The sequence below is a fragment of the Pinus tabuliformis genome, chromosome 6, assembly GCF_031772625.1.
Source record: "Pinus tabuliformis cultivar Carrire ecotype Pingquan chromosome 6, CPIR1, whole genome shotgun sequence".
Lineage (NCBI taxonomy): Eukaryota > Viridiplantae > Streptophyta > Pinopsida > Pinales > Pinaceae > Pinus > Pinus tabuliformis.
The window spans coordinates 1329373066-1329445154 of NC_142292.1; positions in this window are offsets into that span (position 1 = coordinate 1329373066).

The following is a 72089-nucleotide window of genomic DNA, read 5'->3' on the forward strand; positions in this document are numbered from 1 at the left end:
AATATTTAGAAGCTTAAAATGGCACCAAACTTCATTATTTGAATCAATCAAAGTACATTCATGCTAGAAATGAAAGTGGAGCTATTAAATAACAAGTTTTCTCCACAAGAAGACTAAGAAATACATTCCCCTAGACGCCAATTTGAATGGGTTCTTATACAAATTGACGAGGAAGCATTCTCCTTGAAAGGAGAAATATTTCCCCTCCAAAATCCTTCAAATAGTGGATTTGTTCCCAACACTAGGAATCTACATTAAAAGATAGGGAACACATTCCTAAATTTTCTCAATCACTGGAGCTCCAAAATTTGTCAATAATTTCATGATATTTTGTTTATTTGTCCAATATTGGTCCTCCTGTAGTAGGATAAAGTCCCTAGATTATATCCTCATCCAAATCTTCATAATCTACCCAATATTCTACAAAAATAAATAATATTAGGCACATAATATGCAATTATCTCTCAACATTCCTAAGAACATATTAAAGCTAAAAAAATATTATTAAGTGTAGAAGGAGAGGTTTAATATAGAATTCATGTGCCTAAGAAAGGTTATATGGGCCTTAATTTGTGCATAATTTGGAGGCCCATCATACCCCCACACTGAAACTGTTGCTCATCCTCTGTGAAACTTATTCATCCTCCTTGCCCTATGGTTCTTCATGTATGCTGGCCTATTTCATTCTTTGTTTGTTAGTACATGTGTTTCTCCTCCTACTTCTCTTCTTGCTACTCTTCTATTTTAATTTCTTCCCATATCTCAGTTTTCCTTGGAACTTCTAATGTAGGTTTAGGCTGCTTATTTTTCTCAAGTGATTCTTCAATTGTAATGGTTTCTATTTGTGAGGGAAACACCTTGATTTTGGTTTGTCTTCTTGGAATTCCTATGACACTTCTCCCTTTGCAAAGAAGTATTTCTTGGCATCCATTACCTCATTACTAATGTCATTCTCATTAAATTCCAAGCCTCTTACTGCTGATACAAATTCTTGGCCATGACACATCATACTATCCATCAAATTATTATGAAAACCCTTAACTAGCAATCTAAATTCCTTTTGCTTATTAAATTCTGGAATTGAAAACACTCAATAGAGAACTCTTTCTTCTTACATATGGAGAAATGATGGTCAATAAACTGAAGAAAAAGAAAGGAATGATGTGATGACCAAACTAGTGACTTGGATACCTTTCACCCTTAGAGAATTTACCATGTTTGTAGCAAATCCTTTGCAACTCTGTTGTGTTTATTTGTACCTTGTAGCAATTAATTAATCATTATCCAACACCCTAGTAGCAAATTTTTTCTCTTGTATCCCTTTGTTAACTTCCTGTAGCAATATGTCTATCTCCTGTAGCAACTTTGTTTCTTCCTATAGCAAATATGTCCTTCATATAGCAAATTTGTTCTTCCTGTAGTAGTTATGTTCCTCCTATAACAACTCTATTTTCTCCTGTAGCAACCAACTCGAATCCTATATCAGCTATTCCTTGCATCCCAAGAGGTGGTGGGTCCACCTTTTTATTATTTTATTTTTATTTTTCTATTGATTTTTTCATTATTGATTTTTTTCAATTATTTTTTCTCTTTATTTTTCATTGCATGCAAAATAAACTCAAAGTGCTTTGAGTTAACTGATTTGGCCCTCACCTACCCCTTCACACTCGTCCTCCATCACTACTAAATGAATACAACCTGCTTTCTCAAGTCCTCTTTGCTTTTGTCTTGTTCCTCTCCCACATATGTTGGTGTGTTGGTGGGAAGGTGAAGTTATTTGCGAGATAAGGCCAAGGTTGCTCCGCTACTCATTTTTGCTATATAAAATATACATTTTCCTTCATACATTTGCAACGTTTTTCAAGCTAAAATAACTTCATAGGAAATTTTTAGAGGATTGCATGCCTGAGCCTTACCCCGGGTGTGGTTTTGCAGGTGATATTGGAGCCAAAGACTGTGTTGTAGGTGTTGTATGATGGCCTAATTCATCATTGATGCCTGCTATCAGAGGTTTCTTGTTGATGTGCTTATCATGTGATGACTACATGGTAGATATGGACATGAGTGAGGTTGTTCTTGAGTGTATTTTGAGAGATAATTTCCTTTGTATGTTTCTTTAGGAATAATGGTTTATTTTCTACCTCCTTGCGGTGTTATCTTCCCATGATTGTTGTTGTGTTTATTGGCTCTGTTGTAGAAGTATTTTTTGACATGTACTTCACTGATAAAGGCTTGTCAACATAGGTTTTTTTTTTGAATGGTGGATCAAGTGCTGTTGTTGGATACGAACAATGACCTTGTAGCAATATGCAAAGGTCCTATAGCTACCCAAAATTTGAGGAAATGACTCTCCAATTCCTTCATGATGATTGGTTCTTCATTCTGGTGTTCTCAATTTTGGTCTTGTAAGGTAATTACAGGATGCTACAGGAATGTATTTCTTCATGTAGAAGTCACAAAAATCCTTCTATAACAACAATATCCTTTAGATAATTCTTCCAAAAACATTGATAATTCATGATCAATCTATGGACAAGGATAAAAAAAACCTTGGTTGTGGTGAAAATAATGAAAGAAGGGGTGAAAATGGGATAAAGATGAATTTTTGGATGGATAAGTGACTAAATGATGTGGAGGATGGATGATAGAGGTGTGGTAGACTTATTTATTAATTCCACCAAGGAAAACATAGGATCTAACCCCTCTCTCTATGCCTATCACACTCTTGTATAAATTATAGTCCCTCCTATAGCAATTTGGTTGCTCCTATAGCATTTCAGGACAGTCACCTGTAACAAAATTGTTTTATCCATATCTCTCAAATGGTATATTGGATTAACCTGAATTTCTTGAGCATGTTTAAATCATCCTTATGCACCTCCCCATAAAACATCTTGGCAAATGGATGCACAAATCTCGAGAACATATAAAAAATGGTTGTAGGTGATGGATGTTTATTTATCAAAAAATGTGAATTATAATTTGCTAAAATTGCTTGAGCATGTTACCATCATCCATATGCATATCCCCATGAAACATCTCGACCAATGGATGCACGATTTTCGAGATATGGTAAAAACAATTTTCTGCTCTGTGCATTTTGGCCTCATGTAGCAAAACAGAACCTTCTTATAGCGAGGGAAAATTTAAAGGATGGAAATTTATTTTAAAGCTTATAAACCTTGGCGAATCTCACTAGTACATATTATGAAATTTGTAAAATGTTTGTAAATGTTTTTTGTAAAAGTATTTAAATTTCTAATAATTTTATATAGTCTCTATATAAAATTTTGGAAAATTTTAAGGTAAAAAAAAATTATATTATAAAATTTGGGTGAATAATTTTTATAAAAAGTCGAAATTAATGAATCTTTTTTTTGGAAAAACCATGGAATATTAACCCTCTTGCGAATATTAGCCCCTAAAATCTTCCCTACCTGTAGTATTTTAGGATAATGATGAAAATGAATGGGAAAGGCTTGGGAATGATGGGTGGATGTTGCAAATGGATCAGGGTGATAGATTTACATGGCCTTAGTCCTGTTGGAGCAACTGAGCAAAGGAGGAGAAATCCCAAGTTTGACTTTCTTTGACTAGGTTTTTGATCAATTTTTTCTTTTGGTGCTAACTTGTTCTTGTTTCTTCCAAAGTTTGGAGAGCACCTACATTCATTAGAGAGAGATACATGGAGCAAAAAAAAAAAAATCATTTTTTTCATTTTTTTCTTAGGCCTACTAGCGGCCTCAATGAGGTTTTCAACTAGTAGGTTTGCCTAGGCGCCTCAAAGGGGATTTTCACCTAGGATCTTTTATTTTTCTCTTTTTTTCCAACCCATTGACCACCTCATGGAGATTTTTAGTCAATGAACCAATCTCAGGTGCCTCAAAAGAAGTTTTCACCTGAGATTTTATTATTTTCCTCTTATTTTTTGTTTTTCCATTTTTTTTATTTCTTTTTTTTCTATCCTACTCTACTTGAAAAAACAAAATCTCTTTCAAGTGCAGGAATACTTCCAATGGATCCATGTGCACATCAAGATGACAGATAAAATCGTGTGTTGGCTTGAAATATATGTTTGACATGTACCTAAATACTAGAGACTAACTTCTTTGGCTGAGATGAGATTAGGAATTGTTTAATAAGCGTGTGTTGCTACAACTTAATCATTGCCTTGAACCATATTTCAATATAGTTTTGATGCCCCTGGTACACTTTCACATTTGGATATCTTTCTATGCCCTCTTCTACCATGACATTCAAATCTTCCTTTTTTCTTGATTTCTCTTTTAAACACATGGAGGATTTGATGATAAGCATAACATAAATTCTTCATTTGTAGGCTCCAATGGCTTCTCCTGATTAAATGTGATCCATGATTCCTTGGTATTCTCTAGATCTTCTTCTTCTAGATGTTTTACTTCAATGGCATCAAGAAAATCTCTTTGTTGCAATATACTTTCTAATCTAAGGTGAATACCATTTAGATGAAGAGGAGTTGTTTGGAAGTATTGTACCTCAACATTGTAAGTGGGTGAGCTACTTCCTTGTGTGGGTTTGGAAATGATGATATAGGTAGCTGATTGGAAGTGGATCTTTGAGATGGATTCGGCTAGGGTTTTGGTTGTGGTGGAGGTGGATGGTAGGAATAACATGGATTTTGGTATGGAGGATATTAAGGAAAATATTGGGGATATTGTGGATTTCTCCCATAAGGTTCTTACCAAGATTGGTTTTGGGGTTGAGATGGCCAAGGTTGCCAATGAAAGGGTGTGTTACAATTACTTTGAGATGGTTGCACATATCCTTGAAATTTTGAATTAGGTTCTTACATCATACCAGGTTGACTAGGATGCCATAGTCTTCTTGGTGATACATAATAGAGATGCTTTAATGATTGACTTGCTCCATTTCCTTCTTGGAAAAATTCCTTCAACCTTAGTAATGATGGGAAATATTTAGTAGCATGTGATTATGCATGGACAACATAAATATCAACATATTGTTTTTTCTCATTTTGCATTCTTAACATTTCTACTTGTTCGCGTAGATTGCTAACAATTTTTGGTTTAAAGTTACTAAGCAATTTTCCAAGTTCAACTTGACTTACCGTTCTTGATGTTGATTTACTTACTCTTGCCCTTCCTCTTGATATGCACTTTCATGTTTCATAAATTTCTTCAAATGATAATTGGTATACATCACCTCTACTCATGAGATCAAGGAGATCAATCCACTCATCCCTAGTTGTTCTAAGTAAGAGGGTTTTTAGCGTGTCAAATCCTGAATGATGCAAATTTTCCCTCTTATCATTATACATGAATCTCTCTATTAGATCCTCAAGGCTCTCATCTTCTTTTTGAGTCATTCTAAAGATTTCTTCTTTAAGATCATGATCATTATATTTTTCTAGAAATATCTTTTTCATATAATTCCATGATCTTATTGAATTAATCTCTAAACTCATGAACCATTTAAGAGCTCTATCCTTCAATGTTGCCGAAAACAATCTCAATTTTTGAGTGTTTAATAAGTAACCATAAGATCTACAAACAATTTCAAATTCAAAGAGAAAGGTTTCCAGATCCTCTGACCTCATACCATGGAAATTGGGAAGGAAGTATGGAGGAATTTTCTTGATATGCACACTGACATTAGTATCTTGAATGGGAAATCCAAGAGAATGTTCTTCATTGTAATCATCTCCATCCATTTCTTCTACCTTCTCTGTCACCTCCTCTTCTTCTACCTGTAAAATTTGATGGTGATGTGACTCTTACTGCACCGCGTGATCAAATGTTGGGGGGAGGGGTTGGTGTTGGAGAAATATTTTTATTTTTTATTTTTTTGAATAATAATGCTAATACAATGCAACTTTATGTTTTTGAAATGAAATATGCCTAATGCAAATATTTTTTGTTTTTGTATAAAATGAAAGAAATGAATCAACTAGGGAAGATAATAATGCATGCTTTGACACCTCCCTGACAACGATGCAAAAAAGTGATGAGCCCCAATATTGCAGCAAGAATGTTGCAACTCCCAAGCCTACAAACTTAAATTATCAACCTAGGGTTCGTACAATTTTAAGAGGTGTCGACACTGTATGTGCAACATGCAATGTGTCTTTATTTCATTGATATGATGCAATGAAGTGAATATCATGAAATCAAACACTAACCTAATTGAAAAAAATAAAAAAACCCGTCTACTTGTAGAATGTAAATTAATATTCTAATTGCAGAATGTGGAATGTTGTTTTGAAAAAGGAAATTTGATCTTTTCAACAATAATTCTTGTAACTGAAACCTTATGGAAGCATGAATTCAAGAATTAAGTCTAATCTACTTTACATTGGTAAATCACCCTTTTTATCATTGTGTTCAAGGAAACTTAGATTTAGTAACAGAACCCATGTACATTTTATAAGAAAACATTCATTGTTATTCAAATGTGGAAATTTGTCTTCTAATTCTGATTGCATATTTTTACTTGCATTGAAGGAAAGGTGGGTCTAGAGTGGTATTTGGTCTTACTCAATCATGGATTTAGAGCCTAGGGGTCATTAATAATTATTCAAGCCTAAGAGACAAAAAACAAGCTTTTGGAGAAAATATGGTCAAGTTTACAAGAGGCCTTGTTTTGCTACAGGAGGAGATAACTTGTCGAATGCCTAATATATCAAATGAAAATTGGATGGGAATTTTTTATTTATTAAGTAGGATGTCTTAGGACTCCATTACGGCTGGAATCACTCCAAAATACCCCTGTTAACACATGCTAAAAACAAGTAGAATATTACTATAAAAACTGGAAATTTAAGAACTAGTGAGCTAGTTAACCTACCAAATGCCTAACCTAATCAAGTGAAAATTATATGGGGTGATTTATTTTATTAACTTGAATTTTTTTATGACCCAATACAAGTGGAATAAACTCAAATGAAGCTCATTAACACGTTCTAAAAAATAACATAAAATTACTACTATTTTGCTACAAGGGATCTCCAAAAATTCTAGATTTGTGAACTAGTAGACCAATCCAAGTAACTCAATGATGAATATGAATTTTCAAATTTGTTCTAAGGATGCATCATGCTTTTAAATATGTAGATAACCTGTAAAATAAATCACTTCAATCATTTAACCATTATGACCTACAACAAAAGAAGCATGAATAGTCAATGTAGAAATAAGAGATGCAAGTAAAAAAGACATTAAAAGGAACTAAATAAATTGTACAAGAGGGCTCTGAGGCTCATGGGATGGCCAAGCCCAAGGAATATCATAGTCATATGAAAGAAACCAAGATTTATAAGCTAAAAATGACACCAAATGTCATTATTTGAATCAATCCAAGTACATCCCTGTTAGAAATGAAAGTGGAGTTGCTAAATAACAAGTTTTCTCCACAAGAAGACTAAGAAATACATGCCCCTAGAGGCCAATTAGAATTGGTACTTATAAAAATTTATGAGGAAGCATTCTCCTTGAAACGAGGAAGATTTCCCCTCCAAAATCCCTCAAATAGGGGATCTGGTTTCCAACACTAGGAATCTGCATTAAAAGATAGGGAACACATTCCTAGATTTTCTCAATCACCGAAGCTCCAAAATTTGTCAATAATTTCATGATATTTTGTTAATTTATTATCCAATATTTTTCCTCTTGTAGTAGGGATAAAGTCCATAGATTATATCATCCTCCAAATCTTCATAATCTTCCTAATATTCTCACAATATTCTACAAAAATAATTAATATTAGGCACATAATATGCAATTATCTCTAAACCTTCCTAAGAACATATTAAAGCTAAAAAAACTTTATTAAGTGTAGAAGGAGATTTTTAATATAGTCTTCATGTGCTGAAGAAAGGTTAGATAGGCCTTAATTTGTGTCTAATTTGGAGGCCCATCAACTATCATAGAAAATGAGTCCATGAAATCGACTAAGGAGGCATTGGAACATCACCTGGTGTAGCCCACCAAATTGCACACCATGCTTCTATCATTTCTTCACAAAATCTAGGCCGATCTAAATATAGTGGTACCTAACATGAACACGTATGAATCTATCAATGAGAGGCTAATTTGAAAGAATATTTTGTCTATTGTAGCCGATTACAGGGCTTGGTACACCTATGTGACCTAAGGATTACAAGTTTAAGTCCAAGCCTTGTCTATTTTGTAATTAATTTCAAAAAATACGTTTATTTTTACTCATTTAAATTTTCAATGTAATTATGTAAAAAAATAGAATTAGAAACAATCTAAATTATAAATTAGACATGAGGTTAGGTGAAGAGTCATGTAAGGTGAAAAGTCACCTCATTTTGTATAAATATATTGTTTGGGCTAGAGATAAAGGACTTTTAGATTTTGGACTCTTGGAGCACTCTTGAAGGATAGAAGTTTGTAATTACCTTGAAGATCAAGTCCCAATTTTTTCATTTCCGCTATTGGGTTTCTTGGAGATATTGTATAAATTTTCATTGAATATTTCAATGTTAATACTCAAAATCCTTTTGGGCCACGAAAATCATTTTCTTTGATATGTTATCAAATGTTGTAAGATTATTCCTTATTTTTATTTGGTAGTATATGATTATTTCTCACTCGTTCAAGGTGAATGAGATATTTTGTTAACTGAAAAATTCTATCTTCCTAGGAATTACTTATTGATGTCCACATGCTTTCATGTTGGTTATTGGTTGAAAACTATTTTATAGTTAATAACTAGTATACTTTTGTCTTCATGTATCTTAATTAAGGACTGTTATCATTCTTTCTTTATGTTTCAAGTTCATTTATAATTTTGCTGTAATATTATGTTATTCACTTAAGGTATTTCCATAAAGCTATTTTTACTTGCATCCCAACAATGGCCTTATTTGGATTTTACTTTTCTTGTCTCATTCATCCAAAATCTAATCTTCACCAAACATAAGATGGCAATCGAGCCAACATTTTGGATGGGAATCTCATCCCAAAATATGTGAAGTATAATTGGGGCATCATACCGAAGATATCACCTTAATACTGTAAGTGGTGCATTTAGCCCCATTAACATGTCCTATTGGAGAAATTATGTCCCTGATCAACAAATTTTCCCACTTGGTTGAGGATAATGAAAAAGAGGATATCTTTCAAGTGGTCACCATGGAATGACTTTGGTGAAATCTTCAATATTTTCAAAAGGATAGAAACCTGGGGCTTGATGGATGAAATGAAAAATTCTACATTGGTATTTTTTGATCTCTTGGGGACTACTTTTCTCAATGTAAAATAGGAAGTTCATGAAATGGGTAGAGGTTCATGAAATATCATTTCCACCTTTATAGCCTTGATGCCGAAGAACGATACTCCTGACAATTATAATGGCTTTAAACTCATATCACTAAGAAACATTGTTTATAAAATAATTTCAAAAGCCATAGTTTCTTGAATAAAAAAGAAGGGTCATTTCAGCTAAATAATTTGGTTTCTTGAAGGGAAGGAATGTACATGAAGCTATTTGAGCTACTCAAGAGGCTCTACATAGAATTAATGTGCATTCCTCCTTGTTTGTGATTATGAAGCATGACCTCTCCAAAGAATATGATTGGGTGTCTTGGAATTTATTCCACCTTGTGCTACTCGAGATCAAATTGTGCTTGAGAATAGTCAAATGGATCATGGGTTGTTTTACTTTTATGTAGATGTAAATATTGATCAATGGTTTAACATCCCCATTTTTCAAACCTTCAAGTGGGTTATGGTAGGGGTGTTCTTTATCTCATTATCTATTATTCCTAGTGCATTGGATAAATAATTAAGTAGATGGATATTGGATGTCAAATATTGGAGATTTATTCAAGGGGTTTAAGTTAGCAGACACATTTTTATTACCCATCTCTTATTTCTAATTATTTTACTCTTTTTCTATGGTAGTGATTGGGAAGTTAGGAATGTTTTGGATATTGTCAAACTCTACTATAAGGGTACAAAAATGGAAGTCAATAGACACAAAGTGGTTGTTTATTACCTGTCTGTAGATGATCCCCTCCAGGGTTAGTTAGATCCAATATTACCCTTTAAAAAGGAGGCCTTTGATGAAGGTATTAAATATCTAGGATTTATCATCAAACCAAACAATTGTTTTAAGGATGATTGGCATTAGTTAATTACAAAAGTAAATAGGTGGATTTCATTCCGATATAATAGATGATTATTGAGAGTAGGAAGAATGATATTGGTTAAGTTTGTATTAGAGGCCATTCTAGTTTATTGGATCCTTTTGGCTCAAATTCCAAAAGGTTCTTTGGAATAGATTCATAAGATTTGTTTCAACTGTCTACAAAGGGGAGATAGGCAAATGAGCTAATAAGGTTTTTCATTTAGGCAATTGGAAAATGACTGCTTTACCAAAAAGTGGGGTGGATGAGGTTTAAATAATGTCAATATCTTTGGGAAACCTATTGTTATGATGTCCCTTTGGAGTTTCATGACAAAGGACAACTTATGGAAGGAAGTTTTGGTGGATAAATGTGTTTCCCTTGACACTGTTGAGGATTGGGTTCAAAAAAGGAATAAGAGGGTCTTGGCAGTGTCCAACCAATGGAAGTCTCTCATCATCTCCTTTCCTATTATTTCTATATATCTAGCATGGAACTGATGCATGGGATCATTAGTAATATTTGGAGTTGACTCCATCATGTGATGTGGTGAGGATTTTTTCTCCTCGATGAGTTGGTTTTGTTTCTTTGGAAAAGAGGCATAGCAACACTCTTTAAGATTACTAATCTTGAGTCCTCTTCCATTTTAAATCAAGGATGGATTTTCACTAATAGATTGAGTCTACATTAGTCCTAGTGGAAATTTTTGGATAGGATGATAAACTCCTTAAAATGTGCCCATATCTTATATATGATTGGAATGATGAGATAATGTGGGATTTTAACACATCAAGTGGTTTTTGGTTATGAACCATGTGCCTAAAAAGTGATACGAATCCAATAACTATAATCAAATTTGAGGGGGGACACTCATTTTACATGAATACAATGCATAAGAAAAGATATGATGATAGTAAGACTAGGTCTCCTTCGCATGCGTGTGTGTGTGTGTGTGTAGGAAGCAAGGGTTATAATGATAATGAAAGGTTCTGGCCTACATAACAATATAGCAATAGAAATGTAATATCTCAATATTTATGGTTCAATAAGGGGTTTTTTAGTTAACATCGGGTTTTTAAAGAGCTTAACATGCCCCTACTCTTCAATCAAATGTATTCCTCAAAACTTAACTAACTATGGGGTTTTCTGCATGAATAACTCGTCTTTCCATATCACCTCTTCCACTGGAAAGTTATTCCATTTGATGAGGTACTAAGTAATTGCTTGATTTATTCGCTGCTAAGTATTTGTTTCTAGGATTGTTTCTAGTTATAATATGATTTTACCTTCTTCATCAATCTCTATTAAAATAGTTTGGACGAGGATATTTTCATTGATTATCTTCTTTAAGAAAAAAACATGGAAGGCTAGATGTACATGTGAATATGGAGCCAACTCCAATTTGTAAAATGTACTCTCAAACTTTTGCAACACCGTATATGGACCATATTACCTTGATGTTAATTTACTTTTATTCTTTTATTACTTGAAGGGAATATATTTATATGGTTTTAGTCTTAAAAATATGCAATCTCCCACTTCAAATTCCCTTTCACTGCAATGTTGATCTGATTGTTGTTTCATCCTATTTTGTGCTACAAACAAGTTTTCCTTAAATAGTTTGAGAAACTCTTTTGGTTCCCTATGTGGTCCTCTATTTCTTAAGCCTTTCAATTTCCTTTTAATATTTATGTGATTGATGGAGGATGATATCAGTTAAAGTTCTTAAATGAGGACATTTTTTATCAGTATGAAGGGATTTGTTATGCCACCATTATTTCAAAGGAAACCACTTGAACCATTGTGTTTATTTATTAGATGGAAACTAACAAATATATCCTTATAGACATTTATTCACAGCCTTAATTTGTCCATTAGATTGGGGATGGTAAGATGAGTTGTAAGCTAATTGAGTACCCAAACAAGAAAATAGTTCAATCGAAAAATTCTAGTGAAAATTAGATCTTTTTCACTTACAATAATATTTGGGATTCCATGTAACTTTTGGATTTTTTTTATGTATTATGTTGCCACTATAATTTTTTTTTTTTTTTTACTACTGTTTCACGGATACCCATGGTCAGTGGGTCCGCTACATCCAGGATCGAACAACGCTAGGGTGGACCCCACCCGAAGGGGGTCACACCCCTCGGCCTATTGACTGACCTGACCCCAAGAGCTTTCGGGTTTCGACCCTGTGACCTCCCATTAGCGAGGCCCCAGCTTGACCGACTGAGCTAACCCTTGGGGCTATGCTGCCACTATAATTGTTTTTAAAGGATGATAAATAGAGAAAAAATGGGCATATTTTGTTAGTTTATCTACCACTACCATAATGACATTGTTTCTTTTAGATTTGGGTAAACATGTAATAAAATCCATTGAAATGTGTCCCCATTGTTGACTTGGTATGGTTATGGGTTCTAAGAGACCTTGGGTCTTGACTGTATCTCCATTATTCTATTGTTAGACCACAAATTCTTCCACAAACCTTTGAACATCATATTTAAGTCCTTCCTAGAAAAAATTCTTCTTGATTTTATGGTAAGTTTTTAAGAATCTTGAATGTCCTCGTATAGGAGAATTGTGAAATTCCAAAAGGTCCTTTTGCTTGTATTGGGAATTCTTACATAAATATAGGCAATCTTGATACCATATTAGATCATTCTTCCACACAAAATTATCTAATGCACTTGGGTCCTCTTGTAGTTGTTGAATGATCTTACATACCTTCTAATCTACTTCAATTTTTTCCTTGCTTCTTTTACCCAATTAAATTGTAAAATATAAATAGCACATAGTATACCTTTAGTTTTGTCTTCTTTCTTTGAAAGTGCATCTATCACCATATTATGTTTTCCAGTTTTATAGATAATTTCAAAATGATAACCTAGGATCTTTACAACCCATTTTTCTTGCTCTTATGTAGATAATCATTGCTCCAAGAAGTACTTCCGACTATCATGATCTAGTTTTACTTTGAAGAGTCTTCCTATTAGGTAAGAGCACCATTTTTTAATTGCATGTGGTATGGGCAAAATTTCTCTCTCATAAATGGTTTAAGTTGGATTTAAAAGGCAAGCGGCCTTCCTTCTTGCATTAAAATTTCACCAATGCCATGGCCCAAGGAATCACACTCCACCATAAAGGTTTTTATAAAGTCAAAGGTGGCTAGGATAAGAGTTGTGTGCATAGCCTCATTAAGTGTTTCAAAGGCCTTGATTACTTTTTGAGTCCAAGAAAATGCGTCCTTCGTAGACGTGTTTCTATTTTATCATAATTCTTGACAAAATTGTGATAATATCTTGTCAATTCTAAGAATCATCTAAGTTTCTTTAAGGTTTTGGAGATTGGCCAATCCCTCATAACTTTAATTTTGTTAGGGTCCGCTTTGACACCTTCATGGAATACAAGATGACCTAGGTACTCCACTTATTGAACCCAAATACACACTTGGAAGGATTTGCATATGTAGTTGTCTCTCTTCTAGTATTTTTTAGACCTTATCAACATGTTGCACATGCTCTTCCCAAAACTTGTTATAGATTAGTCTGTCATCAAAAAATACTCACACATATTTTATAAGGGTTTGAAAATAAAATTCACTAAGATTTCAAAATGTTGAAGGTTTGTTAGTAAGTCCAAATGGAATAACTAAAAACTCATAATGACATTCATAAATTCTAAAGGCTATTTTAGGAATGTCTTCTTACCTCATTCTAGTTTGATGATATCCCAAATGAGGATCCAACTTAGTAAAGAAAACTTATTCCATGCAATTCATCCTAGAATTCATTAATGATAGAAATAGGAAAATTATCTTTTATGGTAATTTTGTTGAGCTCTTGATTAGGAGATCAAATTTTAGCTCAAAAATAAAACTGTCCAAAAAGTCTTGAAATTGGCGTCAAGTCAAAGTGCTTGTCGTTTTGAATCCAACGGCGTATATTTCACCTCAATTCGACACTATATGCTCAAGTTATCGTGTTCTGATCGTTTGGCCCAATAACTAAAAAATGAGCAAGTTTGTTGATTGGGAAGTTCACTGGGCTACCATATTGTTGACATCATCCAAGGTGATTGTGCAGGTATGAACCAATGAGGTTCTTCCAAGTGGCAATCTCGTATTGGTCAAATTTCTCGTGTTTTGATTGGTTCGTGATTTTTGTGGTGGACCAATTAGAGTGTACCACGTGGTCCAACTAGAGGCCACCATGTGGCACCCGACGGTTGGCCAAAATTATGGTAGGGATCGAATAGCCTGGGTAGGGCTCAAACCCCCTACCTCTGGTCCACTAACACAACACTCTATTGATTCATCTAAGTAGTGGTTCTTAACACCATAGGGCTTTGACGTTATTTGAAGTTTAACTTGGAGCAATTTTAGAGGAGGGGTCGGGATGTTAGCCCTAATCTCCAATCACTGCACCACCATACAACTGGGTACAAAAGGTTAAGGGGTTTGGGACCTTAGCCCGACCCCTGGACACATGTTTGCCACAAGACCTCAAATGAAGTACAGAAAGAGCTAGGCAAAGGGCGTGACGGTAAGATCTAGGTCCAGGTCACGTGGGTACCACAAGACCATGGTAAGGGCTTGATAGATAGGCACTAGTGAAGGGGGCTAACCCCATGCCATTTAACTTTTTGCATGACCACAAAAGTTTAAGCGAGGGAGCTTCGGTGGAAAGGGCGGGTTGTTGGCTTCGCCCTCGGCCCATGGGGGTTAATATGACCACGACCCAAGAGTTAAGGGGCCAACCACGGTGGGGACGGGTGGTTAGCCCCGAACCCCAACCGTATGGCCCATGTGGCCAGATTATTCTGCATAAGGGTTACTGGGAAATTTAAGTATCCAACAAATTGCACCTTAAGTGGGCGAATTTGTCACCTCCGCAACAGAAAACATGGCAGATTTATAGGACAGTTAGATTGCTGGTCTGATTTGTAGGATGGATAACAACAAAAACTACATGGAGAGCTTGTGGAACCATATCTTTGTGAGTCTTTGTCCTTTTGTAGCTCAAGAAGAGTCTACCTAGGGTTTTTTGGATATTCTAGATCCAATGGTGACCTTTATTTGCTAATCTGAGCACATCCAAAGGAACCTTTTATAGGTTCAATTCCATGGGTTTATGGATCAATCAATGTTTTGGAGCAGTTCTTGAAGGTGTTTGAGCATGGAGAAGGCCTTGTAGAGGTTTTCTTACCTTCAAAAGTTTACTACAGTAGTTGTTACTTGTAGGGTTCAAGTCTTCTATACTTTTCTCACTATGTCTTGTTGAGGAAAATTTTATATTTGTCCTTCAATGTGGAATTGAAGTGCTTATATTCTCATGAATGCCCATTTTCAGATGGAGTACATGGTCTTTGTAGGAGACACCTTGTGTTGCTGATGTTTTCATGACTAACTGTAGGTTTTCATGATGTTTATGAGAGACTTCTTTGTAGGAGAATATTTCCTTGAAGGGGAAATAACCATATGTTTTATCAAAAAACTTTTATGTACTCCTTTTCCACATAAATATGGATCAGTCTAGCTATGTTGGTATGCCTAGAGATGTAGCCCAGGAGGGGTAAAAATTTTCACAAAATCCTTTGTTCTACTCTTCATGAATTCCTGTATGAGTTATGTGATGTTGTGTTGCTTATGCTTAAGCTTACATGTGAAAACTAACTCATAACTTTAAGAGACCTTTTGGAAAACCTATTTTGTGTTAAGACCCATTTTTCCTTGCAAAGCGTCGAAGAATGATCCCTCTTTTCAAGGAGGAAATTGACCTCCTCCTCCATTTTCAGATTAATTGGTATTAGAGCCTCATCTGACCAAGTTGCCGGAATGGGAAAGAAGAATCTCCAAGAGCTAGAGGAGATGACTTTGGCTCTTCGTATGGAGAACATTGAGCTGAGAAGAATGCTAGAAATGGCTGAAGAGGAGAAGAGGCGTATGCGCCTTTAGTTGCAACATGTGCTTGAGGAACAAGTTGTTGAAAGTTCCACTCCTGTGATAGAAAAAGACACCTCCAAAATGAAACCAATATGTGGGCATGGTTCACACAGTAGTTATGGACCATATGAGGAAAATGATGCATGTACATTTTTCAAGCATCTCCAAGATTATCACCATATTCCAATTGGTAAAATTCGGTACCTAGATTCATCTGCAATGTCGTCATCATCATCGGAACCTGAAAATATGAATGTCAAGTTCAAGGAGGTAATAATAATTTCAAGTACAATTCCTTATGTTTATGTTCATAACACCTCTTTTGCAGCATTTGAGCAACACGTCAAAGACATTGATATGCATTTACTTTCTAAAATGGGTTATGAAGAAGGAGGCCTCAACATCAATGTCCAAGGGATCACAAATCCAATCATGGTTCAAGAGAGACCAAAGTATCAAGGATTGGGATATGGTCAAAGGGAGTTTGGAGAATGCTCTAAACGGTTTGAGGCACAACAATCATCTGAGTATGATATGTCACACCAAGATGGTGGTGACAATGTTCATTTTTCTCCTAAGAGAGATAAATGCTTCAAAGGACCTTGCATATCATCGTCCACGCCACATCATCAAAGCTACAACCCAAGGGACAAGTACAAATCTCATGGGTGTTTTCCAAATGCTGGTAATTTTGACTATTTGTGTAATATGTATCCCTGTACTTTTTGTGATGCATTTGACCATTGTTTGGATGTTTGTGAGCAACACATGGTAATGGTTAAAAGGATGGATCAAATTCTAGGCTTCAAGCATGATGAATCTTCTTCGGATGAGAGGACTTCCTTGCTGGCAAGAAAGAGAAATTTATTTTGTACCCATTGCAAAATGCATGGGCATGGAAATGAACGATGTTGGAAATTACATACAAAACTTCATTCCAAGAAGGGAAAAGAGATTGCACAACCTAATGCAAGGAAAGAAAGAGGTGGAAAAGAGGACTCATAAAAATCCTAAAGCAACCTTCAAGGCAAAGTTGATGCAAAAAGAGAACCCATAAACCTATGATAGGCAGAGATTGAGTAGTCCATTTGTAAATTTTCTTTGTAAATTTGTAATTACTTGTTGTTGTTTACTTGTTTGGGTACTTTTGTAAAGTGAACAATAATAGTCACTATGTGAAACAAGTATGTTTCATTGACATTATGTTATTGGCTTGTTTATAAGTCCATATGTGTAAGGACTTTTGGAATGTACAAGTTGTCATCCAAGTTTGTCTACAAGTTTTTCATGTACTCACCGATGCAAGTATTCAAGATGAAACTTATTGTGAATAGAATCTTTGTTTAATATTGTACAAGATGACTATGTTTTTGTAGGCAAAGCCAATTATGTCATTGAATTTTTGTAGCAGTGTACTTTTGTGTACAAGCTCAGTTTGAGGACGGTAAAGCAAGTTTATATTGCTTCTGATTTCCAAGATGGAGTCAATTTTGTCTTCAACAGTTGAACTTCAAGATGAATTTTTTTTGAGCCGTGCAAAGATGATATTAAAGAGAATGTTCAGATTCCACTCATCAGTGTTTTTGTTCTTGCATCAACGATAATAATTTTTGGCTCAATTCTTAACAGGACAATAGGTCTTCATGAAGAAGATAGGTGAAGTGCCTTGATTGGAGCTTGAAGGGAACCAATTGAAAAGATAGCATATGGATTGAATTTTTGGGTAATTTTGAGTTTCAACCTCATTTTATTTACTAGGAGAAGTAAACTTTTGGAGTCCAAAAGTTCCTAGTGGGGAGGTGTGATCAGGTGATCAAATTTTAGCTCAAAAATTAAAGTGCCTAGAAATTCTTGAAACCAGCTTTAAATCTAATTTCTCATCGTTCAAATCCAATGATGTTCATTTCACCTCAATCCAACACCGTATGCTCAAGTTATCACATTCTAATTGTTTGGCCCAATAACTAAAAAATGAGCAGGTTTGCTGACTAGGCTACCGTACTTCTCAAATTATCTAGGGTAACTATGTAGGCACAAACCAATGAGGTTCTTCCAAGTGGTAGCCTCATATTGGTTGAATTTCTCATGTTTTTATTGGTTCATGATTTTTGTGGTGGACCAATTAGGGTGTGCCACATGGTCCAACCAAAGGCCACCAAGTGGCACCCCATGGATGACCAAAATTGTGGTAGGGGTCAGATAACCTATGAAGGGCTCAAACCCTCAACATCTAGTCCACTAACATAACACTCTACCATTCCATCCAAGCCATGGTTCTTAACACCATAGGGCTCCGACGTTATTTGAAGTTTAACTTGGCGGAATTTTAGAGGAGGGTTTGGGCTATCATCCCTAGCCCCCAGTCACCATACCACCATACAACCAAGTGCAAAAGGTAAAGAGGCTTAGGACCTTAGCATGACCCTTGGTCACATGTTTCCCACAAGACCTCATGCGGAGTCCAGAAGGCGCTAGGTGGAGGGCGCGATGATAAGCTCCAGGTCCAGGTCACCTAGGCACCACAAGACCATGGCAAAGGATCAACAGATAGGCACTAGTGAAGGGGGCCAACCCCAGGCCATATGAACTTTCATATGACCATGATAGTTGAATTGAGGGAGCCTTGACAGAAAGGGCAGGCTGTTGCCTGACCCTCGGCCTCGTGGGGGTTAATATGACCATGACCCGGGTGTTAAGGGGCCAAGGCTGGCATGGGCAGGCGGTTAGCCGTGGCCCCTGGCCGCATGGCCCATGTGGCTAGATTATTTTGCATAGGGGTTATTGAGAAATTTAAGTATCCAATAAATTGCACCTTTGGCAAGCGATTTTTTTCCTCTGCAGTGGAAAATAGAGCGAATTTATAGGACAGTTAGATTGTTGGTTTGTTTTGTAGGATGGATAACAACAAAAACTACATGGATAGCTCATTGAGCCATATCTTTGGGAGTTTTTTTTCCTTTTGGAGCTCAAGAAGATTCTACCTAGAGGTTTTTGGACATTCTAGATCCAATGGTGATCTCTATTTGCTGATTTGAGCACATCTAAAGGAACTTTTGTATGTTCAAATCCATGGGCGTATGGATCAATCAATGTTTTGGAGCAGTTCTTGAAGGTGTTTGAGCATGGAGAAGGCCTTGTAGGGGTTTTCTTACCTTCAAAATTTTATTGCAACAATTGTTACTTGTAGGGTTCAACTCTTCTATACTTTTCTCATTATGTCTTGTTGAGTAAAGTTTTCTATTTGTCCTTCAATGTGGAATTGAAGTGCTTATATGCTCATGAATGCTCATTTTCAGATGGAGTATAAGGTATTTGTAGGAGACACCTTGTGTTGCTGATGTTTTCATGACTGACTGTAGGTTTTCATGATGTTTATGTGAGATTTCTTTGCAAGAGAATATTTCCTTGAAGGGGAAATAGCCACATGTTTTATCAACAAACTTTATGTACTCCTTTTCCACTGAATATATGGAGTGGTCTAGCTATGTTGGAAGGCCTATTGATGTAGCTGAGGAGGGGTGAAATCTGTAACCAAATCCTTTGTTCTAATCTTCATGAATTCCTGTATGAGTTATGTGATGGTGTGTTGTTTATGCTTAAGTTTACATGTGAAAACTAACTCATAACTTGAAGAGACCTTTTGGAAAACCTGTTTTGTTTTAAGACCCATTTTTCCTTGCAAAGCGTTGGAGAACGATCCCTTTTTTTAGGAAGAGGAAATTGACCTCCTCCTCCATTTTCAAATCACATCTCTATAAAATGGAAACATGTGTCATGAACCATCCTTTTTTGTAACTAGCACCATTGGTGAAAAGAAATCACTTTGGCTAGGTTAAATGATGTTAGTCTCTAATGTTTATTAAATCAGATGCTTAATATCTCTCTTTTGTGCATATGGATACCTGTAATGCCCAATGTTAGGTGGTACACTTCTAGGTTGCAAATGAATGTCATGATCATGATCTCAAGTAGGTGGAAGATTCTTAGGCATGTTGGAATTATTGTTGATAACTTTTTGGAGATCCTCTAGAGAAAAGGATATAAATGCTTGAACATCTAATGAACACAATTGTGCAATTACACATGGTGTTCATTTTTTAGTATTCTTTTCATGCTATTATAGCTTATCAATTTAGATGGTTTCCCTTAGATACCTCTAAGCTCAATTTCCTTTCCTTCCAAGGAAAATATAATTAAATGATCTTGAAAATTAAGGGCCATCATTTCTAATGATTGTAACCATTGGACCCCTAATAGAACATTGAAACCACCCATTTGGATTGTAATAATGGGACTATCCAATAAATACTCCCCCATATTTAGCTTAACATTATGGACCCTACCTAAACAATTTGTGCTAGCTCCATTTGCAATCATCAGTTGAAATACTGGTGCTATAAATACAAATAAATTAAGAAGTTTTTTCAATTTGTAATTGATGAAGTTATGGGTGATACATGAATCAATAAACATTATTACCTTTTTCTTTTTGATATATTCTTCTATATTGAGGGTTTGCGAAATACTAATGTTAGCCAATTCATGACAAGATATTGTTGTAGTTTGTTTTAGCTCTAGATCTTGTGATGGTTTCACTTCTTCGTGTTCTTTATCTTCATAGCCCATGTAGAACAATTTCTTCTCACCATAGTTATGCCCCATACTATACTTGATATCACAATTTAAACATAATTCCTTTGCTCTTCTTTAATACATTGTGGAGGTGTCGTTGATCACTTTTTCTATCAAATGAAAAGATACCAACATTGAGAGAAAATATTGTGGGGAACAAGAAAGACTCTCATCGTTATTATAGAGGTGGCACTCCTCTTTCAATTTATAAAATATTATTCTATATGTCTTCTAATGAATGCAATGGGTGAGTTCCAAATAGAAAATCCCAACAAGGCGATTAAATACAATATTTTCTTTTAAAGGATGCGAAGAACAAATATATATAAATAGACAGGAATACAAATAATTTTCATCTACTAGATCTGCTTTCAACAAATAATTTTCCTTCCTTTCAAAATAGTGCAAATCCAAGAGAAACTATGACTTTACGATATTAAAGCGAAGTGAAAATGGTTAGGTCTTCAAAGAACATAAGTAAATGTTAACTGTATGATTCATTTCACAATACACACCCTTTCATAAATTTATGAGTAGATATATTTGAAAAAAAACAATAGGCATAAAGTAAAGAGATGGTCCACATTGTCAAAGCAATATAAATAATTTCATGCATTCAAAGATATTGACAATATTGGTGAACATTCATGAGATTCTTACTTCTCGTTAGGAAATTAAAGTTTCAGAATCACAGATGAAATTCCTACTAGAAATAACTCTCTATGAGATTCAAAAATAATAATACAAAATCTACCCCTAAGGGATTGGAACTAAACTCTCATGGACCAAATGATAATATTTATCTAGGACCATAAAAGAAACTACATTTAAGTATTAGATTTATACATAGATAAGACAATTCATAAATTTGGATGATCAAAGACACATAATAAAGAAAGATAATTACTCCAAAACAAAATAAAGAACATTCATAGAGTTGCAGAAGGATGGTGCACACAACAATCCATTCATAAATCACCATATAAATTCATAAATGCAAGATAATACTTAAATAGTTATTTCAATGGAATATTGATGTGACAAGTTTAATAATGTCTGAGATGATTAGATAAATTTTAATTGAAATTCATTCACTTTTTACAAGCTATTTATTTTATTCCCCTAGACCTGAAATGTCATGAAAGTTTTCACAAGAATGGAGAAAACATAACCAGTCGTACATTAACCCAATTGCTCAACATACATAGAATAACCTCCTAGAAAGAAATATAAGAAGAAAATATGAAAGAAAAGGTCAAGTTGGCTGATTCACAAAATTTTTGAAAGGGAAAAATGACCTCAAGTAAAAACCCAATAGAGAAAAATTCCAACATTAAAAGATCGGGAGCCAAAAAATATATTTTTCTTCAATGTGCTTGGCATGTCCTTTATAATATTTTATTTTTCTTCATAACTACCTTATTCTATTTTTCCCTTCTTTTAAATGAATAAAGATATATTTTTAGAAATATGAAGTTAGGAATCCATCCTCAAAGCTAGACCTTGCTTCAAATATTCTAGATTTCCCTTTTTATAAATATATATTTTTTAAAACAATTTGGTGAGAGGCCCAAAATTGTTCATGGTTGTTATTTTAATTTTTCAAGCTGATATCTATAATTTTGGCCTTGGAAACCACTCCCAAATTGTTCTTAATTCTTTTATGTTTCCAATGATCTCTCATTTTCCCAAAATGGACACCGAGGAATCAAGTTATGTCCTCTAGAAGTTCATGGCTCACATTGATATGCACAATGTGAGTCAACAATTGTTGTTTTGATCCACATAAATCTTGGCTATATGATTTATAACTCCACCTACTCATCCCAAATTAATTATTGGAGAGAATCAACAACTATTTGTAAATAAATTGGCTCCACATATTACTTGTGTGTGAAGTACAAAGAGTCACAAGACCTTGTGTAGCTCACACATGATGTAGTTTTTGGTTGTCGCCTCATTTATGAGTCATTGTGCAAAGTCATTGCCTATCCATCTATGTCCAATCACTACCTTTCAAGTGTCACTCCATGTTATGTCCAATTGGATGCTATGTTTTATAAGGATATATGCCAAAGGTAGTTAGGATATAAATGATATGAGGAATATTAACAATGTGGAGGTGACATTCTAGGAAATTGGAAAATAAACTAAGCTTGAAAAGTAAAAGTAAATAAGGGTAAAATTGACTAAATAATAAAGTAAAAACCACCAAGTAATCAAATATGGAGTGTGAAAAGTGTGTGGAAAAAAGATTTGTGTGGAAGTTAGGGTTGTGCAGAGGTAATGGTGTGTGGAGAATGTGGTATGAAAACCTTTCGTACATTCTTGAAGGAAAAAAGGTTTGTGCTAAAGTTAGGGTTGTGCAGAGGTAATGTTGTGTGAATAATTTGGTATGAAAAACCTTTTGTACATTCTTGAAATGGTTAAGTATGGAATATAATAAATTATTATGTGCAGAAAAATGAGTGTGTAGAGGAATATGAAATGGGGGAATATTTCTACACAATTTGAAAAATGAATAAGTAAAAAGGAAGAAGAGGTAAATTAATTCCACTTGAAATGGAGATATATGGGGGGAAATAATGATATCTTTGGCACATGACATTTATTTTTGACTATGTGAAATTCTAGACAAAGTTGAGGCATAAGGTTATCCAATGAGAAGATGAGCATGGACAATTTCTCCCTATTTGATGTCTTTTCTCCTCTTAGTTCAAAAAGGGAAACCACCCTTACAACCTTACGTAAAGAAGAGTTGACACATTAAGACTTATTGTTTAAGAATCACTTTACTTGATGTGTGACACAAAAACACATCAACATGTGTTACCCTTGTTATTTTAGGAGAGAAACATGTTGTTCTCTATAGTTTTTAGTGACCAATATTATAGTAGCCATATTTTTACTTTCAACTTTCCTTGGTAGATTGAAAGCACACTCTAGGGACTTAGGTTCAAAGGGACACACCTCATGTTGGATGCTTTTCTTTGAATTTCCCATCAAGACATCTAACAAATTATCATTTCAAATGTTATATACCTTGAGAATCAACATTTGGAATTCTTGAATGTGCTTTGCAATTGTACCTTTTTCCCAAGTATTTACTAATTGACTTAATAATGTACTACTATTAATATCCCCACAATGTGATATCAAGTCCTCTATGAAAATGGGTCAATATATTGTAGAATATTTTTTCGTTTCACAAAATCATTGATACCATACAAATTGATCTTACTCTAAATACATGGATGCCATATTTACCTTTCATAAGGTTGTCATTTTTGGAATTTTGGGTAGCTTAGAAAGTATTTTCGAGAGATGGAAACCCACCAAACGTTAGTTGGTTAGGAAATTTACCAAAAGTTGGGGTTTTGGACCCAAAATTGTGGGTGTGGGACCTAAGAAATTAATTGTTTATTATAAGGGGTTAAGAGATGGAAAACCCTAAATACCTAGAGTTTTCCTAAGAAACCCCAAGAGAAAATTATAAATAAGAGATAAAGGAGAGGCTCATCAAACATAAGTAGAAGGATTCATATTAGTGCAAGGAGTTCCCTAGAGGAGGGTCGAGTTATGCTCATGGAGGTAGAGATATTTCCTTAAGAGAAGGAAACAACAAAATACCTTTTGTTCTATGAGGTTGAGCCAAGGATTAGATGAGCAAAAAGAGAGCCAAGGTTTTGGAGGGTTGGAGATCAGGTCAAGATGGGTGTAGGGCCTAGTCAAGGCCAATGAAGAGGATTTGTGTCATGTTGTTGTGTCCAGATGGGCTGGTCTTAAACAAAATTAGAATTTTAAGGAGGCTAAGTGCCTCAACAGTTATGAATAAAAGCGTTGTGCATGGCCGAGGGAAAGTTAGAGGATACCCATGAGTGAGAACAAATTAGTTGAGGGATAACAATCCGTACTTGTCAGAAACACAAGCCTAAGGAAGGAGATGCATAATCCTAAGGAGCAGAATTTGAGAAAGAAGAGGATAAATGAAGTTTTCTTTGTGCATGGGAAGAATTTGAATTATGTCTAGAAGTAAGGCCAAATTTTTGTCTCTATCCCAAGCCCTAATCTAGGTCGAAACAAGGAGAAGCAACCATAGAATTCTGTGAAGAATATGTGTGATATGTTATTTGTACAAGGGGATGGTCGAAGCCCTATAATGAGGCCTAACAAGCCTCATATCTGCCTACTGTGGAAGGTTGAAAGGCCTCAAAGTTTGCACATGAGTTCTATGGAAGGAAAAAGCCCTAAAAGAGCCCAAAATGACCTCAGACTCGGAACAACAACAACGAAGTACCTCAGACAAAGAGATAAGGATGTGGGACTATGTGGGGGGTTGATATGTTGGTGTAGATATATTACTGAGTGGATATGCTGAAGTTTTTTTTATGAAGGACAACCAAAGAACTAGTTTTCATGGCTTGTTATGTAGTGAATTTGAAGGAATAAATGGACTATGAGTAGTTGTTGGTACATAGGAAGAAAGGAACATTTCTCTGTGATTTTTTTGTTGGGAGTATTTTAGACTTTATGGATAAGATCTCAATCCCTAGTTTAGTATACTAGATGTATTAGAGATCTAAAGGGCCATGATTCTTAGTATGGGAGCCATGATGATTCTTTATTAATGGACTAAAAAAGGTTGATATTTGGGCCAATAATATCTTTGTGCTTTATTTATTTCACTGTTATAATATTTCCGTTGTGCAAAGTGATGTTAGTGTTGGGTACTTCAATGTGTTTATGTTCTAGTCTAGACATAGACCAGATCTAGGGTACAAGTGAAATTTCAAGAGTCACTTGGTGTATATCAAAGTATTGCTCCATTTGGAATATCCATATTATAGGATTTTTACCATCAAAATTCCTCATATCAATCTTTAGAATGAGGTAGTTCCTTGGTGCTAACTTGAAGCCCTAATAATGTGGATCTTGGATTGAAAAGTCATAATTATGGTTTTGTTATTCAATAGTTATGCTCTCAATTGTGATAAAGTTATCCCTATAAGTGATTGAGTCTGAACACCATTATTCTCCTTATGTTCATGATTTTCTTGGATCTCCATATCCCTTTTAGGGATATCTTGTAATAGATTGATTTGTAACTTTTTATTTCTTCCTTTGTTTTAGTCATGGATTTTTGTATTTCTTCCTATTTTTCCTTCTTCCTTTTTTTCCATATGTGACAAATGAATTTCCAATTTGGATACCTGATATTGGACATATTTTATTTCTTAATGAGTCATGGGTGAGATTTATGGAGGTTTAAGTGGTGAAGTAACTTCTAAAGCACCCTTAGGAGTCATTTGAGTAAATAATAATGCTCCACTTTTTCCTCTCTATCACAAATATTGAATCACCAAAAATAGATCTTCTAATCAAAATTTATGCCAAAATTAAGTTACATGCATTTCAAAACCCAAATTTGTATTATATGGATGACTAACCTTTATTTCGATATCTCTAAAATTTGAGCCCTTTCGAATATAAAATTTTGACTGGAAATACTTTGATATGTCTTCTTTGCGATTCCATAGGTGTAGCCAAAATTTTATGTGGCAAGTGAAAGTGTATAGCATTGCATATGTCCAATTTTTTAAATATGATTTTGTAATTTTATTTAAGATACACCAGTAGGTCTCTTGGATCCTTGAAAATTTTATAGCCTGAAACATCTATGTGATAAGGTTACATCAAAACTTCCAAGACCACTTGTTTGAAGCTAATTTCAAGACTATTCACATACCCTAACTTCGACAAGATATAATTCTTACTTTGTAAGAAAATTGGTTCTAATTTTTTTACCAAATATACCTAGGATATCTCCTCATTCTCTTAAAATTTTCATAGTCTGAAGTTTCCCATAAAAAACATTATAGTGAAATTTCCAATATAACTCATTTTGAAACAGATTTCAGAACCATTCACAAACCCTAACACATATAGGGTGTATATCTGAAAGCATAGCGAACCAAAATCTAAAATTTCGATTAGATGTAAATCAAGATATTTCCTCAATATTCTCAAAATTTAACTATTGTAAGCTTCCTAAAAAATGATATAGAGAAATTTCCATGATGAGTCATTTGAAGCAACAAAACCCTAGCTTCATATGCTTTGATACCAAATATTATGAATCATGCACCTAGAAAATGATAAGAAACCAATAACTAAAGTCCATTTTGAGGGGAAACCTCCTTTCACAATGAATACAATTTATGAGATAAGATATGATGATTCTAAGACTAGATCTCCTTTTTGTATATATAAGAGGCAATAGTTACAATTATATTCAAAGGGTGCAATGCATTTTGGCCTACATAGCAATATAATAGTGGAAATGTAATAAATTGATATCTCAAGCGTATAAGGGGTTTTTGGGTTAACATGGGGTTTGTCTACGGATTAACAATTTTACTTTACAAAAACTGGTTACCTTTCTCTAGAAAAATATGGGATCATCAATTTGCAGTGGTGGTGGCAAATGCTTTGGAAGCTTAAGGCTCCCCCTAAATGTTTGATCTTAATGTGGCTAGTTATCAATTTCAAGTTGCTAATCTGGGATATTCTCCACGAAAGAAGTTTTCAAGGCCCTAGTGTATGTAATTTATGCAAGGAGTATGGGGAATATATTTCACCTCTTTCCACCCACTATAATTTTTCTAACATAACATGGAATTTGGTGTCAACTACTTTCCATATTCGGGGTATGTTGGACAAGGCTAGTGTAGCTATTTTCTTTAAGGACTATTTTTTTATTTGGGGTTTTAGGCCCTTTCAAGATCTTCCTCTAATGGTAATTTGGGGCATTTGGCTTTGTTGTTTTTGAAGGCATATTTCTTCCTCCAAGTGTTGTGGAAATCGAATTTGTGTCTATATTTAAATAAATTTCTAATTGTCTTAAGGATCCTACTATTCATTAGATGGATTGAATAGTATTGATCATTTTTGGCCACAGGTCTTTTGAGATGATGCACATGGAAAATTTTACAGGCTAATATTCGTAAGTGGGCTAATTTACCATGCTTTTTCCAAAAAAAAAAAATTGCCCAAATTTTATATAGTATAAAATTGTTTTACCTTAAAAATCGCCAAAAAATTATATAATACCATATAAAATTATTAGAAATTGAATACTTTTACAAAAACATTTCCAAACCTTTTACAAATTTCATATTATGTTCTAGTGAGATTCCCCAAGGTTTCTAAAGTTTAAAATAAATTTTCATCCTTAAAATTATCCCTGATGAGGCGTGCTAAGAAGGAACTTGTGGATTGGGCTTCGTACTATATTTAGCTGAGAACATGTTTACTTATTTCAAATCTAATGGAGGGGAGGGTATAAATAATAGAGCCAAGTTTCTAGCTCCAATTTATCTTTTGCGATTACCCAATAGAAATAACATTTTGTTGTCATTAACTATGGGTTATTCAACTCTTGTAATTAATAGTCTTAGTGGTAATAACCATATTCTAGACTTGAATCCTATGCCAATCTTTTAACTAGTAGATGATATTTTACATGATCCTTGATTGTTTTTCTTTCTTTCACATTTTTAGGGATAATAAGAGAGATTTTGATACTTTTTTCCAAGGAAGGGTTGCTAAATCCGGCATGCTCTTGTTTGATATCATTTCATGAAAATGGTGAAGTGTCCACACTTTAAGGTAGCTTGGAGTATTTTTTATAAACCTGAATTTGTGGCTATGAAGAATTGTATGAAGACTCTTATTTTTGATGACTTATGAAAATTTCTCTTATTTGATAGTCATGTCAATGCTTTTTGAAATAAAAGGTGAAAAAATATGTTTTAAGTTTTTTTTTTATGAGTCATTGGTGAAGAGCACAAACTCTCTTTAGTTTACAGATACATTATGAGGGTCTTGGGAGTGTCCAACCAATGGAAGTCTCTCATCGTCTCCTTTCCTATTATTGTTATATATCTAGCATGGAACCGATGCATGGGATCATTAGTAAGATTTGGAGTTGACTCCATCATGTGATGTGGTGAGGGTGTTTTTTTCCTAGATGAGTTGGTTTTGTTTCTTTGGAAAAGAGGCATAACAACACTCTTTAAGATTACTAATCTTGAGTCCTCTTCCATTTTAAATTAGGGATGGATTTTCACTGATAGGTTGAGTCTACATTAGTCCTAGTCGATATTTTTGGATAGGATGATAAACTCCTTAAAATGTGCCCATATCTTATATATGATTGGAATTATGAGATAATGTGGGATTTTAACACACCAAGGGGTTTTTGGTTCTAGTTCTAATATTTGGTACAGGGGAAATTTCAACAGTCACTTGGTGTATATCAAAGTATTTCTCCATTTGGAATATCCATATTATAGGATTTTTACCATCAAAATTCCTCGTATCAATCTTTAGAATGAGGTAGTTTCGTGGTGCTAACTTGAAGCCCTAATAATGTGGATCTTGGATTGAAAATTCATAATTATGGTTTCATTATTCAATAGTTATGCTCTGTTAAAATTGGCAACTAGGGAAAATCTTCATGTGGGTCATATTATTCATGGCTGATAATATTTTTATTAGATTCCTCTCGTCAAGAGGTGTAGGATCGATATAAAGATCATCCGATTCAGATAAGTATTCATGGAGATATGAATTTATTTTGATTATGGAATTATTATCAAGCCGACCTACAACTCATGTAGGCTCAGAAGCCCAACAGTCGCATCTATTCAAACACCAACGTTGTGTATAAATACAGGAGGAATTTTCCTCATTTGGACTCACTCATCTCATCACATCTATCTCTCTCTACTGCACAGAAAAGAGTCTCTTCTCTATTGCGCTGAAAAGGGTCTCTCCCTCACACATGTGAAGCCAGAAGCTACTGAAACTGAAGCTGCAACTGCAGAAGTAAAGATTGACCTGCCTGGACTAGAATATATCCTCATCTAAACTACATTGTAGGTTCATCTGAACCTCTTCTGAAAGCCACAAATTTTGGAGGTGGAATCAAGTCAATCCGACGAACGGTTTGCAAGATATCGACTGCCCTAGTTTGAAGCCAGAAGTTGCTGAAACTGAAGCTGCAACTATAGAAGTAAGGATTGACCTACGTGGACTAGAAGATCTTCTCATCTGAACTACGTTGTTGGTTCATTTGAACCTCCTCTGGAAGCTGCAACTTTTGGTTGTGGAATCAAGCCAATCCGACGGTCGGTTTGTGAGATATCGTCTGCCCTAGTTTGATGATGAAGCTGCTAATGCTAATGCTACTAATCTAGGGTTTGCTATTGCTGATATGAATCAGATTTATTGTACTATTTCTCTCTGCTGAATTATTGAAGATAAAAGAAGATTTGATCAAAGGGTTTCTCCACACATTGTGGGGTTTGTCCCTGGCTAGCCACCACATCTAGTGTCTCTTGTCTTGGCTTGTTTTCTGTCGATTGTTTAATGTTCTATCTACACTTTACTTTATGTACATGTGATTGCTAATATGTGGAATCTAATAAAGAAAAGAAGTAATCTGTTATAAGCATAGAACATACCATAACTTAACATGGGATCAGAGTTGAGGTGAAGACAAAGCCCAAGCAAGAGCAAGAGCAATCATCGAAAAGAAGATTAGCAAGGCTATCCTAAAAGAATTATGAGGTCCTCAACACTCTTTCCTGCTGAAGACAAGCTCCGTGAGAAAGCTGACTATCACGGATGGAAGATGTCTATCGATCTAACCCTTGAGGATCAAGGAGTGTTGGATCATGTGAGAGGCAATATTGTTGAGCCTCCATCAAATGCATTTGTTGCTGCCAGGAACAAATGGAAAACCGGAGAAATTAAAGCGAAGAAGATCATCTGGGACTCTATCGTCAAGCGTTTGGTGGCCTACATCTCTAAACTAGACACCTCCAAGGAAATCTACAATAGAATGGTGAGTTTATTTCAAGTTAATGATGCAAATCAAGTTTTGTTTCTTAGAAATAAGCTGAAGGAAATCAAGAAGGGTAAAGATGAGAGTATGCAAGCATACTTCTTAAGAATCACCGAGATCAAGTATGATCTCCTATCTATTTGGAGACTATTACTGACAGAGAAATGGCACTCACAACTCTTGGAGGATTACCATCCGAATGGTACGTGTTCAAGACTACTCTTCTGAACAATAATATAATTCCTGGTTTCGAGGAATTAATGGCTAGATGCATTCAAAAAGAAATAAGGGTAGAAGAACAAGAAATGCCCTTGCCTAAAGGTCCTCCTACTACCTTTTATTCTCATGCTAAGAAAATAAATAATTCCGGGACTAAATCAAAAGGAAAGGCTGGAACTAAGGGTGGAAGAAAAGGACGACGTTACATTCACAATAAAGTAGGTCACTATGCAAGGGAATGCCCTAATAGAAAGGACTCTCACCGTGACAATGATCAAAATCCATCTCATGGTAATCGAAGGGATGGAAAATTCAATAGCAAAGGTAAAAGGAATGCTGGAAATCAAGGAAGAGGACAACCATTCAAGAAGGCTAGAAATTCCAGGATGAATTAAATGCACCTAACCTCAAAAAGAACCTGGTGTCCATCTCGACAATGGAAGACAAAGGCTACAAGGTAACCTTCAGCGATGGAAAGGTATATATATGGAAAAATAATGTTAAATATGCCTTTACTCTTGGGTTTCGTGTTGATTCATTATATTGGGTCAATGGAAGTCTACTAGGTGTCATATCTTATGACACATCTCTTCAATCCGAACTTTGGCATCGGAGGTTTGCCCACCTTCATTATAAAGCTCTACCCGGTGTAGGACAAATGGTGACAGGGATACTCGAATTCCGAGTAGAGAAAGAAGGTGTATGTCCAGGATGTGCCGAAGGAAAGCTCAAAAGGGGACCATTCCCCTCAAGCCTAAGCAAGACCTCTGATATATTACAGTTGGTTCACTCAGGCATACCTGAGATTGGCATTAAGAGGGAGACTGCTACACCACATACTCCAGAGAAGAATGGTGTGGCACCGTACGCTTGTGGAAGTTGTCTCTATGGGTAGATGATGTAACAATTCCTGATGTGGAAGAACCGATGGATCCTATTTATCCACCTGAGCCTTGTGGCACCGTACGCTTGTGGAAGTTGTCTCTATGGGTAGATGATGTAACAATTCCTGATGTGGAAGAACCGATGGATCCTATTTATCCACCTGAGCCTTCCTCTTCTAGGAAGAGGCCTTCATGGCTTAGGAGGATACTTGATGATGCTGAAGGACATGCTGCACCCCGAGGAACCTTCCATGAAAGTAAGAAACCTAACAGGTATCAGGGATACTTGACCATCATGAGCACGATCATACAAAATGAGCCTCCATCATTCTCATATGCCATCAAGCATCAAGTATGGAAGGATGCTATGACCTAAGAATATGAGTCTATTATGAAGAGTGATGTCTGGGAAGTAGTTCCCAGACCCCAGGACAAGACAGTTGTCACGTCAAAATGGCTTTACAAGATAAAGCATGCAGCAGATGAAAGTACGGAAAAGTATAAGGCTCATTTTGTTGCTCGTGGTTCTCCCAAAAGGAAGGTATAGACTATGATGTGATATTTGCACCTGTTGCCAGATATACGACCATCTGCTCGATCATAGCCCTTGCGGCTTCAAAAGGATGGAACCTACATCAGATGGATGTCAAGACCGTGTTCTTGCATGGTTCGATCAAAGAAGAGGTCTACGTGGAGCAACCCGAAGGATTTGAGATTTATGATCGAAAATCTCATGTATGCAGGTTGAAGAAGGCTTTATATGTGCTGAAGCAAGCATCCCGAGCATGGTATGAGAGGATCGATAGCAACTTGATGAAGCTGGGATTCACTAGGAGTGAAGCCGATCCTAACCTTTACTTTAAGGTTGAAGATGACAAGCCTCTCATACTGGTTTTGTATGTGGATGACCTCTTTCTAACAGGTGCGGACCCTCTCATTCACAAATGTAAGAGGTAGTTGGCTTCTGAATTTGAAATGAAGGACCAAGGACTTGAAGTGTGGCAGAAGCCAGGGGAAATTTTCCTATCTCATGGAAAATATGTGGTAAAGATATTTGAAAGATTCGGTATGATGGACTACAAGCCTGCGACTACCTCGAGGATCTTAACGTTCAGAATTTATATGGTAGTGATGTCGGACCAGATTTGGGAAATGCCTCTGAGTCTCAAAAACTCATTCGCATTAATGTTCTTGGTGAACCTCTGTCTGAACATATGTTTTGCAGTTAGCATTGTGAGATCATATTTGGTTGAGCCTCACTAAATTGGTGTCAAGAATCTTCTGAGATGTCTTCAGGACACAATCTCTCATGGATTGAGATACATTTCCGGAAATATGAAACTGCATGATTATTCGAATGATGATTAGGCAGGTAGTGTGGAGGATCACTGGATTACTTTTTAGTGTTGTTTCTCTTTGGATTCTGCTTCGATATAATGGATGAGCAGGAAGCAAAAGTCTGTTGCCATAAACACCGCCGAGACCGGATACATATCTATGAGTATGATCTCGTATGAAGCTGTCTGGTTGGGGAAGCTCTTCAGTGAGTTGTTTGAACACACACCACTATGATTCTCTGTAACAACCAGAGGTGGGATTTGATTATTGAGGAAACCTGTATTCATTGATTGCTCTAGCAGATAGACATCATTTGGGATATGGTAAGTCAATGAGCAACGAGGCTCCATCACATTAAGATGATGTACAGGTCGATACACCTTATCAAAGCCCCGAGGAAAGATCTAATCTGTGATTTTGCCAAACGACTTGGAGTCGTCAAGAAACCCTTGTACAAGGGTCCTGCATGTTGCATACATTGAGCTTTGGGAGCTCTGAGGGCTTGTGATTCTTACTGGAGCAACATATAACCACATGGTGACTCACCCTCCCCTGGTGGTGCACACTGGAACAAGATGATTTGCTCTCTTGTGGGACAAGATGATTCGCTTTCTTGTGGAACAGGATGATTCACTCTCCTGTGTAGCAGGATGGTTAGTTCTCCTGTGAGGCCTGGATCGATGTGTTCTCCATGGCGATTGTAGCAGGATTGATGCGTTCTCCTGTGACGACGAGATTGATTAAGTTCTCCTATCGAGGCATCCTACCCATGCAATCTGGGACTCATGGGAAGTACCTCTCATCTGATCAATGAGCAGGGAAATGAAGTTAGGGACCATAGTAGTACCGATGGATGCATCATTGTACCTACCGTACTCCCTACGCTAGGATGACCTCCATTGATCTAGGATCAATGATATTGGTCTGGGACCAGTGGTAGGAGTTGTACCATACTATGACACTGACTTTGGGTCAGTTATGACTGGTCCGGGACTAGTGGTACATACTCTAAGGCTGACTTCGTGTTAGTGCAGTATTGGTCTGGGACCAATGAGAGTGGTACATACTATGATGCTGACTTCGCGTCAATTGAGACTGGTCTAGGACCAATGGTACACTCTTTGAGACTGCGATACTGGTCTGGGACCAGTGGTAGGAGTGGTACTTACTATGAAGCTGACTTCGGGTCGGGTGAGACTGGTCTGGGACAAGTGGTACGTACTCTGAGACTGACTTTGAGTCAATGGAGGATGATACTGGTTTGGGACCAGTGGAGTTGTAATCACTATGACGCTGACTTCAGGTTGGTTGAGACTGGTCTGGGACTAGTGGTACATACTCTGAGACTGATTTTGAGTCAGTATGATACATCCTCGATTATTTCTTCTTCTTCATAATTCAGACAAAAGTAGAGCAGAACAAAACAAAGCAGAGCAGCGCATAACAAATCAGAGCCATACAGATCAGTACAGGGCAGAACAAGACAAAGAAGAATAGGCAAAATAGAGCAGAGCCAGGCAAGGGTCAGGCTATACAGGGCAGTGCATTTGATGGATGAATAGTAACGACCAATAGACAGAATGTAGATGAAGTTCTCCCTAGTTGAGAGGGAGTGTTAAAATTGGAAACTAGGGAAAAACTTCATGTGGGTCATCTTATTCATGGCTAATAATATTTTTATTAGATTCCTCTCGTCGAGAGGTATAGGATTGATATAAAGATCATCCAATTCCGATAAGTATTCATGGAGATATGAATTTATTTTGTTTATGGAATTATTATCAAGGCGACCTACAACTCATGTAGGCTCAGAAGCCCAACAGTCGCATCTATTCAAACACCAACGTTGTGTATAAATACAAGAGAACTTTTCCTCATTTAGACTCACTCATCTCATCACATCTATCTCTCTCTACTGCGCTAAAAAGAGTCTCTTCTCTATTGCGCAGAAAAGGGTCTCTCCCTCACACTTGTGAAGCTGGAAGCTGCTGAAACTGAAGCTGCAACTGTAGAAGTAAAGATTGACCTGCGTGGACTAGAATATCTACTCATCTAAACTGCGTTGTAGGTTCATCTGAACCTCCTATGAAAGCTGCAACTATAGAAGTAAATATTGACCTGCATGGATTAGAATATCTCCTCATCTGAACTGCGTTGTAGGTTCATCTGAACCTCCTATGAAAGCTGCAACTTTTGGTGGTGGAATCAAGTCAATCTGACGGACCGTTTGCAAGATATCGACTGCCCTAGTTTGAAGCCAGAAGTTGCTGAAACTGAAGCTGCAACTATAGAAGTAAAGATTAACCTGCGTGGACTAGAAGATCTCCTCATCTGAACTGTGTTGTAGTTTCATCTGAACCTCCTCTGGAAGCCACAACTTTTGGTGGTCGAATCAAGCCGATCCGACGGTTAGTTTGTGAGATATCGTCTGCCCTAGTTTGATTATGAAGCTGCTAATGTTGATGTTTCTGATCTAGGGTTTGCTACTACTGATATGAATCAGGTTTATTCTACTATTTCTCTCTGCTAAATTATTGAAGATAAAAGCAGATTTGATCAAAGGGTTTCCCCACACATTGTGGGGTTTGTCCCTGGCTAGCCGCCACATCTTGTGTCTCTTGTCTTAGCTTGTTTTCTGTCGATCGTTTAATGTTCTATCTACACTTTACTTTATGTACATGTGATTTCTAATCTATGGAATATAATAAAGAAAAGAAGTAAACTGTTATAAGCATATAACATACAATAACTTAACATGCTCTCAATTGTGATATAGTTATCCCTATAAGTGATTGAGTCTGAACACCATTATTCTCCTTATGTTCATGATTTTCTTGGATCTCCACATCCCTTTTAGGGATATCTTGTAATAGATTGATTTGTAACTTTTTATTTCTTCCTTTGTTTTAGTCATGGATTTTTGTATTTCTTCCTATTTTTCCTTCTTTCTTTTTTTCCATATGTGACAAGTGAATTTCCAATTTGGATACCTAATATTGGACATATTTTATTTATTAATGAGTCATGGATGAGATTTATGGAGGTTTAAGTGGTGAAGTAACTTCTAAAGCACCCTTAGGAGTCATTTGTGTAAATAATAATGCTCCACTTTTTCCTCTCTATCACAAATATTGAATCACCAAAAATAGATCTTCTAATCAAAATTTATGCCAAAATTAAGTTACATGCATTTTGAAACCCAAATTTGTATTATATGGATGACTAACCTTTATCTCGATATCTCTAAAATTTGAGCCCTTTCGAATCTAAAATTTTGACTGGAAATACTTTGATATGCCTTCTTTGCAATTCCATAGGTGTAGCCAAAATTTTATGTGGCAAGTGAAAGTGGATAGCATTGCATATGTTCAATTTTTTAAATATGATTTTGTAATTTTATCTAAGATACACCAGTAGGTCTCTTGGATCCTTGAAAATTTTATAGCCTGAAACATTTATGAGATAAGGTTACATCAAAACTTCCAAGATCACCTGTTTGAAGCTAATTTCAAGACTATTCACATACCCTAACTTCGACAAGATATAATTATTACTTTGTAAGAAAATTGGTTCTAATTTTTTTTCCAAATATACCTAAGATATCTCCTCATTCTCTTAAAATTTTCATAGTCTGAAGTTTCCCATAAAAAACATTATAGTGAAATTTCCAATATAACTCATTTTGAAACAGATTTCAGAACCATTCACAAACCCTAACACATATAGAGTGTATATCTGAAAGCATAGCGAACCAAAATCTAGAATTTCGATTAGATGTAAATCAAGATATTTCCTCAATCTTATCAAAATTTAACTATTTTAAGCTTCCTAAAAAATGCTATAGAGAAATTTCCATGATGAGTCATTTGAAGCAACAAAACCTTAGCTTCATATGCTTTGATACCAAATATTATGAATCATGCACCTAGAAAATGATAAGAAACCAATAACTAAAGTTCATTTTGAGGGGAAACCTCCTTTCACAATAAATACAATTTATGAGATAAGATATGATGATTATAAGACTAGATATCCTTTTTGTATATATAAAAGTCAATAGTTACAATTATATTCAAAGGGTACAATGAATTTTGGCCTACATAGCAATATAATAGTGGAAATGTAATAAATCGATATCTCAAGCATATAAGGGGTTTTTGGGTTAACATGGGGTTTGTCTACGGATTAACATTTTTACTTTACAAACATTGGTTACCTTTCTCTAGAAAAATATGGGATCATCAATTTGCAGTGGTGGTGGCAAATGCTTTGGAAGCTTAAGGCTCCCCCTAAATGTTTGATCTTAATGTGGCTAGTTCTCAATTTCAAGTTGCTAATCTGGGATATTCTCCACAAAAGAAGTTTTCAAGGCCCTGGTGTATGTAATTTATGCAAGGAGTATGGGGAATATATTTCACCTCTTTCCGCCCACTATAATTTTTCTAACATAACATGGAATTTGGTGTCAACTACTTTCCATATTCAGGGTATGTTGGACTAGGCTAGTGTAGCTATTTTCTTTAAGGACTAGTTTTTTATTTGGGTTTTAAGCCCTTTCAAGATCTTCCTCTAATAGTAATTTGAGGCATTTGGTTTTGTTGTTTTTGAAGGCATATTTCTTCCTCCAAGTGTTGTGGAAACGGAATTTGTGTAGATATTTAAATAAATTTCTAATTGCCTTAAGGATCCTACTACTCATTAGATGGATTGATTAGTATTGATCATTTTTTGCCACAAGTATTTTGAGATGAGGCACGTGGAAAATTTTACAGGCTAATATTCGTAAGTGGGCTAATTTTCCATGATTTTTCCAAAAAAAAATATTTTCCCAAATTTTATATAGTATAAAATTGTTTTACCTTAAAAATCGCCAAAAAATTATATAATACCATATAAAATTATTAGAAATTGAATACTTTTACAAAAAAATTTCCAAACCTTTTACAAATTTCATATTACGTTCTAGTGAGATTCCCCAAGGTTTCTAAAGTTTAAAATAAATTTTCACCCTTAAAATTATCCCTGATGAGGCGTGCTAAGAAGGAACTTGTGGATTGGGCTTCGTACTATATTTAGCTGAGAACATGTTTACTTATTTCAAATCTAATGGAGGGTAGGGTATAAATAATAGAGCCAAGTTTCTAGCTCCAATTTATCTTTTGTGATTACCCAACAAAAATAACATTTTTTGTCATTAACTATGGGTTATTCAACTCTTGTAATTAACAGTCTTAGTGGTAATAACCATATTCTAGACTTGAATCCTATGCCAATCTTTTAACTAGTAGATGATATTATTCATTATCCTTGATCATTTTTCTTTCTTTCACGTTTTTAGGGATAATAAAAGAGATTTTGATACTTTTTCCAAGGAAGGGTTGCTAAATCCAGCATGCTCTTGTTTGATATCATTTCATGAAAATGGTGAAGTGTCCACACTTTAAGGTAGCTTGGAGTATTTTTTATAAACCTGAATTTGTGGCTATGAAGAATTGTACGAAGACTCTTATTTTGATGACTTATGAAAATTTCTCTTATTTGATAATCATGTCAATGCTTTTTGAAATAAAATGTGAAAAAAATATGTTTTTAGTTTTTTTGTATGAATTATTGGTGAAGAGCACAAACTCTCTTTAGTTTACAGATACATTATGAGGGTCTTGGGAGTGTCCAACCAATGGAAGTCTCTCATCGTCTCCTTTCCTATTATTGCTATATATCTAGCATGGAACCGATGCATGGGATCATTAGTAAGATTTGGAGTTGACTCCATCATGTGATGTGGTGAGGGTGTTTTTCTCCTAGATGAGTTGTTTTGTTTCTTTGGAAAAGAGGCATAGCAACACTCTTTAATATTACTAATCTTGAGTCCTCTTCCATTTTAAATCAGGGATGGATTTTCACTGATAGGTTGAGTCTACATTAGTCCTAGTTGATATGTTTGGATAGGATGATAAACTCCTTAAAATGTGCCCATATCTTATGTATGATTGGAATTATGAGATAATGTGGGATTTTATGACACCAAGTGGTTTTTGAATCTAGTTCTAATATTTGGTACAGGGGAAATTTCAACAGTCACTTGGTGTATATCAAAGTATTGCTCCATTTGTAATATCCATATTATAGGATTTTTACCATCAAAATTCCTCGTATCAATCTTTAGAATGAGGTAGTTCCTTGGTGCTAACTTGAAGCCCTAATAATGTGGATCTTGGATTGAAAATTAATAATTATGGTTTCGTTACTCAATAGTTATGCTCTCAATTGTGATATAGTTATCCCTATAAGTGATTGAGTCTGAACACCATTATTCTCCTTATGTTCATGATTTTCTTGGATCTCCACATCCCTTTTAGGGATATCTTGTAATAGATTGATTTGTAACTTTTTATTTCTTCCTTTGTTTTAGACGTGGATTTTTGTATTTCTTCCTTTTTTTTCCATATGTGACAAGTGAATTTCCAATTTGGATACCTGATATTGGACATATTTTATTTCTTAATGAGTCATGGGTGAGATTTATGGAGGTTTAAGTGGTGAAGTAACTTCTAAAGCACCCTTAGGAGTCATTTGAGTAAATAATAATGCTCCACTTTTTCCTCTCTATCACAAATATTGAATCACCAAAAATATATCTTCTAATCAAAATTTATGCCAAAATTAAGTTACATGCATTTCAAAACCCAATTTTGTATTATATGGATGACTAACCTTTATCTCGATATCTCTAAAATTTGAGCCCTTTTGAATCTAAAATTTTGACTAGAAATGCTTTGATATGTCTTCTTTGCGATTCCATAGGTGTAACCAAAATTTTATGTGGCAGGTGAAAGTGTATAGCATTACATATGTCCAATTTTTTAAATATGATTTTGTAATTTTATCTAAGATACACCAGTAGCTCTCTTGGATCCTTGAAAATTTTATAGCCTGAAACATCTATGAGATAAGGATACATCAAAACTTCCAAGATCACTTGTTTGAAACTAATTTCAAGACTATTCACATACCCTAACTTCGACAAGATATAATTCTTACTTTGTAAGAAAATCAGTTCTAATTATTTTACCAAATATACCTAAGATATCTCCTCATTCTCTTAAAATTTTCATAGTCTAAAGTTTCCCATAAAATACATTATAGTGAAATTTCCAATATAACTCATTTGAAACAGATTTCAGAACCATTCACAAACCCTAACACATATAGGGTGTATATCTGAAAGCATAGCGAACCAAAATCTAAAATTTCGATTAGATGTAAATCAAGATATTTCCTCAATCTTCTCAAAATTTAACTATTTGAATCTTCCTAAAAAATGCTATAAAGAAATTTCCATGATGAGTCATTTGAAGCAACAAAAGCCTAGCTTCATATGCTTTGATACCAAATATTATGATTCATGCACCTAGAAAATGATAAGAAACCAATAACTAAAGTCCATTTTGAGGGGAAACCTCCTTTCACAATGAATACAATTTATGAGGTAAGATATGATGATTCTAAGACTAGATCTCCTTTTTGTATATATAAGAGGCAATAGTTACAATTATATTCAAAGGGTACAATGAATTTTTGCCTACATAGCAATATAATAGTGGAAATGTAATAAATCGATATCTCAAGCATATAAGGGGTTTTTGGGTTAACATGGGGTTTGTCTAGGGATTAAGATTTTTACTTTACAAACACTGGTTACCTTTCTCTAGAATAATATGGGATCATCAATTTGTAGTGGTGGTTGAAAATGCTTTGGAAGCTTAAGGCTCCCCCTAAATGTTTGATCTTAATGTGGCTAGTTCTCAATTTCAAGTTGATAATCTGGGATATTCTTCACAAAAGAAGTTTTCAAGACCTTGGTGTATGTAATTTATACAAGGAGTACGGGGAATATATTTCACTTCTTTTTGCCCACTATAATTTTTCTAACATAACATGGAATTTGGTGTCAACTACTCTCCATATTCGGGGTATGTTGGACAAGGCTAGTGTAGCTATTTTCTTTAAGGACAAGTTTTTTATTTGGGATTTTAGGCCCTTTCAAGATCTTCCTCTAATGGTAATTTGAGGCAATTGGTTTTGTTGTTTTTGAAGGCATATTTCTTCCTCCAAGTGTTGTGGAAATGGAATTTGTCTATATTTAAATAAATTTCTAATTGTCTTAAGGATCCTACTACTCATTAGATGGATTGTTTAGTATTGATCATTTTTGGCCACGGGTCTTTTGAGATGAGGCACATGGAAAATTTTGCAGGCTAATTTTCCATGTTTTTTCCAAAAAAAATTATTTTCCCAAATTCTATATATTATAAAATTGTTTTACCTTAAAAATCGCCAAAAAAATTATATAATACCGTATAAAATTATTAGAAATTTGAATACTTTTACAAAAACAGTTCCAAACCTTTTACAAATTTCATATTACGTACTAGTGAGATTCCCCAAGGTTTCTAAAGTTTAAAATAAATTTTCATCCTTAAAATTATCCCTTAATTTTGGTTACCCGCTTGATTTTGGTTCCCTATGTGGTCCTCTATTTCTTAAGCCTTTCAATTTCCTTTTAACATTTATGTGATTGATGTAGGATGATATCAGTTAAAGTGCTTAAATGAGGACATTTTTGATAAGTATGAAGGATTTGTTATACCACCATTCTTTCAAAGGAAACCACTTGAACCGTTGTGTTTATTTATCAGATGAAAACTAAAAACTATATCCTTATAAACATGTATTCACAGTCTTAGTTTGTCCATTAGATTGGGGATGGTAAGATGAGTTGTAAGCTAATTGAGTACCCAAACAAGAAAATAGTTCAATCGAAAAATTCTAGTGAAAATTAGATCTTTTTCACTTACAATAATCTTTGGGATTCCATGTAACTTTTGGATTTTTTTGATGAATTATGTTGCCACTATAATTGTTTTTAAAGGATGATAAATAGAGAAAAAATGGTCATACTTTGTTAGTTTATCTACCACTACCATAATGACATGGGGAGGGTATAAAGAAAACTATAAGAAACCAATAACTAAAGTCCATTTTGAAGGGAAACCTCCTTTTACAATGAATGCAATTGATGAGATACGATATGATGATTCTAAGACTAGATCTCCTTTTTCTATATATAAGAGGAAAGAGTTACAATTATATTTAAAGGGTACAATGAATTTTGGCCTACATAGCAATATAATAGTGGAAATGTAATAAATCGATATCTCGAGCGTATAAGGGGTTTTTGGGTTAACATGGGGTTTGTCTAGGGATTAAAATTTTTACTTTACAAACACTGGTTACCTTTCTCTAGAAAAATATGGGATCCTCGATTTGTAGTGGTGGTGGAAAATGCTTTGGAAGCTTAAGGCTCCCCCTAAATGTTTGATCTTAATGTGGCTAGTTCTCAATTTCAAGTTGTTAATCTGGGATATTCTCCACAAAAGAGGTTTTCAAGGCCTTGGTGTATGTAATTTATGCAAGGAGTGGGGAATATATTTCACTTCTTTCCACCCACTATAATTTTCCTAACATAACATGGAATTTGGTGTCAACTACTCTCCATATTCGGGGTATGTTGGACAAGGCTAGTGTAGCTATTTTCTTTAAGGACTAGTTTTTTATTTGGGATTTTAGGCTCTTTCAATATCTTCCTCTAATGGTAATTTGAGGCATTTGGTTTTGCTGTTTTTGAAGGCATATTTCTTCCTCCAAGTGTTGTGGAAATGGAATTTGTGTCTATATTTAAATAAATTTCTAATTGTCTTAAGGATCCTATTACTCATTAAATGGATTGTTTAGTATTGATCATTTTTGGCCACAGGTCTTTTGAGATGAGGCGCATGGAAAATTTTACGGGCTAATATTCGTAAGTGGTCTAGTTTTCCATGCTTTTTCCAAAAAAAAAATTATTTGCCCAAATTTCATATAGTATAAAACTTTTTTACCTTAAAAATCGCCAAAAAATTATATAATACCCATATAAAATTATTAGAAATTTGAATACTTTCACAAAAACATGTCCAAACATTTTACAAATTTCATATTACGTACTAGTGAGATTCCCCAAGGTTTCTAAAGTTTAAAATAATTTTTCATCCTTAAAATTATCCTTGATGAGGCGTGCTAAGAAGGAGCTTGTGGATTGGGCTTCGTACTATATTTAGCTGAGAACATGTTTACTTCTTTAAAATCTAATGGAGGGGAGGGTATAAATAATAGAGCCATGTTTCTAGCTCTAATTTATCTTTTGCGATTACCCAATAGAAATAACATTTTGTTGTCATTAACTATGGGTGATTCAACTCTTGTAATTAACAGTCTTAGTGGTAATAGCCATATTCTAGACTTGAATCCTATGCCAACCTTTTAACTAGTAGATGACATTTTGCATTATCCTTGATCATTTTTTCTTTCTTCCACGTTTTTAGGGATAATAACAGAGCTTTTGATACTTTGTCAAAGGAAGGGTTTCTAAATCCGGCATGCTCTTGTTTGATATCATTTCATGAAAATGGTGAAGTGTTCTCACTTTAAGGTAGCTTGGAGTATTTTTTATAAACCTGAATTTGTGGTTGTGAAGAATTGCACGAAGACTCTTATTTTTTATGACTTATGAAAATTGCTCTTATTTGATAGTCATGTCAATGCTTTTTGAAATAAAAAGTGAAAAAAAATATGTTTTTAGGTTTTTTGTATGAGTCATTGGTTAAGAGCAAAAACTCTCTTTAGTTTACAGATACATTATGACAAAGGATTTTAATCCAATGGTTGCATTGTAAGCACCTTAGATTTTTTTTTTTTTTTTGTAAATTAAGTTTACATTACCTAAAATTTTAAAAATACATCATGCCAAGCATCACGTTTCATACAATGATCAGTCTCAATCTACCTCAAGGGAAACCATATTTTTTGACTGATAACTTAACATCAAGTATAACAAAATAAAGCATCTACTGTTGAAAACTATTATAACTATCATGAACTGAGCTACATAAAGAAGAAAAAAAAAATGCTAAAAGACATATCATGTGATCAAGAGTCTAAAGAAGTCACTGGAGCTAGTTCTTGGGAACTTGTACTGGTAGGAGCAGGGAGTTTAAGTTCACAGTGGATATGAATTTCTAGGTGAGTTCCTAACCATTCAAATTAGCCAAACAAGAGTGTTTATATTGCTACACCCGCTTGATTTTTTTCAAGGAGTAGATGCTATCATTACAATCTTTATGCCTCTTTTTCAAGACCCTACCCATAAGTTTTTTCATCTTCCAATGGAGGGTGAGGGAGTTCAAGTAATAGATTTGTCTTACCTTGGTATGACCAGGGCTCAGGAACCCAATCAACTACCTCCTCCAATATTTCAAAGTCGAAATATGCTTGACAGTCATTAGTGGTGAGGGCTTCAAGTTGGTAGATTTCTTCACAAATTTTAGGAGATGTAGCATAGTGAAAGATAACTGCAGCTTCCTAGGCCTGGGCTTGGTTACATGACCTACCCTGGGGACTTATAGCTCTATCTCGTTGGAAACTATACATACATTGCTAGGGAATTTTGCACCAACATGGGAAAAATCAGTGAAGACAATGATTCCACAAAAATACGGGACTAAGAGGGTTAAGACTAGGAATTTCGAAATAGATGAAAGGATAAGAGATACAGGTGATTTTGAATAGCCCAAGCTAGAAAGAAAAGAAATACCAATAAACCAAAGATGCAAATGAACAACGCTTGGTAGGGTCACCTGCTTTCCAGTAAAGACTTAAGTGCAGGTCACAAAGCACCCCCATAGAGATTGATATGAAACCACTAGATGTACACTACAAAGCCTCAGATTCATAGAAAAAATAATTGATCTAGAAAGATAAGACTGTAAATTGATATAACTAGCCCAAATTTCTTGAGCCGGTGAATTCATGAGCACTGAATGCAGGGTGATGCCACCAATAGCTTCAACCTCTAGTTCCATTGGAATCTGCAGAGTCCCGTAGTATGAAGTCTTTTTGCACTGAGGATCTAACTATGGTCCAATATCCAACATCCCAAGTGGGCAACAATTCCCTCTAAGATTAGAGGCCAAATTAGCTTGCATGTAAATAGAGGTCGGTTCCACTTCATTTCTAGAGGAAATCAACATCATCTTAGGAATATGTTGTGGATTATACCATGGCTCTGCAATCTTCTCATGTCACATAGTCCTTTCACCACTAGACAACTGAGAGAATACTCCCACCAGTGGTGAGGAAGGAGTCGAGGCACATCATAAATTCTAGCGAGAAAGGTCTATCCTCATAGGACAATTGAAAAAAGGAAGACTTAACATTGTAATGAATGAAGTATGAACCATTCACATGTGCTATGCATGAGGCGGGCTGGCCATGAGTAGGAGTGTCCTCCAGATCAAAACCAACAACATCTGATTCTTGGATTTCTCCTTTTGAACGCAGAGGATATCGAGAGTTGGAAGCTGCTGAAAGGGGAGGTTGAGGGTGGAAGGGTGCTGAAGTGATGGAAGGTTGGGTGTATGAAAATATCGAAGGTGCAGCTTAAAAGGTGCAGGCCACATTGATGGGATGAGATGGCTTGGTTCCATGGAAAAAGAAGTGACCCACAGAGGAGGGGCTACAGTGAGATGAATGCGAATTGCATGTAGATGAAATCTGTGCAGATGAGATCGATGTGGGAAATGAATTAATTGTACTATTTGTAACAACAATTGATGAGGTGTGAGGGAGAGAGAAAGTAGACATACCCATGGAGAAGACATCTCCCTAAGTCGCCTAAGATCTCGTCAGTGGAGGGGAGGGTGGCTGGTAAGGTGTCTTCCCATGCTTCTTCTTTGTTCCTTTCATCGAGTCCACCTTTGCCGCCTCGTTAGCCGTCTGTTGTCCCTCTGTATCATCCTCCTCGGTTTGCTGCTGTGAATGAGGATCTGGTATTTCAAATTCCTTATTTTGTGCCTCTTTCTTTTCCTTGTGGATCAGCGGACAATTCCTGAATAGGTGTCTGACCTTATGACATCTCCGGCACTGGTATGGGACTCCATAATCCAGTAACTGCTTTCGCAAGAAGGATCTCCATTGAATGGTAATGTGCTCCTGCAATCCTCCTCTGGTGTCTAAGTGCACCAAAATCCTCGCATAAGCCATCATCCCCGTGGTCTGGAATGATTTATCATATTCCATGTAGGTGCTGAGTGAGTTCCCAATCCTTCTGAATATATCTTCTGACCAAAACTGCAGCGGCAAGCCAGGTAGCCTGATCCAAATAGGTCCGACCCCAATCTGTTATGTCTCTGGATCAAATAAGGGTGTCCATTGCTTCAATAACATAGGGGCATGCTCAAAATGCCAAAAGGAAGATAGAACCCAGTTCGTGTGGTCAGGTCTGGCAAATCTCAGCACAAACCATCCGCGTACGAATGTTTGAACAAAGGGAATATCGGCCAAGTGGTGTCCCCAAATCTCCGATGCCCAAGTCTTCAAGCATGCCGCAATGTAATTTATGCCCCTAATTCTGCCAACAAGAACTCTATCTGCAAAATCCATGGTGTCGCCCCACTAAATGTCCTCCCCAAGTCTCAATATTACGTCCTCCGCCCTAGTCTTAAAACATTTATATTTCTTCAGGGGTTGGGGCTCACCTGTAGATGGGTGATGTTCCGAGCCTCTTTCAATATCCTATGTAACTTCCACCGAAGGGTTAGGGTTAGGGTTTGCGGGGATGGCATCCGAGAGTGGCGAATGGTCGTGAAACATCCCGATGGGGGATTAGAAGAGGTATGGGGGTTCAAGGGAGCCTGTTTTGAAGCAACATTGATTATGGCGAGAGTAGTGAGGGTAATCAAGAACTGCGGGGGTTCAAAAACAAGGCCAGCGTCGACGGGGCTAGGGTTAAGACAACTCGAGATAAACCCCAAGGTAGTTGGCGACGGGGGAGGTGAGGAGAGAGCCGGCCAGGTTGGCGGGTCATCCGGTAAGATAACCGCAGGGTTGGAAGGACCAGAGAACTGAGGTAGCTCAACAGAAGTGCCGGTAAGGACGTCGCTGTAGGGTATCATTCCTCTGATGCTGAATGCGTGGACATCCAAATGGATCCCTCCTCCAGCGGGTCTTCCGAGTAGTCCACTAGGTCTATGTCCATCGTGCCAGCTGCCAGGGGAGCAGGAATGAAACGAGCAGTGAGTCCGACAACAAGGGTGGTAACCGACAGTGAACATGGGAACGGTGGAGAAGCAATGTCATCGAGGGAGCAAAATCGGTGAGAAGGTAGCAGGTAGTGGGTAAATGGGGAGGTATCGCGATGGTATCGTGTCGGTGAGCCAGCGAGGAGGTGTGAAACATAAAAAAAAAAAAAAAAAAAAAAAAAAAAAAACCTCAGTTAAAACTGAAAATGATTAAAATGCCCCTAAACTTCTTGTTCCGAGAGTGTGTAGGCAGAAACGGAACCGAATGGAACGGTATCGATGTCTGCAGCAGTATCCCATACTACAGACTGTAGCCCCTCTCATCCCTCATCCCTCATATCAAAAGGAAGTTGAGAGGTTGAATTTTATTCTCAACATATATATAATTTGCATTGTAATGGATCCAATGTTTAGTTTTTGATTTGTTGTAACAGAGTTCTAACTATGGAATTTATTAAATCAAATCTGGACAATCGCTAATCGAAATTATCCAGGAAGCAAAGAAGTATCATAATAAAAGGAAATTGCTTGCTCATTTATTCCATGTAGGAGAATACATTGCAGCTAAGTCAAAATAATTGGGATTGCTCTTATCTGATCATGCCAATTTGGGCAATTTGTTTTAGCTGTTCCTCTTAGTATTTTGTCAGGCCCAATCAAATCATTCCTTCTGTCTTATTCTATTATTAGCATTTATGGTTGAGGAATTTGAGGATTTATGTTATGGATGTAATCATGTATAAATATATATCGATAGGCTTTGTAAATAAAGGATTTGAATCCTGGAAAAGAGCTTAACTTGTGACAACGCTTCTAACTTCTTTGTAGAGGGACTTTATTTTATTATGCACTATTGTTGTAGAGTAGAGGCTTTTCTTTATAGACAAGGATTGAATTGTAGACAACAGGGGGTTTGCACCACTGAAATATTTTGAGTTTTGTAATTTGACACATTATATATATATAATGGCACTATTGTTTACTTAAAACATTGAAATGAATTCTTTTCCAATTTTCTTTTAATTTCATTTCTGATGTATGAATTAATAGATGGCCTTATGCACTATTGTTGAGTCTTAATTGTTAATTCATTTAAAAGTCTGATTAGGCTATCCTATAGACTTAATCCTGGATGCAACTTGAAAACTGAATTTGTATAAGAACAAATGTTTATTGCTTTAGGTTGGATAGTTATCTAACGATTTAAAGTTATAGATGTTTTTCTTTCATACATGACATTTTATTTGAACTACTTCAGTATTGTGTCATGAATATTTCTTGTTTTTATGCATAATAGATTAGGAGTTGGATATACTTGAATATAAGTGTCTAGTAACTATTTATTAGATACTTAGTTGTTTGTATTTGTTTCAATAAGGATTAGATCTCGAGAACTATTTCCTTGATCTAATTCCTTCATCCTAATTTTGATTCCTACTTGCTTCTTTTCCTATTTAATTGGCTTGCTCTCGATTAGGAGAAAGTCTTGTCTTTCCTTCAATCGAGATAGGTTAGATTAATCACATTATAGATTTAGTCTTGCATGTGTTACCATAGATCTTGCATTCTAGAAGCCCTCTTTTTAAGAGGAAAAACTCTCGATTGGTTTGGTTGTGCCGTTCAAATAGCTTAAGGACCATTCTCTTGCCCAATCAACATGAAGAATTGATTCGATGTCCATGCCTATTGGTAACTATAGACTCATCTTAAACCAATAGAAAGAGGGAAAAGGTAACTAGACCTAGTTTAACCAGTCAGAACCACCATTTCAACGGAAAAGGGGCTGCTCTAAGGTCCAGACTGGGTGGTCTCCCTTATAACACCATTTCCATGCTTTCAGAACTACAAAAATCCCACACTTCACCAAAATGAGGGACTTTTGCAACTTCTTAAACCTTCTTAGAACCTGGATTAAATCATTAGGGGAATTTTGAGGTCTAAAATGGGCCTCCTAAGGAAAATGTATAATCAAAATTCACTTTATGAGAACCAATCACATTTTAGGGGATGACATCATCCCCAATGGTTGAGGTGGCATTGCTCAAGTTAAATGTACTCACTTGGCATAGTCTTAATGGTGGATAAAAACTCATGGTCAACCATGGTGGTGCTCTAAGTAATTTTAAAGTCATAAAATAAAGTACTCAAAATAAAAGTCATTTCACACTTTTTGAATAAAATATTAGTATTGTCAATTCATATTTTTTGAAAGAAACAATGCATATCCTAATACAATCTTCACGTCTTTATACATTTTTCAATAAATATTATATATTTATATATTTATTTTTAAATTATATATTCATCTCATTTTATTTAATATTACAATTTCAAATTAATTATAAGTTAATATCTATACATATATATTATACATATGAAATCAAAATAAATAAAAATGTAACCTTGTAATTTTAGGATAAATCAAATCTATGAATAATATTATTATAATATTAATAACAATACAAACATATTAAAATTAAAGAAAAAAAGGTATATTAGTTTTGTATGATTTATGGTTTTTTTAATAAATTGATCTTACAAATTCTGCTTAATTTCAAGTTATTGAATAATATGTAAAATTATGTTATTATAACATTTTTAAACAAATCAATGTGATAAGGATTATAAAAAAAATTAATATGTTTTCCAAAATAGAAAATAATAAATTTTTATTATGTTAATTACAATAATAATTTTATTAAAATATTTAATGATTAAAAATTGAATATAATTATTGGTCCTACAAATTCGCTTATATTTAACTTGAAATTATAAAATAATATGCAAATTGTGTTGTGATGTTTATCTTAAAAAATCAATAATATTGAGTTTTTACATATATATTTTGCATTTAATTTTTTTTTAATTTAAACCAGTGAAAGAATATTACTATTTTTCCAAGGAAAAATCCATTTATTTATTAAGTGAATAAAAAGTTACATTTGGAGATGCAATTAAGCGTTCTGTAAAAAGTGAGTCCACAATGAAGCAGAAATAAACACAGTGTTGTTGAGTAGAAAACAAGTAAACTACTCATATCCATACACAAAATAAAAGTATGTCCATATCTGGGCCTCCCCATTATTGGAGAAAATGACCCTTACAAAAAAACATGTTGTTTAAAAATAGTTGTATCTAGTAAAACCATAAATAAAAAAATATGTGTCTATGGTGTCAATAAACTGCCAAAAAACCACTCGATCTGATAAAAACATAAAAAATATAATGTAAAAGTAATTGTCAGACAAAAGATATGATATGTTGTAGGGTTGTTGGTCCGAAACAAGGATCCTCCCCTCCTCGATTTCTATTATGCGTCAGTCGCCCAAAACCAGTTGCAAACCCTCCTTAGAAAGGAGGTATGCCTCGGCGTTCCGCTCCCTGTATATGTGGCAAACAAATATAGAATCAAAACACGTTTTTATTTGAAATGAAAGAATATATTACATTTATTATTTTATTTTATTTTATTTTTATATGGTAACTTAATTACATGTTATTATATAATTTAATTGTCTAATTTAAATAATATAAATTCTAATTAATAGTATATTATACAATTAAGAATTTATGAATTTATATTTATAATTTATTTTTAGTTATTTAATGACAAAGGAAAAATGCATAGTTGTCCAATGATAATGGTTTTTCTTGAAAAGCTCATTCTTATTTAAAGTCACATCAATACAATTCTTTTTATTGATTTTATTTGGGTACAATTTTTCAATTGAATCTAACCATGGTTACATGGATTGTGGTGCAAAAAGTGATTTGGAAATTCATAAATATTATTTTATTGGTTTAGTGATTATTTTATTATTTCCTTAGGAGGCCCATTTTAGACCTCAAAATTCCCCTAATGGATGTAAGAATGAGGAAAACTTGAAAAAAAAATTGAAATTATGAGCCCCTCATGGTCTTTAGATTCTCACGAATTTGATTTTGGGTTCAAAGACCCCCTTTACAACACATATATTTAGAAAAACCTTAGCTATTTTGACTCTCTTTTCATACATACCTTTAGACTATGACACATAGTGACTCACAGGCTAAATTGAAAAACAGGCCCCCAAGATGAATAATAAGAGGCAAACACACTTTGATTCCTAGATTATATGACCCTAGAAAATGCCAAAACTAGTTAGGAAACTATACATTCAATCTATTACCTGCAAGTATTTCTGCTGAAGTCTCTTGATCCAACCTTTCCTTGTTTGATCCTTTCTTTCCTTTGATTTCCTTGTCCTTATTATGCTTTCCTTCTCCTCTTGGTGTTCTTCTCCTCTTAGAGACTAATTCTGAAAGTGAGCTGACAAAAGCTACCAACTGATGTTCATAATCCTTTTTGTCATTGATGCCTCTATTTTATTCATTTTTTCCATTATTTTCCTTTATTTTCCTCCTCACATGCAACATGTGACCTTTCACCTTCCTTTTCTCCTATTTTCAATTATTTTCATAAATAAAATGCCAATTAATGTCTCTTGTCTTTCCAAATCCTTTGCCATTGTCTTTTCCAATTTCCTTTAGCCTTAATAAACTGAATGAACACCCACTAGGATGTTTTTCCCAACATTCATATTGGAATACATGTGCCATGAGCTTGGTATTATTTTTTCCTTTTTTAACTTTATTACATGGATTTTTAACCTAGGGTTGTTACAGGTTAAATAAAAATAAACCATCCCAACCGTAAATTTCATTTTTATCATTTACAGTGCTGGAGATCTTTGAAGCACTGATGCCACTCTTTCCTCATGCAAGCGCTCTGACATGAGTGCTTCTCTTACTCACCATCTTTCTGTACCGTGCTGAGTTTGTGGCTTTCCAATTTTCTCAAATGGTGGTGAAATATGGTTTTGTCAATTATGTGTCAACAATGCCTCCCCGACAATAAAATGTCTAGGTAATATCTATGTTTATCTCTAATTTAAGTTTTTAGCAGATTAGAATTGCAAATTAGCTTAAAAAATCCACTAGTTTTGAAAAAAAAAAAAAATCCTTCGTGGTGCGCTCGATATGTTCGGCTCGCACCGATAGCAGTGCACTTTGAAAATTTATAGGGTGCATCGCAGTTCGATGCGTGAACATAACACACTTCTATTGTTGTGATGTGTTTTTTAAATGAAAACACATTGGTAAAGCTATAAATTGTATGTTGATTCATACAATTTTAGGTTACACTTGGTGTGTTTATATTTACCCAATGCAACGCAAAAATAATATTAAAAAATAAAGCTCAGTGCGTTCGATAACTTGAACATTCAGTTCTGGTGCGACAAGGTTATACATGTGCACCAATGCATAAGTGAGATGCACCATGATGAGAATTTAAATATGTGAACCAACAACAATGCATCATAAGTATGTGTGCACCAATGTCGGTGTAGTTGTGTTCGATAGCGCACCGGAGACAGTGCATTACTGTTTTTTGGGCGCATAAGGGATTTTTTTTGTTTTTTAAATTAAAAGTTATGTTTCCATATTTATAAAAAAGTTTTCATTTAATAAAAAAAATGTGTTTTATGTATGAGTCTAATGTATTTTAAATTTCAATCATGTAGCAAAGACGTCAGTAGAGGGAGAAGCAGCATGAGTAGGAGAAAATGGTAGACCAATACAATAAGGTCTAACCATGGGATTCCAAACATAGGGAGAGGGATTTATACCCTCGTCCTATTAGCACAATTATTTGAGCACTCTTAAGGAATGTAGGCCTCCTCAAGTACTATGAGGAGGCTACATCCTTGAAGGCTCACTCTATCTTGTTGGGGCATCTGATCCGCTAGTAGAGTGTCTACGAGGAGGGTTTCCATGTCGTTCCTGAGGCCTGGTATAGGCCCTTTAAGAAGGAAATATACTTTATCACTAGCTTATCCAGGAGAGAGGACGATTTTCCCTAGTTCCCTGATGTCTCTCATCGGATTACAACAGAGAGTCAGCTTGCCTACTCTCACAGATATGTTGGGCCTCATGCAATTCGTCCAAGAAATTTTTAGATGTCAGGTGGATAACCACAAATTTATTCTTTTTTTGCACAGGAGGTTAGGTGCCTCTCGTTATTAGTCACCACCATTGCACACTTTAATAGTGATGGGAAGCGAATTAGTTTCCCTCTTTTGTATTATGTCAATTATTTGATTCAGGTGCCACGATGTATTAAATGGTCTGCCATTTTTTTGAGGCAGTTTTATATGGCTTTAGATAGATGTCATGTGACGATACATGGGAAGGAGAGCTTCCCTTTTGCTTTAGAGATTTCTTGTTTATTTTTTGAGAGGTTTTCAGAGACGGTGCCTAGATTTGACTATTGCCTTCCCAGACCGATGACTAAGGTCTAGATTCACATGTGGGGCCAAATGATGCCCAAGAGGGGCTTGTCAAAGTAACTGACCAGGATTTCCACCCAGGCACTAGCGCTACTGGCTAGTGAGTTTGAAAATGTGTTTATCTTGTTGACATTTCTGTACAAAAGGAATGATTAGAGACAATGTCCCAAAATCCTTTTCACATTGGCCAAGCCTCAAAATGATAGAGGTAATATTAATGCTTTCTTTAAATTAATCTAGTTTCATTTTATTCTTTTAATTAAGTAGAATAAAATTTATTCTAGAATGTCCTTTACCTTTCTTTATTAGATAGTTTAATGAAATTGTCTAATTATTGTTGTGTACTATATATTTTGTAGACATCGACACATTCCATGGGGACATGCCTCCTCCCCCACTGGATGGAGGAGATGAGGAGATGGGTGAGGTCCAAGAGGGTGAGGCACATCCTAAGGGGGCATGGGCGTTCGGGCCCATAGGGTTGGTCTGATATTTCAGATGGACTATTGTGACAGGTTGGCCAATTTTTTGGTTGAGTAGGGAGTTTGCCCTGCAAGGGCTTGAGAGATCAACACAGATCTTAGGTTCATGGATCTCTATAGAGATTTTCTGCACGAGATGGTGTCTCTTATGTGTCATATCGTCGAAGCTAGTAGGCTACTGGCAGTGATGAGGGATGTAGAGCATGAAACGACATATACGTCTAGTCACTATTCAATCTATTTCAATAGGTGGATAATACTCTGATGGATTGTTATCGTGTATTGCTTAATTGAAGCATACCAAGCCTTTCATTCATTTTATTGAAAGGCTTGGTATGCTTCATAATGACGAGGCTAGTGATCATGATCATGATGATGAGGGTGGTGATCATGACGCCTCTGGTAGTACTACCCCATCAGATCATGGTCAGAGTGTCGGTGATCCTTCTAATAGTACACCTCCTCCTCAATCACCTGATAATCAGATGCCAGAGCTAGATGATGTGCCTTATGTTTCTAACAAACTTTGAAACGGGAACTGATATTGTTACCCATTTCGTAGAGATAGCAAAAAAGTGACCCGATTTTGAAAAGGGGCAATGCAGAACACACATATTTTTTTTAGAGCATAGTTTTTGGCACTTTAAATAACCGATACGATTACCCGTTTCGTAGGGGTAGTAAAAAAGTGACCCAATTTTGAAAAGTGGTGATGCAGAATACACTTCTTTTTTTTCGGAACATATGTTTGACACTTTAAATTTTCTTATGTATCAAATATAAATATTTGTTTTTAAATGTTAGTGATTTTCATGCTGATTTTGAAACGTGTTGATGCAATGTGTTGATGCAACATACCTTTTTTTTAGAGGACTTATTTTTCACACTTTAAAATTTATTATGTCCAATTTTTTTTGAAATTATGATTACTTAATGAATTTTCAAATTGTTTTATTTTTCTTTTTTTAAATGTTGATTACTTAAAAAAACAAATATAAAAATATATATAAAAAAAAGACAACAACAAAAAACAAAAAACAAAAAAAAAAACAAAATTTAAAATATATATATAATTAAGTAAGTAAAAATAGAAAAATTTTAGAAAAAAATTAAACAAACTAGATTAAAAAAATAGAAAATGAACCAAAAAAAAAGAAAAACTAGTAAATTAATATTAAAAACATTTAAAAAAAAACAAAAATAAACTCAAATTATAAAAAAACCAAAAAAATGAAAATTTTAAAAATATATATATCTTTTCGAAAAAAAAAAATTAAAAATAAAAAATATATAGTTTATATTAAGCCCTAGATTTTTTATTTATATATATATAAAATTTTAAACAATTTTTTTTATTTAAAAAAAAAAGGAAAATTTGACCCCCACTGTTGCCCATGGTGGCGTGGCCCTGGGCAGAGGGGCTACATGCAGACCCCTCTGTCCAAGGTCGCGCCACCACAAGCGATCGGGCAGCGGAGAGGTGATTCTGGCCGCCTGTGGTGGTGCGGCTCTGGGCGAAGGGACTGCATGCAGACCCCTTCGCCCAGGGCCGCCCCACCACGGGCGGCCGGGCGATAGCGGGGTCAATTTTTTTTAATAAAAAAAAAAAAGTTTAAAATTTTTTATTTTTTATTTTTTTTTGTTTTAAAATACACCTAATAATTTATTGATTTTGTTTTTAAATAAAAAAGTTTAAAATTTTATTTAAAAAAATAGGGTTAATAGTTTATTTATTTTGTTTTAAATAAAAAATATTGCTTTTTAAATTGTTTTTAAATTTTTTTTCTTTAATAAAAATTTTAAATGGTTTTTTTTTAATAAAAACAAATATATATTTTGTTTTAAATTTAAATGTTTGTTTGTTTGTTTTTTTTTTTTTTTTTTTTTAAATACATATACATTTTTTACTTTTTAATTGTTTTTGGGTTTTTTTTAATTTGAGTATATTTTTGTTTTTTAGGTTTTTTTTTATTTTTTTGATCTTCATCTTAGTAGTTTTCAATTTTTATTTTTTTTTTGCTAATTTTTTTTTTTTTCTTTAATCTAGTTTGTTTTTAATTTTCATTTTTTTTAGTATTTTGTTAATTTTTTTTACATTTTTCTATTTTTACCTACTTAATTTTATAGTTTATTTTATTTTTTTTCTTTTCCATTTTTTTTTCTTTTGCCAAATTTTTTTATGGTTTACAAGATAATTTTTTTTCCTTTTTTCTTAAATGTGTTTTTCTTATTAGTTATTTGTTTATAATTTTCAAGTTTATAATTTGTTTATAGGTTAATTTTGTTTTTTTTTTTTTTTTAACTTTTTCATGATTGATTTTTTTTTTTGTCCTTTTTTAAATATTTGATTTTTTTTTGTTTTTTATTTTTATTTTATGTTTTGTTTGTAGTATATATTTTAATTTATGTTCTATTATTTATTTTTTTTACTTCTTTTTTCTTTTTTTCTTTTTTTCTTTTTTCTTTTTTCTTTTTTCTTTTTCTTTTCTTTTCTTTTCTTTTTTTTTTTTTTTTTTTTTTTTTTTTTTTTTTTAATGTTTTTCGGGGTCATGATAAAATCTTTTACCCCATTATTTAGAAATGTTGAAATTTTACCCTTGAAAAAAAAGAGTGTTATTCCAGCATCAATACTTTTCGTTTTGAGGGTGTTTTTTGCACAAAATTTACCATTGAAAAAAAAAAGTGTTATTCGAACATCAACACTTTTCATTTTGAGGGTGTTTTTTGGACAATTTTTTCACAAAAAATTGGTTTTCACCGCCCTTTTTAAAACATGTTGAAAATTTACCCTAGAAAAAAAAAATAAAAAAATAAATAAAAATAAATAAATAAATATTATTCCAGCATCAACACTTTTTGTTTTTAGCACTATTTTTTATGTTTTTACAGGGGTTTTTTGCCAGAGTTCACGTTTTAAGTTTATAGTTCCTATTTCAAAGTTTACATTGTTTTCTCCTGACACTTGGAATAATGCTTACATAGGTAGATTTAGTTGGTTGGTTGGTTGGGATGTTGAGATATTTTCTCAACAAGTAATGTCTTTGTTTGGAATCTGTTGGATCTCATAAGAACTATATATGTGGCATGTAATTTGGTTTTGAGTGTACTAACATATGAATGGTTTTGAGTGAATCTGTGCACCATGTCTTCTCCTAAATTTTATAATTTGGTATTGGAGCCTATATGGGATTGAATCCCTAAGGAGCTAGGATAGAGTGTGAGATTAAATCGGTTTATTATGTGACATTTTGGAGTGTGCCTATATGTTTTATGCATATATCTGGTATCCATACTTCCCCTCACGTTTGTCTTGCAGTTGCGATGATGGGAAGAGGGAATGAATTATTCATGCACCTATAAGAATAGAAACAAAATCATCCAGGGTGACCCATTCTACACAGTGTATTCAAATGGTTATCTGGCGTCTCGTTTCTTGCACCCTATATGTGTCGTGTTCAATTGTTCTTCATTTCTACACCCTTTGTTTGTCATTTCTATGCTCTATGATAATCATTTCTACATGTTGTCATATTCCCAGATCAAAATATTACGTGGATCAATCATCAGTTGGTAGAGTTGGCCTTGGGAATTGAGAGAAATCAGAATTTCTTGTGGGTCATCCGACCTCCTCTAGTCATCTTTTTCTATAACTGCATTCAAGGGGCTACTACGGTCAATAAAATTATGGTAAGAAACAATTGTTAATACAAATTCTAGGCGAAAAACAAACTGAATGGAAATGAAGGAATCATCCTCACACTCAAATCCTCTGCTTGTTCCTGCGAATGGACTCAATTTGAGATCTCAGGGAGGCTAAGGAGAAAATTTGAGATGAAGTCGTCACAGGACAAAGTCAAACTAAATGCGAGAAGCTTGGTACTATGTTATGGTGTCCCCATACTACTTGATAGTGTCTTTCTGGTAGCAAACTCTTTCCTTCATAACTTGTGGGTATATGGTCTTGGAAGCTTTGTCCAACTCATCCTAAATAATGCGCAGCATGGTCTTGATGATGACAGGACCACCAATGTAAGTCTGCATGTTTTATGCACTCATCTCCAAGTCATTGTTGGTGGCCTCTCACCTTAGATTCTCCATGTACCTATCGATATCTAGTCGGACTTGGTTCTTCTCCTTGGCTACAGTGAGGGAACCAATTGATGGGATCCTGTGCATTCTCACCATGACATCCAAACTCTTGAACAATTGTGCATATGAAGCTTGTATGTTACATATGAATGGGGTGAGCTACTCATAGTTCTAGTTTTGCATCTAGATCTTTGTTTGTCTAGCTTTTCCTGTGGCCTCATCATCTTGGGCAAGTCAAGTGGGGCTCCTTTGTATCTCATTCCATTACTGCACATGGGCGATAGCAGTGTGTATGTCTCTGAGAGTTTGGACAATCTTTCTGCTTCACCACTGGAAACGAAATAGATGGACAGCCACCTTATGCACGGTGACAAATCCATCATAGAGTTTTCGCATGGTGGCCTCACGAGTTGATACTTCAACAAGTATTGCTTTCCTCATCTCTTCCATTTTGGATCCTACGGATTGTTCTGCCTTCGGCCTAGCCACTTGCAAGTTATTTTCCATCTATTCGATCTCTACTAATATGAACTTGACATTTGAGCTTGTGGCTCCTGCATAATCCATAGTGGCATCGGCCATGGCAAGTAGATGCTTTCTGACATCTAGCACTATCACCCTTTCCTTCATAAATGCAGGTGACATGTGATCATCTGGGAAATTCTTTCTCCACACCTATACAATCCTTTTTTTCAACTCATCAAATGACAAATTGTACACATCCATCACTGAATCATCATCAAGGAGAAAAACATCTCCTTGCTCACTCGGGATTGGTTCTAATATTGGAGGTGGTGGAGACTGAGAGGCGACCTCCGATTGTCTTGGCATGAGGTCAGTATCTTGGTCTTGTGGCTCCTGTCCCAACTCCATGTCCATTGCTTCAATCATTTTCTCAATCTTCTAAGCAAGCTCCTGATCTTGCATCTACTCACCCTCTTCTTCATCTACTGGTTGTTCTGACTCCTCAACCTGTATGGATGAAATTTTCTCTATCTTCATGCCTTGCCTTTCTTCCTATTCTTGTTTTTGCTTCTCTTCCCTCTCTCTCCGTCTTAGCTCCTATATTTCTTTCAACTTATTCTCCATTTCCTGCAACTTCCTTTCTGCTTCCTCCGTTCTACTCTCTTTATGAGTTGTTACCTCTTTGCCTCTGCTACCAAAGTTTATTTCTCAATGATAGGATCTTCTTTGAACTTGTAGATTTGCTCAACCTCTGGGTTCTCGGAAATCTTCGTCTTACTCTTGTCCTGCACTGGTTTTATTCTTATTGTTGTTGTTCTTGTTGCTTCCTGTGGTGTTGTTGCCTGCAGAGAAACTTTCCATTTTGTGGCTATACTAACTGGTTCATTGAGATTGGAGTGGTTGTAACAATACCTCCAAGGGTCCTCCTCTTCCCAATGACATGCCCTGTGGATCCATGGATAATACACCCTCACACAGTGGTTCTTGCAAATCTCATGGGGATCATATGGATTGTAATCTCTAGTGTTGAAATCAAACTTCGCCATCTCCTTGGCTTCAACATCCACATCTTTCAATATCTTAATCTCGTACAATCCAATCCGAAAAGTAAGAGCAGGCCATGGTGCCTTCTTCCTCCTGTGCAACCCTACTGATAACCCTGTGGAGATGTGATATGCAACCTCTTGCATGACCAACTTGTCCGTGGAATACCTTGGTAGAACATGTGGAGGCTTATATCCACCAAACATCCTAATGAAGGTGTCATTGGGTGAGGCATACCAATATTCAATGTTAAGTAATGCCTCCATCACTTCTTGGGACATGCAAGGTGGATCCTGCTCAAAGATCAACTTGTAAACCGAGGTGATGAAATGGTCAGCTAACCTTGCCATAACTCCTTGGTAACTACACTCGGAAAGAAACTTACAATAAATGTTGACGGCATGCTCCTGTGGTGTCCATATCCAAACCATGCCAGGAAACTGATGTTGGGCACAGATTGCATCAAGTAAATATGCAGATATGTAGAATATCTCTTTCTCATCCTTATGCAGATTCCAGGCATTAGTCACATGGAATTTCAACTGATGAGACAATAGATCCAACCAGTTGAATGGTTTTCCATCATTCACCAACTGGTCCAACACAACCATCCAATTCCTTGGAAAGGTCTCCATGTTCTCTTGAATGTATAATCTGCATTCAAAGATGATTAAGAATCGGTAGGCCTTACCGAGTGACTTCGTATTGTAAACATGATTGGGTGTAGATCTGAACTTTGACGAATATTTCACCCAACACTTTGTAATATCTATGGTTTTTACATAGTTGTGGGTGGCACAAAAAAGTTCATCCATGTGTTTCACTGGCTTAGGTAAATGATACATCTGATGATAATTCTTCGTCCTAAAGGTATCAAGTTGTGTTCCACTGGCACTGTTAAATGTCATAGTCTTGGGATCTATGTGTGATACAATCCAGTGGATGATGTCCACACAAGGGAAGGAGGGGTACTTGCATTCAACCTTATGTAAGCCTGATCGATGGATATTGACATACACCTGCTGATCTTCTAGATCTTCCTTGAAGCCCCCTGCAAAGATATCCTTGATTTTCTGCCATGTTAATGATGAGCCCCAAAAATGGGTCATTATATGGGCTCATTCAACCTCCTAATTCGACTTAATCCGCCATTCTCATTAGTTTATTGCATGTTTTTTATTATATTTATGCTAATAGAGTGAATTGGGTTAGTCATTATGCCAACAAGTCTAATGGGTGCTTTGTGCAAATTTTTAGTCAATTTTGAGACAAAATCAAAGGTTTAAATGAGCACTTGGCAGCCAAATTCGTGGAGAGGAGTTTTAGGAAGGTGTCCCCTTAATTTATGGGCCCTTACCTCGAATTCTCCACCATCAGCTCAGAGTTCAAGGGCCACCAAATCGATTATCACAAGGGCAGCTGAGCAAGTGCTAGTAAAAGTGTTGTTAACTACAAGTTTTGGCAACCGAGTTCCTAAAGTTTAGGAGGGCTGTTGGGGTCCTCAATTTATATAAATAAGAAGGCTTAGGGCCTCATTTCAGTTAGTCACTTTGTAGGTAGAAGTTAGCTAGTTTGTAGTTCAATTTTAGTCATTTTTTAGGCAGTAGGTTAGCTTTGCATTTCAGCACATTTTCAAGCTTTTCCTTGTGGACAGTTTTTGATGTAACTACAATTTCTTGCTCAATAAAGATGAATCCAACTTTGCACCAGCTCTAATTTCTGTTAGGAGGTTGTAGCTCTTGGGGTTGGGCCCAACTCAAGTGCCCAGTACCTCCTTTGTTTACCTTTATGTGTTTTTGTTGCATTCTTAGAATAAAATCTGTTATTTAGATTTAAATCTTGCTTGGTTATTTAGGTTTCTTTTGATATTTAAAAAGGCTTTTCATATTCAGATTGAGTTGATAGGTTATTAACAGGGAAGAGCTTCAGAAAAAGGCCATCAAGCACCTCTGATTTCACCTCTCCCTCAGTGGGATCAGGAGCTGGGATCAAGGTGACCTTGCTGCCCCCAAAAACATTGTCTTTGCTTCGCCATGCAATCATTAGTGTTCGATTTTTATTTGTAGAAGTTAGTTACATGTTCAAATTCTTGATTGCTTCGTTGCATAGTTATTATACATGGTTTCATTGCAAATAAGCTTCTATTCATTCTCTTTACTGTTAGCTAGATCAGATTAGGTTAACGTAACTAGATCTCTAATTTTCCAAGTCTTCGTTGGTTCAGTTGGAGAAACAACTTGCAGAGCACCCGTACCACTTATCTATCTGCCCTTACTCCATCAATCCCATCTACTCCATCCCCTAACGTGGATTCTTGCCTCACGTTTGCCACATCTGCTCACATAACCCTAATTTTTGTGCAACATTGATTCATTCCTCCTTGAACAAATCCAGCCATATTCATCTCTCCTCAGCTCCACCCACCAAGTCCTGGACCCCCTCACACCCTTATCCTACCTCCATACTCACTTCTCCACCTTTCTCCCTCCATCCACCCTCCAAAATCCCATTTCTGAACATCCTGTAGAAAATACAGAACATCCTGTAGAACCCCTGCAGACTTCCCGTAGAAGCTCACAAACCTTGTTTCTTGATAGCCAAACTTTGTGAAACTCTCTGGAAGGGTGATAGGGACCCCTTAGGCCCTCTTTGAACCTTCCCAACCATCTACAATCATTTCCTCTCACCAATCCACCTCTGCACAGTCAAAATAGTCAAAGCACATGCATGATAATTCTGACAACTTATTCAAAAATACAAAAAGATGTTTTTTTCAGATGTTACTGTAGAAGTAGCTTAGACACATGCATTTTACCTTCCTAGAATTCAATGGCATCTCTTTTAGTAGCTTTCATCCTCTTTCTTGCATCAGTAGGGCTAGCTGGTAAAATTAGGGTTTGCTAGGGTTTGTGTTTCCTTTCAGCTTTCCAGTTTCTTTCTGCAAGTAGATTAGCCTTCTTTGAGTTAGCTTTCATCAATCAGTTAAAAAGCTTCTTCTAAGAGCTCATAGAATTTGGGTTAAGCTCCTAGCGGACTTGTGCCAGCTGATCAAGTGACAGCCGCGACAATAGCTAGTACTTGTGCATACAACACCGTCGCTTCCAAGTTTGTTACGAACTACTGGGTTGATAAAATTAAAGAAGGGAGTTCTAGGAGTTGCAGCATTATTGTTGCAATACTGGGGCCCACCATTCTTTTTGGTGCCGTTGTCGGGGAAGCGTCAGAGTATTGGTGATTATTGCTTTTCTTCTATTTTCTACTACCACCTTCTGCTAAGTAGTTTATTTCATTTCCATTCTGCAATTTCATTTCCGCAAAAGTAGAATAGACATTTCCTACTTTCATAGATTAGCATTTCAATTCCGAAATTTCAATCCTGCAAGCGTAGATTAGCATTTCATTCCTGCAATTTCATTTGAGCAAAATAGATTAGTCATTTCCTGCTTTCATTTCAATTCCGCATTTTCATTTCAGCAAGATAGTTAGTTGCAGTTCAATCTATTTTATTTTTGTAGGTACAAGCAGAAAAAATCAAAAATCAACCAAAAAGATTTCCTTTCATGCCTTGTAGGAGTAGAGATAATTCAGGAAAATGATTGCACAACACCCCCACTGCTTCACACAGCCAACCTTCTCTCTTCTTCGATGGCTGTGATTAAAGAACCCTTAGGTGGACAACAAGATATATTTGAAGAACCTCAAGGGAAGAAGAAGAAGAAAACATTCCTTTGGAGCAAATGGCTACAAGCAGAAATGTTGGGAGCAGTACCTTATCCAAAAATGAATTTGAAAATCAGATGGAATATTTCAAGAGCGAGATGAGGCAGTTTCTTGCCATGCAACTAGATGCCTTGCAGATCCAAAGGAAGCAAAAGGAAGCCAAGAGGGCTTTGGACATCTTTTGTCCTAGATGCACTAGGAAGCATCCTAGGAACGAATGTCCAATGCACTCCCTAGAAGTGTGTCTCGTCTGTGAAGAATACCATCCTACGAATCAGTGCCCTTCCTTACTTGGACTTAAAGCTGCATATCAGAGAGCCAAAGGAGCCACTAAATCACTCTATTATATGGACCAAAGGAGGCCACATGGACCCATACCCTACCAGCAGGGAATGCAAGGGACATCCCAGACCTATTATGACCCCTATCAAGCCACTTCCATGCCTTCTTGGGGTCCCCCTGCTCATCCTTCCTGGTCCACACCCCCTCCTTGATCATATCCTCCTCAATAACATGCTTCTCCAGTTGCTCATTTGTTTCACTCTTATGCTTAGCCACAGCCTCAGTGGAATGCACCTCATCAAGGGTGGAGGCCCCAGTACAACTCTCATCTCGCTCATTTGCCTCCACCACTTGCCCAACCACAACCCCATCCACATCCATCTCAAATATACACCCCCACTCAACTACCCATACCACCATTTCCAAACCCGCACATTGGAGTAGCTCAACCCAATTGCAATGCTAAGGCACAACATGTCCAAACAACTCCTCTTGGGCTCAATCATATTCACCATAGCTCAGGAAGAGTATTGGAGAAAAGAGATTATATTGACAGCACTGAAGGACCACATCTAGCAAAAGAAGATTCAAAAGAGGAGATCAAAGAACCATGGGCTGCACTTGATGAAGAGAAGAAATCAGAATCAGAGATCGAGAGAGTTCCCTCATGGTTACCATCAAATCCTCCATGTACTCGAGAGAAAGATCAGCAAAAAGAGGAAGATGAAAAGGTCATGATAGAAGGTGACATGAAGAATGATCCAGATCAGCAAAAGGACCAAGGATATCAGAGCTATATTGAGATATGGTTCCAGACGATCACTAAGTTGCAGCAGTATTCTCTTCCTCAGTTATGTTTGATCCCTTCAAAGTCAAATCATTTGATCTCTGAAATCCGGATAGCTGTCAAAACATGCATTTCAAGTTGCCACAATCTCGATGTGCACATGGCTCCATTAGAAGTATTCGTATACTTGAAAATGATTTTGTTTTTCAAGTAGGGTAGGGTAGAAAAAAAAGAAAGAAAAAAGATAAAAAAAAATGAAAATAAGAGGAAAATAAAAATCTAAGGTGAAAACCTACTTGGAGGCGCCTTAGATTGGCTCATTGATTGAAAACCTCCATGAGGCGGTCAATGGGTTGGAAAAAAAAGTGAAAAGAGAATAAGATCTCTGGGTGAAAACCTCCCTTGGAGGCGCCAGGGCAGACAATTAGGGTGAAAACCTCCATGAGGCGCCCTAGTTGTCTTCAAAAAAAAAAAAGAGGAAAAAAGAAGAAAAAAAAAAGAGAAAAATAACCTAATTTCTATGGAGTAATTGCAGGTTGCAAGAACGACATTGCAGGTCAGGAGGATCGCTCAAGACAAAGACAAAGGAAGTTATGTGCCTTCTACAGGAAGTTCTGTGTCTTCTACAGGAAGCCTACAAACAAGCCAAAATCGATCTCCGAAGAGGACCAGAAGGCTAGGAATATGTCCATGAGGCCTGCAAGCATCCATGTTTCCATCCCTCACCCTTCTCCATCATTTTTTCCATCTCATTGTGCTTCTTTCCTAAAAACTGCGTGTTCTACAGGAAGTTCCTGTAGAAATTACAGGAAGCTAGAAATGGATTTCAAAACGGTAGTTTGGCGAACATGATAGCTTCCTCAAGGGTTCAGAAGTCCTCCTACAATCTTCAAACTCCTCCTCCATCATCTCCATGCCTGCATCACAGCCCAAGCTCATTTTTTCTTTCTATGCAAAAACTTGCAGAATGCTTTGAAGCAAAAATACATAGAACAGAATTTTTTTTTCCCTAGATTGAAAACCGTGCATCCATTTGCAAAACTGTTACAGTGGGAGTTGTATAGGGATGATGGCAACATGCCCGAGAAATTTCAGCCAATTCCGGTGCACGGTTTCCAAGAAATCAACCTCCATCACCTTCAGCCATTTTTTCATTTTCTCCATATCCGTGCATCCGTTTCAAAACCTGTTTCATGAGGAGATGCACTTGGGTGATAGTGGCCTACCCAAGCAGTTTCAGCAGATTCCGATGTACGGTTTCCGAGAAATTGATCTCTGTAATATTTAGCCATTTTCCATTTTTCTCAAAATCTGTGCATCCATTGATCGCAATTTTGCTATGGGAGGTGCATAATGATGATAGGAACATGCTCAGAAAGTTTCAGATCGATCCGGTCTATCGTTCAGGAGCAATGGTGAAAACAACTTTCTGTCCTGTGGAAATTCAACATCAGCAGCTTGAGGGTGCAGATCTGAACGTGGAAACAAATTCCTGCAGCGTGGATCCGACCTGAGGATACCTGCATAAGAAAAACAGCCATGAATCAGCAACCAAGTCATCATGCAACCACAGAAACAAATGCATGCAACAGCAAAAGGGACGCAGCAGCACGCCGACTTACAGGTATGCGTCTAAACCAGTTCCTCTATCTGCATCAATATGATTTGGAAAGTGCATAAACGAATGAAATGGTGGGATTAAGTCGGGAAGCTAGCAAAGTAACCTGACAGTGCCTGTTCCAGTCTCTAGAGCTCCGCCGGAAATCATGCAGCATGCGTGTATAGTTAACTCACGTAAAATTTAAAAAAAAAAACAGAAAGTGGTGACTGTTTAAACCTCAGTGCAATTGATGGCCGTGATTACAGGTAGAAAACATACAGTTCATAAACAACACTGCCATCTGCATGTGGCCACGTACACTTGGCCACTTCACTCCCTCACCACAAATCACGCCGCAATTAAAAATGCTCAGCTGAAACACCACTTGTTTTTCATTGGCACTTGCAACATCCTTGAAGTATGCATCCTCCTCTTCCACAAAGTGATTAACCCATCGTCCTCCATTGAGCTTTTAAGCCTAGTTCAAAATTCTCCAGCGTATCGGGCTCACTCAGAGGCACGAGGGCGTTCTACAGGAAACGGGGGGGGTCTTCTACAGGAAGTACGGTACAACCTTCTGGAACAGAGAAACCTGAGCTTTTCGTCATCAAATTTGGAGTTCCGAGAAAGGTAGGCTCGAAAACACTCTTCCATGCATGATATATTTTGAAAGGTGGTGAATTGAACTGTCTGGAGTAGGAGAATTAGAGACAACTCTGCCTGTAAGTCAAAAATAGCAGTGTGATTGTGTGTTGCACGGAATTTCTCAGTTTTTCTACATCAAAATTCCTCTCCACATTTCCGGTCTAAAATTCTCTTATAAGGAAGGCATATGCAGCTGTGAGAGCCAGCCTGTGGATGAAAATTTTAAAATTTGCATATCTGAATGTGTCCTGAGAAGAAAACTTAGTCTCTGTCCTCTGGCTATAGAAGCAAAACTCTTCCTCTCATAACCAGATAGCTGAAGAATTTTTAATGTCCTTGAGATCTCTTTCTACCAAAAAAGAAAATAGCAAAAGAACAAACTTGGACTGTTGTAAGGAAAAGTATCCGACTCGGATGACCCTAACCCACTCTAAGGGTGATAGTTCCTTAGCAACAACTGTAAAACAAACTACTTAAGGTTTACTTCTTTATGAAAGCAAAAGAGAATGGAGAAATGCACTAACCGTTGCCTTGCGCTTAATGTCGAATCCAAACTCTTCTCTTTGGCCGCTTGCTCCTAGCTCCTTGTTCTTTTGCTTGCCCAACTACAATGAGATCCTGCAAAATAACAAAGAAGGAAACTACAAGAGGCATGCAATCATAACTGGTTCATGGATTAGTGTAAACCAAACATGCAATCATCACAATATATTATTGAAACAAGAGCACATAGAAGAACCTCAATAGCTTTTATTAATGAAGAAGTAAAGGTTCTGAGAGTATTACAACCATTGAAGGCTCCAATCCAGCAACACCTCCCAGCAGAAAGAATTTCTCCTCTTCACCTCTCTCAAACAATCACCCAATAGTTCTATAGTGAAACCAACAGCATATCATTACTTTGCACAAAATTCCAGCCTCTTGAGCTCATAGGAGAGAGCTCAATATATAGATGAATTGAGAAAGGATGAGTCAGCTTGCAACTGATGTGTAGCTGCCTTGTGTCCTCTCTCTCTTCAGTTAATCTTCAGTTGATCTTCAGTTCTTGAGTCCACTTGGAGAACTTTGCTTCCACTTGGGGAAACAGAGCCTTTGACTCATCACAAGGCGAAATCCCTGATCCAAGTGTCATTTTTGGAAGATTCCAGAGCAATGACTCAGTGTGCCACATGTCCAAACTCGCTCAGCGCAGGTGGCCTTTGTTCCACTTGCTTTGCAACGCAGGTACACCATGGAGCAACTGAGTTTCAGCGCAGAAACCTAGTGGAGCACCTGCTTTGATTTCAGGATTGCTTGTTTTTGAGTGTTTTCAGGTGGAGAACTGATCTGAGAGCTGTTGGTTTGCTGACCTTGTTCCTCTAGGGGTAGGAACATCATGTTTAGGGAACTTTGGATCCCTTGGATTATTGACAATTCATGCTTGTTGCTGTAAGGCACAAAATTGTCTATAACAGATGCCCCCTAAAGTATGAGGTCGTTTATCGGGTGAAATGCTTTATTGAGAGGATCCGAAGTTCATTCAATCTGCTGAGAAGTGTCCTGTAATAAGATACAATACAATACATTATTTTTCATACATTTTCATGATCTAACTGAGGCGGGCATTCCCATGCTCAGCTTTATAAATACATTTTGGTACATAGAACAGACGATCGTCTGATTGTAGACTGATAATTCTCTGCTGAAATTATCATCCTTTGAGAAGGATGATCATCTGCTGCAATGATGTACATATCAAATGTCTTTATATCCTGAATATATATCGCAGCCCGGATGGATGAAACTAGATCCGGGGTCTTCAATCTCTTCCGATCTTCACTCGATGTACAAGTCGATCCACGTGAGAATTTCTTGAAGTCAAACATGGAAAGACATCACTTGATTATCGGCCAATGATGTAAACCGTTAACAAGCGCGAGAGGAATCACCGATAAGGATGATGACCCTCAAGGTACAGCAGTACAATTCACATGGTGGGAATAAAGGACTTGGCGTCGACCACCATGCAAAATCCTCTGGTCGAAGGTCATTGATGTATACCTGTCGCCGGAAGTGAGAAGCTTGCCATTGAGGCATGCAAGCTTCAAAGTACTGAAGGGGGTGTTCCTAGATCAACTCCTTGGATAATGAGCTGATGTCGACAAGGAGCGATCCGTCAAAGGAGGGCCTTAATGAATCCCACATCAGTGACATGGAACGGAGCTAGTGATTGTGATGAGGTGAAAACAAACTGTGATGTATGATTCAGGGTGGCGGTCATGAAGTGGATGAAGGATAATGTATGGCAGTGGATGGGACTCGGTTGACTCTTTGCAGAACCACATCTCTTGAACATATAACGACACTGATGTGATGGATTGGTAGCATTACCCCAATTGTGGATGGTGTGGCGAGGACCATGGTTATGAGACCGGTGAATGAAACAACCCAACCCGATGTGATACGGAGGACAAAGTGTCATGTTCAAGAGCGACTTGCTACCATTAATGCTGTGAGGTTCTCCCAATTTTTCCCCAGTCATTGCTGACCAGTACCTCTTTATTTTTGTCAAGCTTGAGGAGGATAACATATGCTTGTTCTATAACCTGCCCTTCAGGCAAGCCCATCGCTATGTTTTAACGAGCCTAGCGATAGGGAAACTCGTTCTCGTCTAAAGACAAGTTTGTCGCTATTTAATCATTTTAACGAGTCTAACGACAAGGAAAACTCGGTCCTTTTCATTTTTAGAGAGTCTGAAAAGGTACGGAAAGTTAACTCCAAAATTCCTTTTTCATCTTCTAATCCCTTAAGTCCGAAAAAGTATAAAACAATACAGAAGGGATGAATTTTCGATTGCTTTAACAAGCCGAACAAAACAAGCGCTCGATCTTTTTGTGCAATAATCCCTCAGGTCCAAAAAGATTAAAATCTAGAGGAGGGATAGCTTTCCGGTCGCTTTAACGAGCTGGAAGGCCAAAACTCGGCAATCTTTTCATATTTTACGAGTCAGTGAAAAGAGCTTAAAGACGACTCGTCTTTCGAGGAACGAGTGATTAACAGGGCAGCAGCAGATTCCAGGTACAGGTTGGAATATTCCAATCACGGCAGTGTCACAAGGATGGCTTAGTGAAATCACTCTTCGCAGCTGTTCCTCAAAACGGGTAAAAAAACATATGGAGATGAACGATTGGCCAAATGAACGGATGGAGGTGAGACTGCAAGAACAAGACCAAGGGCTTTAATATGGCTGTCAAAGGTTACATTTACCAAGGTTATTTACCGGTTCATTTTTTCTGGGTGAGCTTGAACTCTAGGGGAAGATTGCTCACAACTTATGTTTATTTTTTAACGAGCATGAACTATGTGCTAAAACTGCTTGGATCTTGCGTTTATTTTTTAACGAGCATGAACTGTGTGCTAAAACTGCTCGAACATACCAGTCATAATACAAGAAACGCCTCAGGTGAGGTATTCTTATTTAAGGAGCTATACCTCACTAGCTACTCCAATTTGGCAAGTTTTAACTTTTGCCCCACATCCTTTTTTCATGCTAGTTCGGAAACGACTAATCCAAAAAACAGATAAATAACCGCTCTTAGCTTGCACTCCAAAAGGTTTGCATGCCCCCAGGTATAAAATATAATTTCAAGGCTCCCCCTCCTCCGTCCCACCTCTGTTTTTCTACTTGTCGTCTTGCTATATTTTTAACGATACTTGTCTTCTCGTTATTTTTCGGTGCCGACGGTACTTGTCTTCCCATCAGTTCACTTTTAGGTTTTGCAAGATCGCAACAGATAAAACATTGGTGTTACGGAGGGAGGTTTGCCTCTTACTTATTATCCGAAAAATGGTTTTGCTTGCTGCCGCAAACTAAACTCTCTTTTCGGCGGTGTCTATCATTAGGTTGCTAAGGATGGTGACTACTTGTTGCAGCAATTTCATCTCTTTCTTTGAAGACTGCCCCTACTTATCCTTCAAAACATATTGTTTTAATGGGTGAGGCTTGACATTCAAAGATGGTGGCTACTTGCTGCCACAAATGGATCTCCTCCTTAGGAGAGCCTACTTTTTTAGACAAAGGGAGACGATCTTTTCGCTCACATAACTTTGACAAAAGAATTTTATCCTAGAACAACCCTCTCTTCCTTTTTCGGACGGGGTACGGACTAGTCTATTCTTCTGCGGAAATTAACTTTATACCCAAGGTTTTCTCTGCCCAAGGCAGGCCAGGGTGCATGCCCCCTGGGTCCCAGTTCTTTCTTTCCGAATTACTCGCATTCATCGGGAAGTAGAACCGGGGGTGGAGGCATTTCTTGAGTGAATAAGCCGTTTAGGGTTGGTATTTGACTATTTGCGATGCGAGATCCCGGAAATGAAAGTTGGTCCACGAGCTTGACCATCTTTCCTTCGTGTGGAAAACACATTACTCTAAAGAGTGAGGAGACTATAGCTCCCATGCAATATATATAGTCCCGTCCAAGGAGTAGGTTATAATCCAAGGGTCCTTGGACGACCATGACATTCATATGAACTGTCTTCTTCCTCAATGTAATGGGAACATTGGGGAGAATCCCTAATGGGTGACTGGTTCCTTTATCAAAACCCGATAGATTTCTCATCTCAGGTAAAAGCGCCGGGGAACCCAGTGCTTTCCAAGCAATAGAGGAAAGGATACTCACAGATGCCCCTTCATCAATGATGGTTCCAGCCATTACCATTCTATAGATTTGGACAATGATTCTGAATGGTATACTGGCTGGTAACCGGGGTCTGCCTAGTTGGTTCCAATCAAAGGATACAACCAGGTTGCTTGGTGGTGGGACCGAATACACGGCCGGATACGACCCTGACGATGTTCCTTCCTGCGATAAAGGAATGGGCGCATTGCCCTGATGCTCATCAGAGTCTGTGTTGATGAAAAGAATCTGGACGGTGTCATCCTTATTCTCTTCAGTGAGGGTGTCATTTGAAGATGAATCTTCAACGACGGTGTCATTTGAGGATGAAACCTCTGAAGGAAGAACCGGGTCAACTGCCGTTTCGACCTTTAGACTTTCGTCTGGTCTGGATTCAGTTGGTTCATTCTCTATGACCGACACTTCAGCTGACCACTTGAGCGGGCCAGCTGGATTTTCAACTATCGAGGGATTAGGCACGAGTTTTTGGTATCCAGGAGGAAGTCGTAACGGTGATACCGGACGATCTTCCAAAACTCTCTTCGCCTCATCTAAGAATGGACATCGGTGGATGGCATGATCGCCTTCACACAACATACAGGGTGATCTTGGTCTCCCTTTTCGTCCTTCACTCTCGCTAGTTGACGGATTGCAATCAACATGACTACCAGAGGTTGATGCTACCGGATTGTGCAACCTGGGGGACCAGTCCCTTAGTATCCGGGGAATACAAG